This window comes from Nycticebus coucang, chromosome 7 (assembly GCF_027406575.1).
Source record: "Nycticebus coucang isolate mNycCou1 chromosome 7, mNycCou1.pri, whole genome shotgun sequence".
NCBI lineage: Eukaryota > Metazoa > Chordata > Mammalia > Primates > Lorisidae > Nycticebus > Nycticebus coucang.
In genome coordinates, this window is record NC_069786.1 from 106,413,607 (window position 1) to 106,485,695 (window position 72,089).

Genomic DNA, 72,089 nt, shown 5'->3' on the forward strand with positions numbered 1-72,089 from the left:
CACCAAGTCATTTCATCTTTCTGCAAAAATCTGTTAAATCCAAATAATGTCTTATCTCATACACTTTTCCTTCTATTGTGTTGTGATCTTCATCAAACATTATTTACGCTACCTGTGTAAAAAGTTGTGAATCTTTGTCCCAGTGAGAAATTATTATAGCACTTCTAATAATAGCTTATAGGTTTTGCATAATTGTAGTTTTTCCCTTAGCATAGCTCTCCTTTATAATTATTTTCAGCATATAACACCTGATTGATACATAACTCTCCATTGGAAAAATATATGGGTGATCCTTCTGTGCTGTCCTTGCTTTTTATAGGTCTAACCTTTTTAAAATATACATTTTTATTCAGCTAGATATATTCTAGAGACCCTGCCATGTGCCAGAAACTGTTATGCCAATTGTTATTATTAGCTTAACCTTCCTCTGACTCAATTTCACTTGGAAGTCTCAAGTAAATTTCCAAAAAAAAAATCCTACTAAAAATAATACTAAGGACATAGCCAGAAGATTCATAATCATTGACAATTTTAGAACAAATCTGCAGTCTACTTTTTAAAAAACCACTATAGATAAAACTAAAAGGGAACCAAGTATCATAAAGTAGCTCTCTGTGGGAAAATTGTGGAGGATTAGTGAAGGACAGAAACTGGACGATAGTTGTAGGGTTAATGAAAATCATTACCCTGTAGCACTTTTTATAACAAGGTGGAGTCAGAAACACACCAGCGCTTGTTACCTCAGAGCAACATAGATATCCCTCTCTAACGTGTTCTGGTTTCTCTTTGTCTTCTGCAAAATAGCTGGCTGCCAGGTCAATCCACAGATGGCATTCAGCTGTAGGCATCAAAAGAAAAAAATAATTCAACTCAGCTGCTGTGAATATCTGATGAGATTTTGGAGATTTCAACAAAGCTCTATTTTATTATGTGTTCTATCTCCTTTTATATTTTCACTTTCCTTTTACCCTCAAAGTAATAATTGGTAAGATGTTAACAAAATTAAGTTGTTTTCCAATTTTTAATCATTTCTTCAAAATAAGATTTATAGCAATGTCATAGACAATGAGAAGACATGTAGAAAGAGAAAAATAAGAAAGCATTTTATTGTATTTCAGGATATGAGGATAAATACTTTAGTAATAATTTTTTTAAGACAGACTCTCACTTTGTCACCCTTGGTAGAGTGCTGGGGTGTCATCATAGCTCACAACAACCTCAAACTCTTGGGCTCGAGCAATCCTCTTGCCTCAACCTCCTGAATAGCTGGAACTACAGGTGCCCACCATAATGCCCCGCTAGTTTTTTCTATTTTTAGTAGAAATGGGTCTCACTCTTGCTCAGGCTGGTCTCAAACTCCTGATCTCAAGCCATCTACCTGCCTTGGCCTCTCAGAGTGCTAGGATTAGGTGTGAGCAACCACCCTTGTCCTGATTTCTGAAATCTAACCAAATTTTAATTGTACACATTTTCTAAGGTACAATCTTTTTGAGAATTTAAACAATGAAATCATTCCAAGAAATATCTGTGGGTAATCATGTAGGTTACATATGTACTCATTGTATTCAGCTTTATAGTTAGGATCCATGCTCAATGTGTACTTTAAAAGAGGCTCTCCTAACCCTATTCCTGAGGTTCTCACCATTCATTATTACATTAGATTAAGAAGATGGTTTGAAGACTGTTTTCAATAGAACTTGGGGCTTCTCAGAAGTGCCTCAGTGTTACCCCAAAGAGTGAGAGTGAGAAAGAAGAGTTGCCAAACCTCCTTACTTTCTGGAAATTTCTCACTTTTATAGAATAAAGCATACTATTTTCTTTGAAAGTGGCTAAAATTTTATCTTCTTAAAAGAAAAGTTTGTAAACCATTGGATTAATGGAATTACACAGACACTAATCCCTTTTAAATAGAAATATATTACCTATAAGCTACAATATAGAGAGAATTTATTATTTTAAAAAATCTTACAGTGTACAGTTTAACTCTTGGTATACAATTTCCAAACAAAAAGACTATTATTTAAAGTTTAACATACAGCCGTGAGCCTTTTTTTAGCCTACTCCTATTGGTCTCCTGCCCTAGCACTGATTAAGCCTGACCCTACTTAGCTTCTGTGATCAGACAAGATCAGATACTTTCAGGGTAGTACAGCAACAAACTCATCTGGAACTTTTTGATGTACATAATTGGAATGGCTTGGCTCATGGCGCAATTCTAAAACAAGCAAGAATGAATAAGGAATCCCTATTGGAGATCCTGGCATCCAGACTTTAGCTAAGGTCCCAGAGTAGCAGGGCTGTTGACTCTGATGTACTGGAAGAAGGAATATTCTGCAAATGAGCTTCCACAAATTCACAATCAGATGTGAATTAGGAATGATGAATAGTGAAGACCCAGTGAGACTCCTCCTGAGGAGGGCTAAGTGGTGTTAGCTGTTATGTTAGGGAATGTTCCATTCCCTGTCTAAATGAATTCGCTGGGGGAGGAGGCAGAGGGAAAGGATCATGCTGGGGAAGACAGCATGGACCCTTCACCCTCCTAGTTACCTGGTCCCTCCCCTTCTTGCAGCCTGCTGACCGGGGTCTGCCTTTGGGAAGACTCTCCTCTCCTACCAGTAGCTGCCTGAGCTGTGACTGGAATCTCTGGACAGTTAGAGATGATGGTTTTAGTCTGGGCTGTACCTTCAAGGTTAGTTAATGTTCTTTGAGTGATATTCGAGCACATGATTAGTTGTTTGCCATCATAGATTGTTTTAGCTATCTGTAGTACTTTTCATTTATGAACTAACGTCAAGTTTACAATATACAAAAGTTTTTTCTGAACAGATTGTAAGTATAGTTTACGAAATAAACAGCTTCAATTCTTTCTTTCATGAAATAGGAAAACCTTAGTGAAATACTTTTTTAAATATATATACTGACCTATATATAGGATAAGAGTCGTCGTACTCAAGTTGAGTAAGTATGAAACTTATTTTTTGCTACACAAGGCCCTCTCTGATAATTAGCTTTATGATTGGGTTGGGGCATTTTAAAAAGAAATGATGCAAAATGACATAAAGGAAGGACTGTGAAAAGTTAAAAAAAATTGAACATATTCCTGAGGAACTTAGCAGAGAAAATGAACAACCCATCTCGAGGATCCCCAGATGACTTTCAGCTAAAGTTTTTTAGCATGTTTTCTCAAAGAATGTGGTAAACCTAATTCTCTATCAAGTATTGTTTTGTTACTTCAGTCTTTTTGGTTACCATTAAAGCTACTTACTCCCAAGATTTGACCAATACATTTTCTACCAAGTATATTTCCTGCTGGAGTGTTCTTAAAGCATGCTGAGTATAAAATACATGATGCCCTGCATGAAATCATATATAATTCAGTAATTGAGGTGTTCTCAGATATAGAGGCAGCTATAATTCCCTGACACAATTACAGGAAAATGCTGATGTTCTCAATGGAAATATGACACATTGATGGGAAGTGTTCTAATTTCCAGGACAATAATAAACTTCTATCCACATAGAAATCTATCCCATAAAGACCACATAAACAATTTGCAAATATAAATACAAGTAAAATTGTACTTGTTTTTGATGGTTGTAGCACCGATATTAATAGGAGGAACTCACATAAAGGCAATTCATTTTTGGACCCCGTTTGTGAAAAATATTATGAAATGCATACTATGCAATAAGAAATAAGTATATACAATGCCACCTGTTTCATCATTTAAAAAAGATAATAAAAATAAAAATATTATTTTCAAAGTATGGATTATATATGTTATAAAAATATGATAATCAGGTAAGAATTCTAATTGGAAAGTGGTGAGTGAACAGTAACCAATATAATTAATATAAAATTATTAACTCAATTTACAGCTACTAATTTATTTTTAACACATGAATCTGTATAAATTTAAGCTACTATATCTCATGTAATTCCATAGAAAAAGAAAAAAACATAAGCACAACTCTGGGGAAAAATTGGTAACAGTAGGTCATTAGACATTTTCTAAACATTAACAAACTCCATTACACCGTTAATAATTCAAGCAAGAATTGAAAACAAACAATAAACAGATTAAAAAGACCTCTCGTGCCTCACAAAATTATTCAAGACATAAGAGACATAAAAACTAAACAAAACATAAAAAAAAGAATTTGAAGCAAAGCAAGAATTTCCATAGAAACTAATTTATGTTTGTACTTTGATTCTTTTAGCTGATGATGCTGATTTCTATAAGGAGCGGCGTCCTTGTATGAGAGCTATGGGTAAGAATTCCAGACAACTTGTGATCTAGAAAAAGAAAAAGTTTGCATTGGGTGAATAGGCCTTTTTTGTGATTCTTTCAAATTTTAACAGTAGGTAGATATACATAAAGTGAGCCTCTGTAAATGTTGTATCTGTATTTTAGGGAATGAAATAGCAATGAAGACTACAGTTTAAAGTTTATTTAGATATTGGAAAAAATAAAGCACATAAATAAAAAAGCAATAAATTTGTTATCAAGAAATATGGGAAAGTAAACACTATAATTATTTTAAGAGCACTGTGAAAGAGAACATTTTAAAAATAAATTTTGACATGTATTAGTTGGGAAGTTCTGACAGTAATTAGCAGCATGACCTTTAAAAAGTAGAGTGACCTCTTTAGTTTCTTTCTTTACAAAATGAGGGAGTTGAACCAAATGATTTGAAAGCCCTTTCAAATCTTAATGCTCTACTACTTTGCTTTTCATCAAGGAGAATGAAAAGGAAAATTCAGAAATAAACATTCCAAATGGTTTTATGAGTCTTCTCCTTTTCTAAAAAAAAAAAAAAAAATAGAAAGTGTGATGTTAAAAACGAAATGTACTTAATGAGAGTTGCTGTTACTTTTTAAAGATTTCTTCTAACTTGAACAGATAAAAATCTATAGCCACTTGTATATAGATTATGTTAGCAAAGAGCTAATATTTCGTAGAGGAAATTACTTCAAAATTCTTTTATCATCTTAATGAGTGTCAAGACAATTAAACTGTGTAGTCTTAGTCTTAACTATCAAGAAAATCAATCAACGATCATGATCAAAATTATTCTCCTGAAAATATTTTTCTCCCAAGTTCTAGCATAGTAAATATTTGATATCTAAAATGATTCACAAACAGCATCATGACCTTGTTTTTAATATTTTTTTTCTAACAGGGAAGAATGTACCTCATCTATATGAGTTGGAATTAAATGACCTTAATTAGTAACCCCCTAATATAATAGGGCAAAAAGGAAGTAACAATATTCTATGCTATAGTATTGATGTCAATAGAAAGTGGCCTTATTGAAGCAACTTAAAGAAGATGGGAGTGGAAAATACATGGTGATACCTTTTTCTTTCAAGAGAGTAGGAGCCCCTGGTCGCCATGCCTTTTTCAGACCCTAATGCTGCATTTATTCATATATTGTCAGAATTGAACAAAATGAGTACCAAGAAGTCACCTGGATGCTAAATATATGCCTTTCTGGATACATTCTGTAACAGAATCCCTGCTTCCTCCTGAGAGGGGGAGGTCTCTGCATTTTGCCTGCTGGTTCGTGGACAGAAGGATCCTACGGTGTCCAAGCAATGGCTTTAGCTAACAGTTGAAGAAGACACTTGCAGACTCTGTTGTAAGTGTTCCTTTGCAACCCTATAGCCCTGCATTTGGCAATAAGCTCAAATTCCGCAAGTGGGTCTTTGGGAAAGCTGGTATGTGATATCACACCTCTTCCCACTCTGGGCTTCTGCACCCTGTATTCTCCTACTGAGGAACTGGCACCACGTGAAGTTCTTTGATTCTAGGGATAAACTACTTTCTGGAGGATGAACTTCATCCTCGCAGAGCAACATTTTGAAGGTGATGCTTTACTGCACCTTAAGAAACTGTTGCCAGGCTCTCCTAGGCTGGCCGTTTCTGGGTTGTGATCCACGTGACCTATGACTGGTGGAGCCACGGTGACAGGTCTTTTTTCCACAACTTCTTTAGTACAAATGTTACTTTTCTCTGATATTCTGTTATATGAGATCTTGTGACAATGAATCAAATGTTCACAAACTCTTGGGCGTTGGCGTTAGCTGAGCCCCAAAGTATGTAGGGAAAATTCATACCCAACTCGCACGTTTGTTCCTTCCACAGTAAGTTATGGCTCGGTGTACTCACCATGTCACATGGGGCAGGCAGGCTCGTGAACGGAAATGTGCATTGGTTTGCCTTGTTGGCATGGGGGGTGTCTTGCAGTGGCATTAGTAGATGCCTTGCGTAATGAGGGAGGGCATGTTGTTGAACCCACAGCCGTCTTCATCTCTTCCAGCACGGCTACTCTGTCAAGTGCCCGACATGCTGCATGCCGGCCCTGGAGCGGGAGGATGTTTATAACAACTGTACATTTTATCTACGTGTCTGTTTACTGCCTCTTCATTATAAATGCTCTCTGGTGGGCATTTGTATGAGACATAAATATATTCACACCTGTATCCATTCCCATACTTCCATTCACACGCTTCTGTCCCAGATTTTGCAATCTTTTTATCCTATTGCCATTAAGCTATCAGCCAGACAACTAGGTACTCCTATGAGTTCTCAGGTAGTCTAAATTTGGGGCACTTTTCTGCCCACAGAAAATGAGAAAATGGGAACATTTCCTCAAATTGTGTTCAGTGGGAGTATTTCTTCTTTGTACTTACATACAAAGATGGCCTATCTGTGGCCACAATAGCTTGGGTCATTTCTTCTTCTACCAGCTGTTCCTATCAGGTGCACACTGAGAGCGAGGTGTGGTGTATGTTGTGGGGATGTGCAATACCTGCTCGTACTGGCCGTCTTTCCTGTTACCTGGTATACATTCTTCCAGAATAGTATCACCAAGTTGGAATATTCTGTCTGCCTCGAGGTAGCAAGGAAACCTATCAAGTATGGTGCGTTCATTTTTGTGGTGCTCTGTGGAATTTTTTGGTATAAAACAAATTACCACAAAATATGGCTTAAAATAGCATGATCACATAGGTCAAGTGTCTGGCAATGTTTGCAAGGTCTTCTCTCAGGGTCTTACAGGGCTGAAATCAATGAGCCTTGACCCTGGCTGTCTTCACCTTCAGGGTTTATTAAGGAAAGACATGTTCCAAATCCCCTCAGAGTGTCAACAGAATTCATTTCCCTGTCACTGTGGAACTGACGTCCCCATTCTGTTGTTGTCTGTTGGTTGGGATGAGTTGTCAAATTAGTCACTGTCAGGTCTTTGTCACATAAGCCCCTCTATGACCAGTTCACAAATTCATAAGGCAAACTTTTTTTTATATATACATTTATCCTTAATTTTAATTTTTTTGTGTTTATTAAAACATAACTGTGTACATTGATGCATTTATGGGGTTCAGTGTACTGATTTGATATACAATGTGAGATACTTACATTGAACTGATTAACACATCCATCACAATTATACTCTTTCCTTAATAGTTTTTAAATGTCCCATTGCATCATGCACATTAGGTAAGGTCCCCCCAAATGCCATCCCTCATCTTGCCTCCTCCTTCCCTCCCCTCTATCTCCTCTTCCCTCCTATTTTCTGGACTATAGTTATGTTTTACCATTCGTATGAATGTGTAGGTGATTGTATATTGATTTCATATTAGTATTGAGTACATTGAATACTTTTTCTTCTATGTTTAAAATACTTTAAAAAGAAGAATGTGTTCCAGCTCCATCCAGGTAAACATAAAAGATGTGAAGTCTCCATCTTTTTATGGCTGCATAGTATTCCATGGTGTACGTAGCACTGTATCATCCAGTCTGGCCTCAAACTCCAGGTCTCTAGTGCTCTTCCCACCTCAGCTTCCCAAGTAGTTGGACCAAAGGCACGTGCTCCTGTGCTGAGCCACGGCGTGAATGTGTCTCATTCTTCAAGGCCAATAAGGCAATATCTACTTTAAACCTCTTTATGGAAGGCCTGGACCGGCTTTCCAAGGGTTTATCTGATTAGGTCAGGTTCACCCAGGATAATCTCCCTTTTGATTAGCTTAAAGTCAACTCATTTGGGACCTTAATCACACCTGTAAATCACTTTACCTTTGTCATATAACATAGCCTAAGCAGTGGCATGACTACTCTGTAAGTTCCTACCCCGGGGAGAGAATTGCATAGAGCATGTAACTCAGGGCGTGGGAATCTTGGGACTGTCTTAGAATTCTTCTCCTGAATTTATTAGGTCACGTTCGTTTGTTTATCTCTCTAATCAGCAGTCTATGATGTGCATTCTAAACAGCCTCACGAAACTAACTGCCAATGATTATAATTTTCAGTCTCTCAGTATCAGATTGGAGCAGTTCTAGGTAGAGCTGAAAAGCACTAGGGAATTTTCTTGTTGCTGGTGGTATTTTTACATTGACACTGAGAAGTCACTAAAATTATTCATTTTGTTAAACCCATTAAAATATAATTGTTACCAGTGAGAGGGTGATAATGATTAAGCCAGTAATTTCAGTAAGAGATAATGGAACAGGTTTGTACTAACACAATTGAGCCCTTTGACAAATTAAAGCTGACGGTAAATACATTTTGATGAAGAATTTCAGGATCTCTAAACGTCTGGAACCCACAGGCTATGGTTATGGGGTGGAGTGAATGAGAATGCAAAGCACGTGTAGATTCAAGACATCACTTTGTTTTGTCTAGAAAAAGCAATATCAGCATAACAATTTAGCTATAACTTACCTTAAAATAATTCAGCACTGATTGTGTGGTATGTATATGTGTAGGTCAGTCTTAAACTATCCTTAAGGAAAAGTCAGTTAAATGTGAAATATCTGAAAGCCACACTCTAAGGCCAATCAGGGAACAATTGAATGTCCTGGTTTACAAATGAAATATCTAAATTTGAATTTATATTAAGGAATTTATTAATAAATAGAAAGGGCATTAGACAAATTATTCATGAATTGATTTATTTTTGAAACACGTGACAATGTTTAGACGCATCGAACAGCCACCTTCACCCTTGTGTGGAGTGAGTATATGAACCAATCAAGCTGGAAGTCAGGTTTAACTCTCCACATTCCGAGCAACACATGTGGTTGAGAACTCCCTTTTTTTATTATTGTCATCCATCATTTAGCAGAGGATTATGTTGTCTGATCCAGCCAGTATGTTAACTGATGCTGTCAAAAGAATAATGTAACAATATTATTACTCCAGAATAAATAAAGAAGGTGCTAGTCAGAACGTTTAAAAGAAAGAGAGGAGGAAGTTCAAGTTGATAGTAATTAGGAGACTATTAGTGTTGAGCCCCTTTCCTGGCAGATTTTTTGGTGTGTGGCAGAATTTGATCTATGACTCAACTTTTATTGTACCCTAACATGAGGTAAAATGTATTGATTTCTTACCTTCCTGTTATCTTGAAAGCTTTAGATATACCTTGCAAACAGTTTGACAATTAGGAAAGATAACATAAGCTTAGCATCATAAATACCTAAAGTATGTGGCATTGGCCATGGGACTGGGAAGAAGTTTAGGATTGTTCATCAAACTTGGAACAAAGGATATATGTCTTCATAATATAGAGACACAAAAAAAATAGAAAAACTGTTTTCTATAATGACAGGGAAATAGAAAATTTACCTAATTAAACTTATGACCTAGTTAAGATTACTAAGCCCTGCTGACAAGCCACATAGCTTCCAGTTGTTTATGAGAAAATGAGAGAGGAAAAAGATATGCTGAGAGGTAACTTTTTAAAATATAGAAGCCAGCAATTCATCATTGCCAAGTGGTGGAAGCAACCTAAGTGCCCATCAACCTATGAATGGATCAACAAACTGTGGTATGTGTATACCATGGAATATTATTTAGCCATTAAAAAGATGGAGACTTTACATCTTTTACATTTACTTGGATGGAGTTGAAATACATCCTACTTAGTAAAGTATCACAAGAATGAAAAAATAAATATCCAATGTACTCCATACGAATATGAAATCAGTATATAAAAAATTACATGCTCATAAGAAGAGTAAAATGCTGATATAGTCCAGTTTGGGGGGTAGAGGGAAGGAGGAGGATGTTCGGCAGAAGGAGGGAGGGCATGAAGCAGGATCTCACCTAATGTGCACATTGTGAGGGTGTATTACATGCCCCCTGTGTGGGGGGGTTCTTCCACAAATAGAACTTTACCTTGGAAGTGAAAACAATGTAACCTAAAAAATGTACCTTCATATTAATTTGAAAAGGTAAAAAAAAAAAAAACTTCAATTATAGGAGCCAAGATTTACTGAGTATGAAAATAGAACTCCTTCTTATTCTTAGCCTAACCAAATGGACAAATATTCCCCAATTACCGAAGGGTCAGGGCCGGATATTAAATCCAGAGTGTATGTCTAGGATTTTTATTGATTTCTGTAAAAAGAAATAGAAAACTTTCCGATAATTCAAAGATCTCCTAATGATTTTAATAGTTATGAAGTGTGGCCTAGAAATCCTCTTTGTTAAATAATAAGACATAAAAATCTTAAGTTTATGTCCCACAGTGAACTTAAAGATGAATTTAACTAGGAGAAATTTATGGTTGTTACTGTTTCATAATGGAATTTGTACATCTTGATACATAATAAATCATAATCTAACATTTTTTAAACAATCATATCATCTTGGACTGATAGTGACAAAGTGGTATAAAATTAAGAGATCTCTGCATTCCCAAACTTATATAAGCAAAAATAAGGCTGAGGAAATAAGAACATTATTCACCTGTAAGGATAAACTCTTTTATTTATTTTTTTTTTGCAGTTTTTGGCCAGGGCTGGGTTTGAACCCGCCACCCTGGCATATGGGGACAGCGCCCTACCCCTTTGAGCCACAGGTGCCACCCAGGATAAGCTCTTTTTTGGAAAGAAAAGAAAAGAAACACAAAGACTTAGAAGTCTGAAACAAGACCCCAGAAGACTGAGCTAAGAATCAGGGAAACCAGCTCTCAGAGACCAGCATTTCAAAACATCTATGGGTTAGTAGCTGCTTCTGCCTGCCATATTTTCCCTGTTGTCAGCAGAGTCTACAATAGGTTTTCTAAGGAAGTCCTATCATTTTGGGTGTGTGAGTATGTGGAGAGGGTAGACTCCTTGACTATTTAGTTCGCAGGCTTTCAGATCTGGGAACAGCACTCGAGGTTCTGTATCTGAGAAATCACAATTAACTTCCAACATGGAAGAAATTTAGAAGATGGGACGCCTGGCTTCACGCCAGTCCCAAAATTGGATGAATCTTGGGGAAATTGGGAGAGAAAGCAAATGTATTTGCACGGGAGAGAGATATGAAGTATTGCATGTCTACAGGGAGAATTACAACAGGTTGCAGTTCCAGAAGACGGCCACATCAATCTGTGTCCCCCTACTATGCTATTCTTGGAATCAGACTATGCTACTCCTCCTATGAAGGGCTGGGTCTAGATCTCACCACCTTGAACCTGCAAGCATTTTGTGACTTCCTTAGCCACAACAGCAAAGCAGGAGAAGTGACACTATATGATTTCTGAGGGGAGGTCATAAAAATGTCACGCACTCAGGTTTTGCTTTTTGAGAAGCCTGGCTTTTAGTAGTCACTTACCAATGCTGTGAAGAAATCCAAACTCACTACTCAGACTGCAACAAAGATCGTGTGTAGGGGTTCTGTTGGAAAGCCATCTAAGTCCAAAATAAAGACACCATTAACAGCCTGTTCTTCTAGTCACCACCCATTAAGGTAGTACAGCCTTTGAGTCATCTCAGGGTCATCTAAGGGTCCAGAGACAAATTTGCCTTATTGTGCACTATTCATGACCCAAAGAATCCATGAATATAATGAAATTATTGTTTTATGTCACTACGTCTGAAATGATTTGTTACATAGCAATATAGAATTGATAAACTCAGCATTAATTTTGAAAAACTAAATAACTCAAACACATTTTACAATGTCTAAATGTTTAATTATGAGTTTCAATAATTTTAAAATGTATAATTTCTGGCTTCCTTATATAGAAGTTTCCCTAAATATTGGAATGGAGACAAGACAGCTAAATACCTTAGCAATTTGAAAAGGAAAACGTTTACATATTTAAAAAATGAGTATGTCTTTCTTTAGCAATAATAAATTATGTATTTTTGCTTTTCTTCATGAACTTAGATTTCACTTATATTTTCCTTTGCAAAATATTGAATGATTATAACCCATAGAATTTTCAACATTTTTTTTTCCACAGCACTTTGGGGTACTAAAACTTTGAGATAGACACCTACCCAAATTTATAGTGAGTTTTCAAATTATTTGATTACTTGTTAAGGTTGGCCCTACTATAATTAGGCACAGGAACAGAGTGTTTTACCTTGTGAGTCATAGAGCCAGTTGAAATAACTTTAGTAATCTTAGAGAAACACTATGTGTCATTTATAAAAACAACTTATTAATTTGTTTCTTAAAAGTTACAATTTTTCAGAGTAGAAAATGGGGACAACGATAAGTTTCTTACAGTCAAATTCCAGTTCAATATGTGTATGACAAGGCAAGCTGAGAGAACCAATAGAATTTTATGCCTCATAGCCGGGCGTTGTGGCGGGCGCCTGTAGTCCCAGCTACTCGGGAGGCTGAGGCAAGAGAATCGCTTAAGCCCAGGAGTTGGAGGTTGCTGTGAGCTGTGTGAGGCCACGGCACTCTACCGAGGGCCATAAAGTGAGACTCTGTCTCTACAAAAAAAAAAAAAAAAAAAAATTTTATGCCTCAAATGTAATAATAATTTTCAAGTAACTTTGGACTATTTTCTAATGTTTTATCAACAACAAACAATACTGTATAGGCCTATTATTGTGTCAACTTAAAAAAATCAGCCACAGGAAAATCATAGTTATATGGTTATTTTCAGGACACACTACGTTGCATAATATGTCTTGGAGGTAGTGTGTCTGGTGGAAACGGCAGAAGCTTTGTGGTTAGAAAGTTTGGTGAATGGAAGAAAAAATATCCAATGTACTCAGTACTATTATGAAACCAATTTACAATACTCACACTTTCATATGAAGAATAGATCACAACTATGGCCCAGGATGAAGGAGGGAGGAGGGGTGACGGGAGGGAAGGGGGAGGTCAGATCGAGGGAGGGAGAATGGTGATATCACACCTATGGAGCATTAAAAAACAAACAAACAAACAAAAAAAGAAAGTTTGGGAATAAAATTCTTTGAAAAGGCAGCTGTATCAGTAAGGATCCTTTGGTAGGAAGGTACACGCACACACTCCCCTATATATTTAAGTATGTATGTATATGCGGATGTGTATATACAAATATCTAACATACATTTTAAAAAGAAAAATAAAAAATCCAAACCAATTGCCCCAGGTAGAGTAGGGTCATTTGACATACCCATGAGTCTAGTCTAGGTATATTTAGACATATACCATGCATATAACATTGAAACTAACTTACCTTAGTTTATGAAAAGGGAGGCCCCATAATGGGTACTCAGTCCCTAGGTGAGTTTTACCTCAGTTTATGAAAAGGGAGGCCCCATGATGGGTACTCAGTCCCTAGGTGAGTTTTACCTCAGTTTATGAAAAGGGAGGCCCCATGACGGGTACTCAGTCCCTAGGTGAGTTTTACCTCAGTTTATGAAAAGGGAGGCCCCATGACGGGTACTCAGTCCCTAGGTGAGTTTTACCTCAGTTTATGAAAAGGGAGGCCCCATGATGGGTACTCAGTCCCTAGGTGAGTACCTACAGATAGAGAGATGTATAGTACCTGTAGGTGGGTAGATGAGTATGAGGCTGAGGCTGCCACACAGGGGCGTACCAGTGTCACGCAGTGGGTGGAGGACAGATAATCCAAAACACAGTGCTCCAGACAGGAACTCACAATGAAGATGTGGTTACTATGAAAGTTTGAGACAGACTGTGTTATGCTCTGTTATTTCACTTGCAAGAAACATTGTGGACAGGGTCCTTTCTGATTCATCGGGCAAGTTTCAACTTGCTCGCTTTACCAGTGTTGTAGGGAGGGCTTCATTAGTTTCCATTCATGTGGATTTTTGTGTATTGCAAAACTTTTATAATGACCTGTAATTGTCTTGCTCCAATACATTGTGTTGAGAAGCTGTGTTAGCTATTATCATCAGAAACTCTCTAGAGCTAACCACTGTTACTATTTCATTATATCAATATTATTTCATTTTATGAATATATATTCTCTTCTTTCTTCTGTGGTGAATTGAATGCATGTAATTATATACATGAAATATATATACCATCCACATATTTATAAAAATGGTATGTATACACAATTTTATTATTTATATTTTTCCTTGTGTCAAGGTGTCGTGAATATTCTCCATATGAGTAGCTATTCTTTTTCTTTCTTTTTCTTTTTTTATTGTTGGGAAATCATTGAGGGACAAATGAGTAGCTATTCTTCACAATTATTTTTACATTGTGTTTTTATCAGAACACTGATATTTAGTTGATCCCTGTTGTGGGGCAGGCAGTTGGATTTTGCTGTTGTAAATAGTGCCACGAGGGAGAAAATCCTTGCATACACACACATGTGGCCGAAAGCTCAACCTGAGCCATATCTCCCATTGCTGTAGTTTATGCAAATCTGGGCACATATGGGGAACAGGGGAAAAAAGACCCGACAAGAAATATATTTGTAGTGGGATGCAAAATCTTTTGAGAAACTAGTCACTTTGTTCATACATGTTTTATAATAGATGGTGGAGAATGCTGAGGAGCAACTGGTATAGGCTTTCATTTTTTCTTTTTTAAAATAACCCTGGATTTTAGCTGATACTTAGCTCAAATGCTACATTTTCTTTTCTTCCTTTCTTTTTTTTGCAGTTTTTGGCTGGGGCTGGGTTTGAACCCGCCACCTCCAGTATATGGGGCTGGTGCCCTACTCCTTTGAGTCACAGGTGCCGCTGTCAAATGCTACATTTTCATCATCTTCATTGTAAGATGAAAGTCTTACCTGTGTTGACCTTAAGTCTTCCTGCATTGTATTCTGGCCTGAAATGTTCTAGATGAGCCTGAGAAATCACTCGATAATTTTTTCCTTGCTCCCTCTTGCTTCCAGGGACATGGATTCTCCACCTGAGCTCTTGCATCCTTCCTGGTAATGAGGCAAAGAACCATGCTTTCGTGAGGACGTCACAGTTACTTAGAAGATAACTTGGTCTCTGATAACTTGTGTGACTTCCATAGCAGTCTAGAAAGACTGTCCTCCTATGGACTTCTTTTAGGCAAAAATAAATCAAACTACTGTCTCGTTACTTGGGTTTCTCTGTGTATTAGCTTTCTAGTGATGCCATAACAAAGCGCCATAGACTGGATGGCTTAAAAAATAGAAACTTTTCTCACAGTTCTGAAGGCTGGAAATCTGAGATCAACATATCAGCTGGTTTGGTTTCTACTGAGGCTCCCTCTGGCTTATAGATGGTGGTCTTTTCACTGTGTCCTTACACAGCCTTTTCTCTCTGTGGGTGCATCCATGGTATATCTCTGGATGTCCTAATATTCACTTTGTATAAGACACCAGTCAGATTAGATGAGGGCCCCTTGGCTCATTTTTGTTAAAATCTCTATCTCTAAATAAAGTCATATTCTAAAGCACTAGGGGCTAAGACTCAATATATAAATTTGGGAGCGGGTACAATTAGTTTATAGCACTCTGATATATACAATCAAAAATAATCTCAAGTGTTAGGGGTAGAGTATCTGTGTGCCTGATAAATTTCTGAGGTGAGTTAAACAAATATCTATTTGCCTTCTGGAAAGAAGTAGCCTCAGGTTTGACTAGCTGGCCCCCCAAATTAAATGCTCATTATTTGAGCAAAGCAGTAATTGTTAAATTGACTCTGTCCCCAGCTCAGCTCTAAAAAACAAAAGATCATGTTTAAGAAGAGAAAAAAGGCATGAGAAAAGATTTTAAACGATCATTCTATGAAACTTTGATGCATAAGCAATTTTAGGTTGGTATTTCTTCAATTGACATAAGGACAGGAACCCAATTTCCTCACTCTTCCTCCCTTGCTTCCCTTTCTCACTGTCGGCTATGGAATAACTTGCAGTGTTTGCTCTCTGAAGGCTCAGAACATCAATGCAGCCCTTAGAAGAACTGCAGTGGCCATTAGCAAGAAACCTTTGTGCCCCGTGAAGCAGTTCAGAGAAGCAAGACAGTGAGAGGGAGAGATTGGGAAATGTCAGTGAAATTTAGTTCATCACAATTATTGTAATCAAATGTACGTAAGCTCATAAAGCTTTAAAAATTAAGGCTACCTACATCTTTGCATAGGTACAATTTTTTTCTTTAGTACAAATTTTTAGAAGGAAGATTACTGTGATGAAGGGCATGATTATATGACATGCGAATGCATACGTAGGTGGTCCTGTGCTTATGAGATGTATTCCTGAGAATATCTTGAGGTCCTATTTGTACGTAACTCAGATTTCTGACCAACAGAATATACACAGTGATAATAACAATACCATAATAGCTAAAGACAAAGAGAAAGAGCTAGATGATAATGTGGGTTTAAAATTTAAACTAGATGATAGTTTAAATTTAACTAGATGATAGTTTAAATTTAAACTAGATGATAATGTGGGTTTAAAATTTAAAAAGACAAGTGTATTAAATTGAAGGATGACATTTTGAAACAGTAAAGATGTTTTAAAGTAAAACAAGCTTGATGCAATTCAAGAAGCAATACTGAGCATATCCTTGTGAAGATTTTTCTACAGGGCCCAATAAAAGCTGGGCGGAGGGGGGGTAAGAGAAAAACAAGGTCCAGTTTCTCACCTCAGAAAATTATAACCTGTTGTCACTTAGGACTCTTTGTGGTACAAATAGCTGAGAATTCAACACACTATGCCATTTAAACCATAAGGTAATTTGTTATCTCACGTAATTGGAATGTGCAGTGTAAAGACAGGCTTCATGGTGGTTCAATCCAGAGACTCAGTAGATTCACGAATCAGTAATCTGTTCTCTATTTTTATTTTTGTCTCTTAACTGTTCCTTTCCAGTGTCAATTTCATCTTAAAGACATCTCCTTTCCTAAACTCAAGATGGAGGCCAATAGTATCTAGGGCTCCAGGTTTCCTTACTCATGTTCATAAGGACAGATAGCATACCTTCCCCAAAACATTGAACAAACATCCTGGTTTTCATTAGTATTGGACTAGCTTAGATCACATGCCTATCTTTGAAGTAATCACTAAGGCAAAGTGTACTTGATTATGCTAAGTCAGTGGTTCCCAACCTTCTTTTTTTTTTTTTTTCCATATTATATTTTATTTTATTTATTTATTTATTTATTTATTTTTTATTGTTGGGGATTCATTGAGGGTACAATAAGCCAGTTACACTGATTACAATTGTTAGGTAAAGTCCCTCTTGGAATCATGTCTTGCCCCCATAAAGTGTGACACACACCAAGGCCCCACCCCCCTCCCTCCATCCCTCTTTCTGCTTCCCCCCCATGACCTTAATTGTCATTAATTGTCCTCATATCAAGATTGAGTACATAGGATTCATGCTTCTCCATTCTTGTGATGCTTTACTAAGAATAATGTCTTCCACTTCCATCCAGGTTAATACGAAGGATGTAAAGTCTCCATTTTTTTTAATGGCTGAATAGTATTCCATGGTATACATATACCACAGCTTGTTAATCCATTCCTCGGTTGGTGGGCATTTAGGCTGTTTCCACATTTTGGCGATTGTAAATTGAGCTGCAATAAACAGTCTAGTACAAGTGTCCTTATGATAAAAGGATTTCTTTCCTTCTGGGTAGATGCCCAGTAATGGGATTGCAGGATCGAATGGGAGGTCTAGGTTGAGTGCTTTGAGGTTTCTCCATACTTCCTTCCAGAAAGGTTGTACTAGTTTGCAGTCCCACCAGCAATGTAAAAGTGTTCCCTTCTCTCCACATCCACGCCAGCATCTGCAGTTTTGAGATTTTGTGATATGGGCCATTCTCACTGGGGTTAGATGATATCTCAGGGATGTTTTGATTTGCATTTCTCTAATATATAGAGATGATGAACATTTTTTCATGTGTTTGTTAGCCATTCGTCTGTCGTCTTTAGAGAAAGTTCTATTCATGTCTCTTGCCCATTGATATAAGGGATTGTTGGCTTTTTTCATGTGGATTAATTTGAGTTCTCTATAGATCCTGGTTATCAAGCTTTTGTCTGATTGAAAATATGCAAATATCCTTTCCCATTGTGTTGGTTGTCTCTTTGCTTTGGTTATTGTCACCTTAGCTGTACAGAAGCTTTTCAGTTTAATGAAGTCCCATTTGTTTATTTTTGTTGTTGTTGCAATTGCCATGGCAGTCCTCTTCATGAAGTCTTCCCCCAGGCCAATATCTTCCAGTGTTTTGCCTATGCTTTCTTTGAGGATTTTTATTGTTTCATGCCTTAAATTTAAGTCCTTTATCCATCTTGAATCAATTTTTGTGAGTGGGGAAAGGTGTGGGTCCAGTTTCAGTCTTTTACATGTAGACATCCAGTTCTCCCAACACCATTTATTGAATAGGGAGTTTTTCCCCCAAGGTAAGTTCTTGTTTGGTTTATCGAAGATTAGGTGGTTGTAAGATGTTAGTTTCATTTCTTGGTGTTCAATTTGATTCCAAGTGTCTATGTCTCTGTTTTTGTGCCAGTACCATGCTGTCTTGAGCACTATGGCTTTGTAGTACAGACTAAAATCTGGTATGCTGATGCCCCCCAGCTTTATTTTTGTTACTAAGAACTGCCTTAGCTATACGGGGTTTTTTCTGGTTCCATACAAAATGCAGAATCATTTTTTCCAAATCTTGAAAGTACGATGTAGGTACTTTGATAGGAATGGCATTGAATAGGTAGATTGCTTTGGGAAGTATAGACATTTTAACAATGTTGATTTTTCCCATCCATGAACATGGTATGTTCTTCCATTTGTTAATATCCTCTGCTATTTCCTTTCTGAGGAGTTCGTAGTTTTCTTTATAGAGGTCCTTCACCTCCTTCGTTAGGTATATTCCTAAGTATTTCATTTTCTTTGAAACTATGGTGAAGGGAGTTGTGTCCTTAATTAGCTTCTCATCTTGACTGTTATTGGTGTATACAAAGGCTACTGACTTGTGGACATTGATTTTATATCCTGAAACATTACTGTATTTTTTGATGACTTCTAGGAGTCTTGTGGTTGAGTCTTTGGGGTTCCCTAAGTATAAGATCATGTCGTCAGCAAAGAGGGAGAGTTTGACCTCCTGTGCTCCCATTTGGATTCCCTTTATTTCCTTGTCTTGCCTAATTGTATTGGCTAGAATTTCCAGCACTATGTTGAATAGTAAAGGTGACAGAGGACAACCTTGTCTGGTTCCAGTTCTAAGAGGAAAAGCTTTCAGTTTAACTCCATTCAGTAAAATATTGGCTGTGGGTTTGTCATAGATAGCTTCAATCAGTTTTAGAAATGTGCCACCTATGCCTATACTCTTCAGTGTTCTAATTAGAAAAGGATGCTGGATTTTATCAAATGCTTTTTCTGCATCTATTGAGAGGATCATGTGATCTTTATTTTTGCCTCTGTTAATATGGTGGATAACGTTTATGGACTTGCGTATGTCAAACCAGCCTTGCATCCCTGGGATGAAGCCTACTTGATCATGATGAATGACTTTTTTGATGATAAGCTGTAATCTATTGGCTAGGATTTTGTTGAGAATTTTTCCATCTATATTCATGAGTGAGATTGGTCTGAAATTCTCCTTTTTGTTTGGGTCTTTTCCTGGTTTTGGTATCAGGGTGATGTTTGCTTCATAGAATGTGTTGGGGAAGATTCCTTCTTCCTCAATTTTTTGGAATAATTTCTGCAGTACAGGAATAAGCTCTTCCTTGAAGGTTTGATAGAATTCTGGAGTGAAGCCATCTGGACCAGGGCATTTTTTAGTTGGAAGCTTTTTTATTGTTTCTTTGATCTCAGTGCTTGAAATTGGTCTGTTCAGGAGGTCTATTTCTTCCTGGCTAAGTCTAGAGAGAGGGTGTGATTCCAAATATTGATCCATTTCCTTCACATTGTCAAATTTCTGGGCATAGAGTTTCTGGTAGTATTCAGAGATGATCTCTTGTAACTCTGTGGGATCAGTTGTTATTTCCCCTTTATCGTTTCTGATTGAGGTTACTAGAGATTTTACTTTTCTATTTCTAGTAAGTCTGGCCAAAGGTTTATCTATTTTATTTATTTTTTCAAAAACCCAACTCCTTGTTTCATTAATTTTCTGAATGATTCTTTTGTTTTCAATTTCATTGATCTCTGATTTGATTTTGGATATTTCTTTTCTTCTACTGAGTTTAGGCTTAGATTGTTCTTCTTTTTCCAATTCCATAAGATCTCTTGTGAGACTGTTGATGTGCTCTCTTTCTGTTTTTCGAATGTAGGCATCTAAAGCGATGAATTTTCCTCTCAAAACTGCTTTTGCAGTATCCCACAGGTTTTGGTAGCTTGTGTCTTCATTGTTGTTATGCTCAAGGAAGTGAATGATTTCCTGTTTTATTTCTTCCTGCACCCATCTGTTATTCAACAGAAGATTGTTTAATTTCCATGCCTTTGGGTGGGGTCGAGCATTTTTGTTAGAGTTGAGTTCCACCTTTAGTGCCTTATGGTCTGAAAAGATACAAGGTAAAATTTCAATTCTTTTGATTCTGTTGATATTTGTTTTGTGTCCCAGGATATGATCAATTTTGGAGAATGTTCCATGGGGTGATGAGAAGAATGTATATTCTTTATCTTTGGGATGGAGTGTTCTATATGCGTCTATCAAGCATAGTTGTTCTAGGCTCTCATTTAAATCTCTTATATCTTTGTTTAATTTCTGTTTAGAGGATCTGTCCAACTCTGTCAGAGGTGTGTTAAAGTCCCCTGTTATGATGGTATTATCAGATATCATATTGCTCAGACTGAGTAAGGTCTGCTTCAAGAATCTGGGAGCATTTAAATTGGGTGCATAAATATTTAGAATTGAAATGTCTTCTTGTTGTAGTTTTCCCTTGACCAATATAAAGTGACCATCTTTGTCTTTTTTGACTTTAGTTGCTTTAAATCCACATGTATCTGAAAATAAGATTGCAACTCTTCTTTTCTTCTGAATTCCATTTGCCTGAAAAATTGTCTTCCATCCCTTGACTCGGAGCTTTAATTTGTCTTTTGAAGCCAGGTGTGTTTCTTGCAGACAGCAAATGGATGGCTTGTGTTTTTTAATCCAGTCAGCCAATCTATGTCTCTTCAGTGGGGAATTCAAGCCATTAACATTTATGGAGATAATTGATAAGTGTGGTAGTATTCTATTCGTCTTATTTGGTGAGAGTCCATTGCTTAGTTTTATCTTTTGCATCAGTGTGGAGGTTAGGCTCTGTCCTTTGATTTCTGAGTTCTTACTTTGCTGCTGATCCATTGTGGTGGTCAGTGTGCAGAACAGGTTGAAGTATTTCCTGTAGAGCTGGTCTTGTTGTGGCGAATTTCCTCAATGTTTGTATATCCATAAATGATTTGATTTCTCCATCAATTTTGAAGCTTAGCTTAGCAGGGTACAGAATTCTGGGCTGAAAATTGTTCTGTTTAAGTCGATTAAAGGTAGATGACCATTGTCTTCTTGCTTGGAAAGTTTCATTAGAGAAGTCTGCGGTCACTCTGATGGATTTGCCCCTGTAGGTCAACTGGCACTTACTCCTGGCAGCTTGCAGAATCTTTTCTTTTGTCTTGACTTTGGACAGGTTCATCACAATGTGTCTTGGAGAAGCTCGGTTAGAGTTGAGGCGACCTGGGGTCCGATATCCGTCTGAAAGCAGTGTGTCAGAATCTTTGGTGATGTTTGGGAAATTTTCTTTTATAATATTCTCTAGTATGGCTTCCATTCCTCTAGGGCATTCTTCTTCCCCTTCTGGAATTCCTATAACTCGTATGTTGGAACGCTTCATAAAGTCCCATAATTCTGACAGTGAACGTTCTGCTTTCTCTCTCTTCTTTTCTGCCTCTTTTACTATCTGAGTTATCTCAAAAACTTTGTCTTCTACCTCTGAAATTCTTTCTTCTGCATGGTCTAACCTGTTGCTGATACTTTCCATTGCATCTTTAAGTTCCCTGATTGACTGTTTCATTTCCTTCAGCTCTGCTATATCCTTTTTATATTCTTCATATCATTCATCTCTGATTTGATTCTGTTTTTGGATTTCCTTTTGGTTATTTTCCACTTTATTAGCAGTTTCCTTCATTGTTTCCATCATTTCTTTCATTGTTTTCAACATGTGTATTCTAAATTCCCTTTATGTCATTCCTAACATTTCTGTATAGGTGGAATCCTCTGCAGTAGCTACCTCATGGTCCCTTGGCGGGGTTGTTCTGGACTGGTTCTTCATGTTGCCTGGAGTTTTCTGCCGATTCTTCCTCATGAGTGATTTCTTTTATCTGTTTCCTTGCCCTAATTTTCCTTTCACTTCCTCTTGCTCTTTAAGATCTTGTGCCTGTGGACTAAGGGTTACAGGACCAGAAGGGTGAGAAGATTGAAGAGCAAAAAAGGGATGAAAGAAAGGAGGACCGAGTGATAAGAAAAAAAAAAGAAAAGAAAGATAGAGAAAGGAGAGGGGGTGGGGATAAGGAATATTTACAAAAAGAAGAGAGGCACAGAAAGAGGGAGACAGGGCAATATAGGTGTACAGTAGGGTACTTTGTCACAACCTTAAAAAACCCCACCTTCTGGGGGTGCCCCAGTTGGGTGGTTCCCTTGAGGTCAGCAGCTCTTTGCTAACCTGATCAGACACAGTACCCCACCTCCACCAAGTAGAGAGGAGAGACAAAAATGCTATAAATCAAACCAAAACAAGCAAACAGAAAACTTTACGGGGATACAATGGGGTGAAAAACCAAATGATAGCGGTAGAAACACTAGCAAAAATGAAGTTGTAGTTATTAAAAAAGGCAGCAATGGGAAATTATAATTAAACTAGAAAAAGTGAGAAAGAAAAAGGGATCTGTATGGAAAAGATTGAAATTAAAAAACAAAAGAACATCAACAACATCAAAATAAACAAACAAACAAAAAAAAAAAAGAAAAAAATACACAACAAAAAACAAAGCAGTTTGTATATGTTATTGAATATTGTCTGGGCAACACGTGGTCTTATGGGGTATGAGATGTTAGTCACAGTTCTGATACGACTGGAGGCAGCTGATTTCTCAAACCCCAGCAGGTAGACACCCTAAATCTCTCTTCAGCCCACTTAAAAGGCACTTTGAACTTGTAAACTTGCTGAGCAGAAGCTTTCCCAGCTTTCTTGCTGGAATCACTGCTGAAGTGGCTATCCACTTACCCAGGGTGCCAAAACCGGTCTCACTCTGCCCCTGAGGGTTAGGGCTGCAAGGCGGCTCAGACCCCACCCTTAGGCTACTTGGTTGCTGGGTTACCAGCTCCCACCCGTTTCTAGCTCTGCGACCCTGAGGGCGGAGCTTGCTGGGGCAGATCACTGACAATGGATCCGTGTGACCCACCGCCAAACACTATTAGCTCCGTCTGGCTCAGCGGCTCAGACTGGGGCCCTAGACAACGGCCAAAGTTCTCCGCACTCCCGCTCAGGCCTTTCCCAAGGCAGTTCAACTCAGTGCCAAGTCCAAGGACATCAAAACAGTTCACAGGTAAGGCCTTTCTGGTTTGCAGTCTCGCTGCTACTGAACTTACAGTTGTGGGCGGGTTTAGACGGATTGAACACACGCGACCACTTGCCGGTTTTCCACTGTTTTAATCCTCCTCTTGGGGTCCAGAAGTCTCTTGCTGACTCCCTGTAGCCTCATAGGAGTGATGATGGGCAGTTCCCACCAGCCAGAGATGCCTGGAGTCCTATCTCCCCCGACTCACGGTGCCCAGATGCAAGGAAGCTGTTACTCGGCTGCCATCTTGCTCCGCCTCCCCTTCCCAACCTTCTTGGCACTAGGCAGGGACCAGTTTCATGGAAGACCAATTTTCCATGGATGTGTTGGGGATGGACATTAGACTCTCATAAGGGGTCACAATCTGGATCTCTCACATGTGCAGTTTACAGTGGGACTTGCCCTCCCATGAGAATCTAATGCCCTGCTGATATGACAAGTACAGAGTTCAGGTGGTGATGTGAGTGATGATGATTGGCTGTGAATACAGATGAAGCTTCCTGGCTTACGAGTCACTCACCTCCTGCTGTGCAACTGATTCCAAAAGAGCCACTTGCAGTACCAGTCTGTGGCCTGGGGGCTGGGGACCCTGGCACTAATTGAGCAAATTAAGGAATTAAGTTTCACTCTAGCAGTTCTGAATGCAGACACTCAAACACTACAGCAAATGTACAAGAAAATATGGACGCTGTTAGGAAAAGAGAAGAAGGGCAGCCCCTGTGGCTCAAGGAGTAGGGCGCCGGTCCCATATGCCGGAGGTGGCAGGTTCAAACCCAGCCCTGGCCAAAAACCACAAAAAAAAAAAGGAAAAGAGAAGAAAAGATTGATACTGGAACTTATAGGCAATTGAAAATGTGCTCACGATGCAGTCCTGGTGGCAATAATCTTATACAGAAGTGATGGCTACTCAAGGCACACTTAGTAAATACAGTAAAACAGAAGAGCTTGTGTGAAAAGTTTCTAATGTAATCTCTGCCATGGGACTAGTTTGCCTTTTTTCGAAGAGAGCTTCCATGCCCTTCATATTTTCATAGTAGGTGGAATTATATATCAATACCCACATAAAAGAATATATTCTATATATTTCCCTACTATGGGTATGCTATGCCATCTGTGGGCCTTCCTGTGGTGATCAATATTTATGTAAACGTTATAATGTGAGACTTTTCTTTAGAAGGCAGTCCTTTATAACACAAGTTTGAAAAAACACATCAGTCACTGCACTTGTTTCATTTCTGTGCCAGATTTTCTGTCCCTTTACTGCGTCCCTGCCATCTCAGGTCTCCCAACACCAAGTACTCAATATGGAGGCTGTGTAGAGTTGATTAGCTGTATGTACCAATGAGAGCGATAGTAACAAGAAAACAAGACAAAGAATATATTTTGAGGGCAGTGCCTGTGGCTCAAAGGAGCAGGGTGCCGGCCCCATACACCAGAGGTGGTGGGTTCAAGCCCAGCCCCAGCCAAAAACTGCCAAAAAAAAAAGAAGGGAATATATATCTCCCAAATCTATTTTCTTCCAATTTATTTAGACTTGTATGCAGCAGGGAGCATTCTTGCATCAACCTTTTCGAAAATAAAAGTGTTTGAACAAAACAAATTAAAATAAAACCTTAATTTCCCTACAGGAACATGGTTATTAAGAAGCCTAATAAAGTTCTTCAGACAGAGCCCCTTAGGCTAAAGGCCATGTGGTGATCGCATTTAAAAACATTTTTATTCACAACTTGGTACCAAGAAGGTTCCAAATTATTGCCACCACACAGGGGTAACTCCAGGCCAGGATGACCATGTGTTTCTTTGCTTCTATCTCCATGATCTGTAAAAAAGGGGATGGAAAGCCTCTGTGTTCAATAAGAACCAAACAAACAAATGGAAAAAAAACACAGTCATAAGTAAACAAGATGATTAGTGAGTATGAATTGTTCTATCCCAGAGAGAAAAAAGCATTTCTAGTTAGTCTCTGCTGAAAAAACTTGTTTAAATTCAGTGTTCCCTTACTAACTGTAAAGCTGAAAATGCCTTTACATACCCAGATTAAATCAAACTAATTAAATGATTAAAAAGAGACCAACATTTTGTTTAATCTTAGACTAGTAGCTTAGGACAGCTGAACACAACAAGTAAATTCTACTGAGCAGACACTACATTTCAGATCTTGGGCTTTTTGTTTGTGTGCATTTTAATTTTCCCCCTAAATCAAGACTTTGATCTTAGTTCTGAAACCACATTTCCATGTTGAGTAGATTTTGATTGAAGAGCATTAAGGCCATCTATTACTTAAAACACTCTTGAATACCTGTGCAATTTGGACAACTCTGTTATAAGACATTTCCACGTAGACATGTAATTTTCTACTATGTCATAGCCCATCATACAATGAGTTTGCCTTTTAAATGAAAATGCCTCCCTTCTCTAGCATACATTTTCCTGCATATAAGGTTTATAACCATGTAGACAGCTTTGGTTTTTTCTTCCTCCTTCTTCCTTATCTTCTGTGTTTTGAATGGATATTCTTGTGAATTACAATCTTGGATTTACCTCGTTTCTCCTTATTTCACAGCTCTAACCCCTTAGCACCTGAACAAAGACATCATCTTTACTGTACACCTTTCATTTTTTATACTATTACAAGCACCCTCTCCTTTAAATATAATGTTGATAATGTCACTTTTGCATGTAGACACTCAACTGCTTATCAAACTAAAGTAAAATTATAGGCAGAAAGCCTATATATGCCTTTACTTGAGCCATATTAGATTTCCTGCTTGCCTTTCCAACGTGGCTCAAGTAAAGGGATATATAGGCAGAATTGGGAGACTTTCACGCAACCTAAAATGCCTGACACTGCTTTTTTAAAAAAGTATTTTATTTTATTTATTTATTTCGTAATATTATGTGGGTATAGATGTTTGGGTTATGTATTGCTTTTGTACAGATTGAGTCAAAGTTATAAATGTGCCTTTCACCCAGACAGTGTGCACTATATATATTAGGGGTGAATTTACTCCTCCCTTTCCTTACCTCCCACACACTTAATTTCATTGTTCTACCAGCATGTGTGCACATAAAAAGACAAAAACATATATTATGTGTATGGATCAGTAGAATCAATATTGTTAAAATGCCTACACTACCCAAAGGGATATATAGATTGAACGCAATGCCCATTAAAATACCAACATCATCTTTTGCAGACCTGGCACTGCTTTTAACATTCTCCACCTTTTGGTCCTTTTCTTTCACCTCTCTATGGGTCAGAAACTTCCATGGCATTTCAGAGCTATGCACAGTGAGGAGTAGAATGATATCATGTGCATGGTAAGTTGATCCAAATGAGACTTCCGACTGAAGTGAAGGAAGCTGTTACTTGTGTGGACGAAAAGCCATGATGTTATCTACTATCCAAGAGACCTTGAGTATAATTTACTCAATCTCTCTGTGCCTTATTTGTAAAATGGGATAATCATAAAAGTAATTACCTCATAAGGTTGTTGTAAGAATTAAATAGATTCGGGGTGGCGCCTGTGGCTCAGTCGGTAGGGCACCAGCCCCACATACCGAGGGTGGCGGGTTCAAACCTGGCCCCGGCTGAACTGCAAACCAAAAAATAGCTGGGCGTTGTGGCGGGCGCCTGTAGTCCCAGCTGCTCGGGAGGCTGAGGCAAGAGAATCGCTTCAGCCCAGGAGTTGGAGGTTGCTGTGAGCTGTGTGATGCCATGGCACTCTATCGAGGGCGATAAAGTGAGACTCTGTCTCTACAAAAAAAAAAAAAAAGAATTAAATAGATTCAATATAAGTGAAACATTAAGATCGATGCTTGGCTCATAGAAAATATTCAGTAATATGTATCCATTTGGGTTGTCATCACCTTCATCATTATCATCTCCATTTCACACATATGGAAAACAAGGTACAAGTATCTATTCATGTAAAACACCTAAGTGTTTCTCTCCCAATCCATTGTTAGGCTCTTTGACATGTTCATTTGGTATATAAATGTGCAGACCTGGCACTGCTTTTAACACTCTCCACCTCCACTCTCCACTCTCTGCATCCATCTACAGATGCTTAGTGCCGTGCCCTGAACTAAATGACTGTTTAAATCAGACTCAACCTTCTTTGAAGACACAGATCAGGACTGTATCTCTTAGTCCATTATTCTTTGTTATATGAGTTATAAATTGCAAATGAAAGTAAATATGGAATCACAAGTGGTTCATTTATCTAACAGTTTCAGTATCCACTGATACCTCTGATACCTGTGGAAGACTATAATTCATGATTATAAATTCTTTGTAAGTGGTTGGATATGCTCCATATGCTGTCAAGTATGGGAAACATACTTGTTAGAATGTTAGAGATGCATTTAATACTGATGAAGAAGGTTTGTACAATTTCATAACGTATTTTAAAAAGGAAAACTTCAGAAAAATGTCTATTCCCATTGAAGGAATAAGTGAGTAAACAGCTGAAAATGAGAAACTCCCACAAAGCAGGTTAATAAACAGTCTGTCGCAAAGAAGAAAGGTTCACCTAAACAGAAAACCACTCAGAAACCTTAAACTCATCTTACAGAGAAACAAGGCCATGGTTTCAACCACAAAATAAAAAATGCAAATCAGGTTCTTCAAAGACTTTCTTGTATCTTCTGTTTCTAGAAGAGTTAAGAGCAATGAATCCTCTGTTGACTGAATCTGTTTCCTATGTATATTACATCTTCAAGAACCAGCTGAGTTTGATAGGAATCTTTCTTACATGACAAAGGCATTTAATTTTATTCTTGTTTTACCCAAAGACAAAGTCAGTTAGTATGTGAAACAAAAAAGACCTAAAATGAGTTTTTAAAATTAACAGACACTTACTGGTTGTCAAGAGTAATAAAAAATTAACATAATTGGTGTTTCTAATAGAAGAAATTTATCAGAAATCTTGATGTCTTTTTCTCAATTATAATATTGACAAACTTCTTAACCTCTTATTACCTTTTCTTATCTAGGGGAGACTTAGTTTCTTCATGCATAAAAAGGAAATAATATTTGTCCTCTCATTCTAAAAGGACTGGTGTGGAAATAAATTGGAAATGGATGGAGAACTGGGAGACAAGATGGCTGACTAAAGCCAGCTTTCAAAAGAGGCTCCTGTCCAGAAGGAGAGTTAAAGGACAGAAATTTAGCAAGTAACCTGGTGGATTACAGCTGCACCAAGAGAGACAGTTGAAGAACGCACATCAACCCTGCTGAGGTCAGCTACGACCCCAAGGATACAAACAAATGTTACAAACTCAATCACCAAGCTGACGGGAGTCCCCTCCCCTATGAGAATGGCTTGGAGTGCTCCACAAACAAACAAGCAGAGTTCAAAGGTCCTCCCACTATACTCCACAGGAGAGACCCTCTAAAAACTGTACTTACCTACCCTCTCCCCTACTAGGGTGCCATGGCGTTCTCCTGCCAGGCATAAAACTGTATATATTCTCTACCTGCAACTCTGAGCTCCCAGCACTCCCCTCTACTCTCACTCTGAGGTCTGGAGGCCTGTCCCACAGGAGTCCACATTCTTGGGTGATTTCTCGAGGGGTGTGGACAGGACCAAAACTGCAGCTGGTCAGTGCTGACTCAGCCACATGGGAGTGAGGAGAGGACGGTCAGCTGAGAGGGAACCACACCAGAGCAGAGGTGCCTCGAGGCACAGAGCAGCAGCCATCTTTTGACTACAATAGGGCTCACTCCTGGATATTTTGGAGTCACACCCCCTGTCTCCCTGGGCAACCAGAGGAGGCCGGGCATCTACTCAGGTGGCAACCACCATGGAACAGATCTGGGAAGGAAATGCAGGCCCCATGAGTAAAGGGTTTGCCTGAGGCAGTACCAGCCTGGGTGGAGCACAGGGACTAGAAATGCATGCACAGAGCCGGGAAGTTCCCAGGGCGGGGCTGACCCAGAGGACTGCTTTACTGAGCCATCCGGCCCTCAGGGGATCATCAGCCTATAGACAAATGAAGACAGGAGGCTAGAACTGATAGGTAACCAAATACAAACCTGCAGGAACAAGGACAGGGCCTGAGGTGCAGGCTCTGGGAACTCAAAACAGCTTCTCTTCTGTGGGGGAATTTAGCAGGCACAGAAACAAATTCCCACAAAGTTGTTCTTTTCTGTTCTGTCAGTAACATCAATCAGGGTCGGGGCTGGAACTGAGTGAACACCCCCCAACCTCCATCAAGCGCTCAAGGTTGTCAGGCCTCACCTCCCCCTGCTAGATAGAAGCAGAGTGCAGCAACCTGGCTAGCAAAAATAGATTTCCTTGTGATTCAGGCAGGTGCAAAAACCTGGAGTATCTGTTCACTACAGGCAACTGGTTCACAGCCCTGGGGGCTATCAGTGACTGGATGTGACAGAGGTGCAAGGTGGGGAAGAAGGCATCAACCTTCCCAGACTGATCTATTTCATGGGTGGGTCCTCCTGACTCCATGGAGCACTGGAGCAAGCCATATCTGAGTAGTTACCAGACCCCTGTGATCCAGTTGCCAGAGACCTTTTAAACTCTCCCACCTGAGACAGATGCTGACTGAGACAATCGATTTAGACCTTTTGAACTGAGCCAATCGCCCGAGGACTATTCAGGTGGTGCCCTGGGTGTGTGGTTGTCGGAAGGTTTCATTTTCCTCTTCTGATTGTTGCCTGTGGGGAATGGGGTGACTTAATCACTAGTATTTCTCCACAGCTGAGACTTCAACCGAGAGTAACTGTTTCACCAGGGTTGAACAGAGACCAGCTGAAAACAAGACAGAAAGACTTAGCCCCACCACACAAAACAGGTCCCCAGTTTCTCAGGCCACAGCACTGTACGGATCCTCGACAAAGCTCCAGGGGAAAAATCAAATGGTGTAAAACAATCATGGGGCGGAATGAGCGGGAAAACTCTGGTAACATGAATAACCAGAATAGATCAACACTCCCCCCTCCCCCAAGGAAAGATATGGCAGATGTAACTAAAGATCCCATTTATAAACAGCTGGCCGAGATGTCAGAAATAGAATTCAGAATTTGAATGGAGGAAAATTTGGAATTAGAAATTCAAGGAGCAATTCAAAACTCAGAATTAGAAATTGGAGGAGAAATTCAAAAGTTCTCTCAAGAATTTAACGAATTTAAAGACAAAACCACCAAAGATTTTGATGCACTGAAGCAAGAATTTGAAGCCCTCAATGATCTGAAAAATACAGTAGAATCCCTCAGTAACAGAGTGGAGCAAGAAGAAGAAAGGATATCTGAATTGAAGACGAAGCCTTTGAATGCTCCCAAACTCTCAAAGAGGAAGAGAAATGGAGAGCAAAAACGGATCATTCTCTCAGAGAGCTCTGGGATAATTCAAAGAAGGCTAATATACGCCTCATTGGAATCCTAAAAGTGATGAAGTGGCCTCACAAGGCACAGAGGCCCCTCTTCATGAAATTATGAAAGAGAATTTTCCAAACATGCCAAGAGATTCTGAAATTCAGAATCAGCAGACAGTTTCAGAACCCCAGCATGACTCAATCCCAGTAAGACATCCTCCAGGCATATCATAATTAACTTCACTAAAGTTAATATGAATGAGAAAATTCTGAAAGCAACCAGACGTAAGAAATCCATTACCTACAAAAGGAAGAATATTAGAATGACTGCAGATCTCTCTGCTGAAGCATTTCAAGCCAGAAGAGTGTGGTCATCGACTTTTAATCTCCTAAAGCAAGATAACTTTCAACCCTGGATCCTGTATCCAGCTAAACTGAATTTCATTTATGATGGAGAAATTAAATACTTTAATGACATTCATATGTTGAAGACATTTTCCATAACCAAACTACGTGTTCAGGATATTCTCAGACCTATCTTCCATAATGAGCAGCCCAATCCTCTACCACAAAAGTAAACTCACTCAGAAACTTGATAAAACTCCAACTTCCACAGTGGCAAAAGGATTAAACATGTCCACTGGACTTTCGAAAAACTCGATACCCAAAATTTTACCAGACTTATCAATATTCTCCATTAATGTGAACAGCTTAAACTGTCCTCTAAAGAGGCACAGGTTGGCTGACTGGATACAAAAACTTAGGCCAGATATTTGCTGCATACAGGAGTCACATCTTACCTTAAAAGACAAATATAGACTCAGGGTGAAAGGATGGTCATCTATATTTCAGGCAAATGGTAATCAGAAAAAAGCAGGTGTTGCAATTTTATTTGCAGATACAGTAGGCTTTAAACCAACAAAAATAAGGAAGGATAAGAATGGTCACTTCATATTTGTTAAGGGTAATACTCAATATGATGAGATTTCAATTATTAATATCTATGCACCCAACCAGAATGCACCTCAATTTATAAGAGAAACTAAAACAGACATGAGCAACTTTATTTCCTTCAGCTAAATAATAGTCGGACATTTCAACACTCCTTTGGCAGTGTTGCATTGATCTTCCAATAAGAAGCTGAGTTCAGAAATTTTAGATTTAAACCTAACCATCCAACATTTGGATTTAGCAGACATCTACAGAACATTTCATCCCAACAAAACTGAACACACATACTTCTCATCAGCCCACAGAACATACTCCAAAACTGATCACATCTTAGGTCGCAAGTCTAACCTCAGTAAATTTAAAGGAATAGAAATTATTCCTTGCATCTTCTCAGACCACCATGGAAGAAAAGTTGAACTCAGTAACAACAGGAATCTGCATACTCATACAAAAACATGGAAGTTAAATAACCTCATGCTGAATGATAGCTGGGTAAGAGAAGGATTAAGAAGGAAATTGCCAAATTTTTTGAACAAAACAACAGTGAAGACACAAATGATCAGAACCTCTGGGATACCGCAAAGGCAGTCCTAAGAGGGAAATTATAGCACTGCAAGCCTTCCTCAAGAGAACAGAAAGAGAGGAAGTTAACAACTTAATGAGACATCTCAAGCAACTGGAAAAGGAAGAACATTCCAACCGCAAACCCAGTAGAGGAAAGAACTAACCAAAATTAGAGCGAATTAAATGAAATTGAAAACAAAAGAATTATACAACAGATCAATAAATCAAAAAGTTGGTTTTTTGAAAAGGTGAATGAAATAGATAAACCTTTGACTAACCTAAGCAGGATAAAAAGAGTAAAATCTCTAATCTCATCAATCAGAAACAACAAAGATGAAATAACAACAGACTCCTCAGAAATTAAAAAAAAATCCTTCATAAGTATTATAAGAAAATTTATTCTCAGAAATATGAAAATCTGAAGGAAATTGACCAGTACTTGGAAGCATGTCACCTTCGAAAACTTAGCCAGAATCGAGTGGAAATGTTGAACAGGCCCACATAAAGTTCTGAAATAGCATCAACCATACAAAATCTCCCTAAAAAGAAAAGCCCGGGACCAGATGGTTTCACATCACAATTCTACCAAACCTTTAAAGAGGAATTAGCACCTGTACTACTCAACCTGTTCCAAAATGTAGAAAAAGAAGGAAGACTACCCAACATGTTCTATGAAGCAAACATCACCCTGATCCCCAAAACAGGAAAAGACCCAACAAGTAAAGAAAATTATAGACCAATATCACTAATGAATATAGATGCTAAAATATTCAACAAGATCCTAACAAATAGAATCCAGCAACATATCAAACAAATTATACATCATGACCAAGTCAGTTTTATCCCAGGGACTCAAGGCTGGTTCAATATCCGTAAATCTATAAGTATAATTCAGCACAAAAACAAATTAAAAAACAAAGACAATATGATTCTCTCAATCGATGCAGAAAAAGCTTTTGACAATATACAGCATCCCTACATGATCAGAATACTTAAGAAAATTGGTATAGAAGGGACATTTCTTAAACTGATAGAGGCCATCTACAGCAAACCCACAGCCAGTATCATATTGAATGGAGCTAAATTGAAATCATTTCCACTCAGATCAGGAATCAGACAAGTTCCTGTCTCCATTGCTCTTTAACATTGTAATGGAAGTTTTAGCCACCACAATTAGGGAAGAAAAGTGATCAAGGGTATCCATATAGGGTCAGAAGAGATCAAACTTTCGCTCTTCGCAGATGATATGATTGTATATCTGGAAAACACCAGGGATTCTACTACAAAACTCTTAGAAGTGATCAAGGAATACAGCAGCGTCTCAGGTTACAAAATCAACATTCGTAAATCGGTAGCCTTTATATATACCAAAAATAGTCAAGCTGAAAAAACAGTTAAGGACTCTATCCCATTCACAGTAGTGCCAAAGAAGATGAAATATTTGGGAGCTTATCTAACAAAGGATGTGAAAGATCTCTATAAAGAGAACTAGGAAACTCTAAGAAAAAAATAGCTGAAAATGTTAACAAATGGAAAAACATACCATGCTCATGGCTAGGAAGAATCAACATTGTTAAAATGTCCATACTACCCAAAGCAATATACAATTTTAATGCAATCCCTATTAAAGCTCCACTGTCATACTTTAAATATCTTGAAAAAATAATACTTCGTTGTATATGGAATCAGAAAAAAACTCGAATAGCCAAGACATTACCCAGAAATAAAAACAAAGCAGGAGGATTCACGCTGCCAGACCTCAGACTATACTATAAATCAATAGTGATCAAAACAGCATGGTACTGGCACAAAAACAGAAAAGTAGATGTCTAGAAAAGAATAGAGAACCAAGAGATGAATCTAGCTACTTACCGTTATTTGATCTTTGACAAGCCAATTAAAAACATTCAGTGGGGAAAAGATTCCCTATTTAACAAATGGTGCTGGGTGAACTGGCTGGCAACCTGCAGAAGACTGAAACTGGACCCACACCTTTCATCATTAACTAAGATGGACTCTCAGTGGATTAAAGATTTAAACTTAAGACATGAAACTATAAAAATACTAGAAGAGAGTACAGGGAAAACTCTTGAAGAAATCGGTCTGGGCGAGTATTTTATGAGGACCCCCCAGGGCAATTGAAGCAGCTTCAAAAATACACTACTGGGACCTGATCAAACTAAAAAGCTTCTGCACAGCCAAGAACATAGTAAGTAAAGCATGTAGACAGCCCTCAGAATGGGAGAAGATATTTGCAGGTTATGTCTCCAACAAAGGTTTAATAACCAGAATCCACAGAGAACTCAAACGTATAAGCAAGAAAAGAACAAGTGATCTCATTGCAGTCTGGGCAAGGGACTTGAAGAGAAACTTCTCTGAAGAAGACAGGTGCACAGCCTACAGACATATGAAAAAATGCTCATCATTTTTAATCATCAGAGAAATGCAAATCAAAACTACTTTGAGATATCATCTAACTCCAGTAAGATTAGCCCATATCACAAAATCCAAGACCAGAGATGTTAGTGTGGATGTGGAGAAAAGGGAACACTTCTACACTGCTGTGGAAATGCAAATTAATACATTCCTTTTGAAAAGATGTTTGGAGAACACTTAGAGATCTAAAAATAAATCTGCCATTCTATTCTATAATTCCTCTACTAGGCATATACCCAGAAGACCAGAAATCACATCATAACAAAGATATTTGTACCAGAATGTTTATTGCAGCCCAATTCACAATTGCTAAGTCATGGAAAAAGCCCAAGTGCCCATCGATCCACGAATGGATTAATAAATTGTGGTATATATACACCATGGAATATTATGTAGCCTTAAAGAAAGATGGAGACTTTATCTCTTTCATGTTTACATGGATGGAGCTGGAACATATTCTTCTTAGTAAAGTACCTCAAGAATGGAAGAAAAGGTATCCAATGTACTCAGCCCCACTATGAAACTAATTTATGGCTTTCACATGAAAGCTATAACCCAGTTATAGCCTAAGAATAGGGGGAAGGGGTAAAAGGAGGGGAGGGAGGGGAGAGGTGGGCGGAGGGAGGGTGATTGGTGGAATTACATCTGCGGTGTATCTTACAAGGGTATATGTGAAACTTAGTAAATGTAGAATGTAAATGTCTTACACAATAACTAAGAAAATACCGGGAAGGCTATGTTAGCCAGTGTGATGAAAATGTGTCAAATGGTCTATAAAGCTAGTGTATGGTGCCCCATGATCGCATTAATGTACACAGCTATGATTTAATAATAAAAAAAAGGAAATGGATGGAAAAGAATTCTATAAACTTTAAAGCAATATACAAATGAGGTGAGTTTTTTTTAGGTTTTTGAAAAGAGGAGTTAAAAATTATAGACAATAATATTTTCAGGATAATGTACCTTTCCTTGCCATGAAACAATGTCAAGATTGTCAAGACTATCAAGTTGGTTAAATTCTAACCTCTAGACCGGTATTTTTCAAACTTTTTAAATCTCACAGCATACTTGAAACTATAAACTTCCAGGACACACTTATGTTGATCAAAAAAAAAAAAAAGAGTAAAAACAAAGAATATACTTACAGAGCTTTGAACTTCTTTCAAGAATAATTTGATTAACAATCTTTAAAATTTTTCATGGCACACCTAACATCCTCTCACAGCACACCGGTGTGCCATGGCACACCTGCTCTAGACAAATGGAATTTTTCCATTACTTTCATCTGTCTATAAAAAGAACCAGTCAAAAAGATAGTCAAACTGACAGTCAAACAAATTAAATTCATCTCATTTAGAGTAGAGAATTATTCATTGTATTAATACATTTCTCTCTTTCCCAGCAAAAATGACTCTAACTGTAAGAGATTGATAATATTATTATTCCCATTTAATAGAGGAAGAAGCTTAGTGTTTTACTTATTTTGTTTTATAAAAAAATATTTTTGAAATGTCAGTGGCATATAACAGCATGCATTTATTTTTAATATTAAGAGTTTTGCTAGTTGTCTGGCTAGCCAAGCCTTCGAATGCATTCTATTTCTGTTCCATGTGATTTATGTTTTTCCTTGGCCTAAGAATAACCTGGAACTATTCCATTCATTTTAGATAGCAGAAGTCTAAAAGAGCTAGGAGAAACATCTAAAAGAAACTGACATACTGTCATTTCTGTGAACATTTCATTGGCTTCAGTAAGCCACGCGGCCACACTCAACCTGCTTGTTGTGCTATGAGCTCTCTGATCAAAGCCAATCTTTTCTTCTCCACTTTATTTTTCCTTTTCCAGCTGCTCCCTAGCAATAGGAGATGCTAATGGAAAACTGGAGTAGGGAAGAGGGACTTGTTTCTTCTGGTTTTGCTTCTTTTTCTATTGGTAGCACCACAACAATGCTTTTTACTTGAAAATTTCCATTTTTCCTTCCTGAAATCTCAAAACCAGCCACGTTGTACTTCTTTAGAAATACTAATAACAACCAGCCAGTGCCTCCACCTCACAAGTATTTTCTGTACGGATACACCAGCACTGCCTCTCAGATATCCTGGCCCAATTTCAGGGGTCTATTCTCTGAACTCCCCAGGAATCAATAACAGTGGAGCAACAGCCCTTCCTCTGAGGTTGCAGTTGCATTTATGTAGGGTTTATTCTCCACGCTTCTGGGTTCAAATGCTCCAACATCTTCCTTCTGTCCTCCTCATCTGATTACTGACAGCTGCCGCCTACAAGTGCCATCTGTTTTATTTCAGTTTCTCTTTCTGGCTTTTCAAGTCTTCTGTACCTCTTTAACATATTTCTTATACGAATTTCTCCATCTTAAATCAAAATCTATGTTTTTATTTTCTTTGCCAGGCACTGACCTGGAATCAGGGGTTTCTGAGATTTTAAAATATGAGACTCTGAGAGGACAATGGTTGAAACACAGATTATTCTACAGGGCTCCTTTCGGGGAAACAGGTACCCTGTTTCCCCGAAATTAAGATAGTACCTTATTTTAAGGTGTGCTCCCAAAGATGCGCTAGGTCTTATTTTCAGGGGACGTCTTATCTTTCCTGTAAGTAGGCCTTATTTTCGGAGGATGTCTTATTTTCGGGGAAACGGGGTACTTCCTTGTCCACTGGGGAAAGTGAATGCCAAATTACAAACAATTAAGTCATGGCAAAACCACTGGGAACTTGGGCCTAACAGAAATAAAGATGTGGGTCCCTCCAGAAGGTAAAGAACACCAACCAGCTAGGACTCTTATGTAAAGATAAAAGAGACATGAAATGGGTAGTGGAAAAATAAATGCATAAATACCAACTATTGCTCTGTAGTCATATAAATTAGACCTATACAAAGAAGGTAAGCTTCCTTCTTTGTTGATTACATTTGTACATGTGTGTTTATGTGCTTTGATGATAGCTATACGTGTAGATAGATAGAGGGGAGTAAGAGAGATCAAACAACACACACCAAGAAATTTTCTTGGATAAAACTAAACATTCAGACTCCCACTACCACTTGGCACTGATCTCATTAAACTAACAGGACAGGAATCCAGTTTGCCAGCGGGCCGGAACTTACCAGTGTTTTGGTCCCTTCAGGCAGCTATAACAAAATACCATGGAACAGCTAGTAGTGATTAATTAAACAGAGATTTATTTCTCATGGTGCTGGAGGTTGTAAAGCCCAAGATCAAGGCACCAGCAGATCTGCTGTCTGGTCAGAGCCTGTTTCCTCACAGGCAAGTTTTTTACCATCTTCACGTACTGAAAGATATTGGAGCTTCCTCAGACCTGTTTTAGAAAAGAGCATTAATCTCATTTATGAGGGCTCTTCCCTCATAATCACTTCCCAAAGACCCTTGCTCATACCTTAGGAGTTAAGATTTCAACATACGAATTTTGGGGATATGAAAATATTCAGAAGTCAGTCATTCCCATATGGAACCTATCTTCTTATCCTGGCCTATTTCTGCCCCTCAGGGTGATAGCTCTGGTGCAGCCACGACCCCAAGTGAGGAAAAGGGGAGCCAGTCTGACTGTAATGCCTCATGTTTACAATTTCCACTTTTCCTTTCAGCCTGTCATCACTTTTTAAAATCAAAGTGGCAATAATGACCTTTAGAAATGGGCTTGTTGCTACTGAAAGTCTTTGTTTGCTATCATCCTGAAGCCTGTGGCATCAGGCGGACTGACACCAACACTCCAATTTTCACCTGGGTCTCTCCTATCTGAGTCATTTCCCTCCCTCTCCCTCTCTTCTCCCAAACACACACCTCCATACCACTGCTTACACACACATTCTGGAAATGCATTATCTTCAAATAAAGACAAAGGGAAAGAAGTCCGCCAGCCCAGCAGCCCTAAAGCAATCTCAAAAGAAAAAAAAATACAGAGAGAAAGAAAAATGGGTTAGATAAATTATGGGTATCATTTTAAATAAGGAAAATGAGGAAAATGGAGGGGATAAAAGGGAAAAGACTAAAACTCAGAAAAGGTGGAAGCTTGTGGTTTCTTCATCCTCTACCCACCATTACTACCAAATCTGGATTTTTCTTCTATTTTAGAAATCTGAATGTTTAGTAACCTCTTTCAAGCTGTGTCTAGAGCACTTACAGGGAAAATTATTTGAGAGTAATAAAGTTCCCTAACTTCACAAGCGTTCCGCATTCAGGTCTTTGCCCCCTCCCCTCCTCCGTTTGCTTCATCTGGAATCCCCACTCCCTTACCTTTGTATAATTTCACATTCTTATCTGAGGTAGTATTATTTTCCTGACGCTCCAAGGTGGTCCTTAACAACGTTACCCGCTGTTCTTCTAGAGCCCAGGGCGCACCTGGCTCGGTGATGGTACCTGCAGGGGCCTGAACTGACGCTGGGGCCAGCTGGGGGACGGACGGCACAGTTCAGCCAACCGCAGCCTGTTTCCACGGCACTCAGTGCCCTGTCCCGCCTTTCCTCGCTGAAACTCCCTCGACAGGTGAGAGACCCGGGCGGAAGGGAGGTGCAAGGTGCCCCTTAAGGCACCAGGGTGGGCGGGAACCTCTTACCCGGATGAACCTGTTCTTGCCTCTGCAACTGCTGGCAAGTCTAGAAATCGAAAGCAGTAAGGGAAAGGGGTGTGGAGTGCGGGAAGCTGGGAGACCAAGGGAGGGAGAAAGGAGGGCATGAGGAGAGACTGAGGCGCTGCTGCTGCTCCCAGAGCCCGCGCAGCCCGAGTGCCGCTCTGGTCTGAGCGTCCTCCCAGCCTCGGCTCCTGGCGCCGCCGCCTCCCCGCTTCCTACCCCGGCCTCCGGCCCCTCCCCGCGGGTGTCCCGGAGTGGAGAATGCAGCCGTCCTCCCAGCCTCGGCTACCAGCGCCGCCGCCTCCCCTCCTCCCACCTCGGCCTCCGTCCCCGGCCTCCGGCCTCTCCCCGCGGGTGTCCCGGAGTGGAAAATGCAGCCGTCCTCCCAGCCTCGGCTACCAGCGCCGCCGCCTTCCCTCCTCCCACCCCGGCCTCCGGCCTCTCCCCGCGGGTGTCCCGGAGTGGAGAATGCAGTCGTCCTCCCAGCCTCGGCTCCTGGCGCGGCCGCCTCCCCTCCTCCCACCCCGGCCTCCGTCCCCGGCCTCCGGCCCCTCCCCGCAGGTGTCCCGGAGTGGAGAATGCAGTCGTCCTCCCAGCCTCGGCTACCAGCGCCGCCGCCTTCCCCCACCTCCCACCCCGCTCCGGCCTCCGTCCCCGCCCGCTGGTGTCCCGGGGTGGGGACAGTGCAGCCTCCTCCCGCAGCCACTCTGACGCACCGGAGAACGGCGACGTTTGGAGCCTCAGCGGGTCCCCGACCAGACTTGGACAAAGGCGGAAGCAGGGCTGCAGGGACAGGGCTTCCTTGTGGCAGGGCCCTACCCTAAAGAATTGTTTCCCTCCCCAACAAAGTGTGACCCACGCTTTGTGCGGTGGGAACCAGCGGCTCTTCTTCCCTGGGTTCATGGACAATGGGGGCTTCAGCTCTAGTGTCTCAGGAAGGAGCCCCTCAGGTCCCCCTCCTTTCCTTCCCTTTATCTCTGTGAAGCGTGAGTCCCGCGACCCGTCAGTGGCGAGGGCTTTCTGGCTTTGCCTCTACAGCCCTAAGGACAGGCGTGCCCCAAAATGACAGAGGAAGTTTAGAGGCACGTGAAGCCAGGGAATGACTTTTCCTAATCTAAGAGGTGCAATATGACAGAGTTTGCAGAGCTGAATTTTTTTTTTTTCAGAGCTGAATTTTATTCTCATTAATTCCGCAAAAAGTTACTGCCTTCACTACCTGCTGAACATTGTTCCAGGCTCTTGACACGTGAGACACAGGAGGGAGAAAACTAAACCCGTCCTGTGGAGTTTACATTCCCAGGAACCAGGTTAGCGATTCAAGAAAAAAGCTCTCTCCTCCTTTTTCTCTTCATAACTTGGTAAAATAATGTCTGTCCTATGCAAACGTGACATGTTAAATTTAAGAAGATAATGTTATAATGAAAGGATTCAGAAGACTCTTTGAACACTAATAAAGAGCTCACAAAATGGAACATAATAGATAGCACTGAATGAAATCTTAGCATTAAAAAATATCACCGCTTGAGCACTTTTAGAGTTCAAAGTCCAACTTTTAAAAAAATGATAGCATCTGGCACGTTGTCCCTGATTGGCTAGAAAGCCTAAGTAGCAAAAAACTGAGATTCTTAGAATTTATTTAAAATTTTGAATTATATGATTTTTTTTTTCTGTTCAAACACAGAAGGTAATTTTAGAACTCATTTGGAATTATCTTCACTTTGGCTCCCCTGAGCTGAAATATCATATTTTCTATATTTGTGAAAAATGACTGCAAATAAATAGGGAATTTTATGGTGAACATTTTTCATGGGCAGTATCATGAATTCAGAGTTACAAAGCTGGGGGTTAGTTCAAGGAATATAAGAAAAAAATCACTTTTAGAATGTGGTTATATTTGACATAGCCTAGTCATCTATTTCATTTCATATATGATGGTATTTGTGAAACTACCTAAATCCGTTAAGACTGCTAAAATTCTACTCATACTAACTCCTACTAAGCTGACAAACCGACTGTTACAACTATCTAGGACCTGGAGTTATGGTCCTTCCAGTCCCAGGGTAACACTAATGACGGTCAGGATAGCGCATCTGCAGAGCATTTTCTGGTAACATGTTCTTCATGCTGAGGGAGTCAGACGATATTTTAGGTCAGGACTGACTCAAAAGAGGCTGCGGCTTTTATCAAAGGTTCATCAGCTTCAGCATTCCAATAAGGCTCTGCACCACCTTCACCTATTCTAGTTCTCTCCCTGTGTCTCCATGAAAAGAAATGAATTTGAAAAGTAAAGGATTAAGGTGAGGTATCCTGGAGACGCCTGCCAAATCTCCAAGAATGCAATAATAAAAGCAGACGGTCCCATATTGTTTACACACTTACTCATTTAGTATTTAAATAACCTCAGATAGACAGATCCCAGAGTTGGATTTGGAGCCCATTCAGACTAAATTCAGAGAATATGATTTTAGCTACTAGGGTATGCAGCCTCTCAGCAGAAAATAAAATAGTGAGAGACCCATACATCAGCTTACTGTCAGCCCAGAGTAAGGTCACCAGGTCTGGTGGAGATAGGGAGCACTTGAATCTCCTTCCAAGAGCAGAAAAATGTGATAAACATTGTCTCATTTTCTGCTCTATTATTTTTGTAGAAAACAGCAGTGAACAGGTGATCCTGAGAATAGCAAATGCTCCTTAGTGTACACAAAGTTAAACTTCAATCAAGCATTTCTCTATATGCAACACATTACAGAGTTAAAAGGTAAAGTACAAAGATTTTTTATGATAGACTGGAAATTTTGTTCTCTTTTGGAAGTTGAATATTTCAATTTGCTTTACTATCATTCCTGGTTCTTTTAAAAAACAGATTTGCTGATGTTTATCTCAACTTATCCCTGAGTTGAGATAAATATCAGTACTTATTTCTTAAAACAACAAACTGTACTAGAGTTATAGAAACTACTGGAATGGAAAACCAGTGACCCACCTCCAATGGAGGATTTATGCAGACATGCACACAAAAGTGAAAATGCTTGCCTTGTATTACTGCCTGTGTGTACGTAATAGAAGGTCTTGTGCCCCCTCTGCTGAATGGCTGAGTGCTAACAATGAAATTTCCTGTCTGATCAGTCTGTTTCTTTTATCCCCTATTGTGGGAACAGGCAGAAGTTCTGTTAAACTGTTGTTTTTCATTTCCATGGCTGAGAGGTATTAGTGAAATTCACTTACACTTTTTCCAAGAATCAGAGGTAGAATAAATTTATTCTAAATTATCAGGGACTATTCCACAGCATAGTTTATTGAAATATACAGAGAACTATGTCAACAAGTATAACCGCTTGTTTGGAGAAAAAGCCTGCAAGTTAAGGCACTGTATCTTTTTGGAAGAAGCATTATCAAAGAAAATAGAGTTGTTGCTTAAAAGCTGATGAATAGCTTACACATTAACAGTGTCATCAGATGCAAACATTTATTACTGGCATCAATGATCATGAGAATTAGTGTGTATACTCAAGCTACTTGAGTGTTACTGTCTGGGATGTTAGCACTACATTATTTTTTTTTTTTTTGGCCGGGGCTAGGTTTGAACCCACCACCTCCGGCATATGGGACCGGCGCCCTACTCCTCGAGCCACAGGCGCCACCCAGCACTACATTATTTTATGTAGAAAAACACCATGGGCTTGTAAAAGTATATATGTCTATATTACAATTAATTGGGGTTGTTTTCAGGAAAACAATTGCAGGCTCAATGACAGTGAGTTTAAAATTCTAGAGTTATTTTTATCTGAAAAGCTCACCTAATATCTGTCTTATGTAAGAAGAAATTGTTTATTTTTAGGTACCTAAGTGACACAGTGATAAGTGATACAACTTCACTTTGGCCATAGTTTAAAATGGAAATACTTTTTAAAATATTACTAATCTCACCACTCAGAACCATCTTTTCTTATGTATGAGCTGTTTAATACTGGTATTCACAAACATGTTAGAGTAACACATTATCTTTATTCTCTTGCAAGAAACTTGAAAACCTTTCTCAGATTTTGGAAAGAGTCGTTTGATGTTCACAGTCCCTTGTAAATTACTCATTTTTAGCAGCTTGTTTCATAGAGTATTTTTGATCTGAGAGGTTTGTATTGATTAGTTCTTCCGTTAGTGCTTGGAGATGCTTTGGTGAAATATCTAAGACTTAAGGTCACACAAAAAGCACAGTCTTGGAAAGAAACCCATGTTCTAAAAATAAAAATGCCACTCTAGTTGTAGGCACAAAATTAAAATGAACAAGATGTACCAGGAACTTCTAACTCCTTAACAGGATTAATGTGCCCCCCAATTCCTTTTTCTTTTTTTCTTCCAAGACAGAGTCTCAAGCTGTTGCCCTGGATAGAGTGCTGTGGCGTCACGGCTCACAGCAACCTCCAACTCCTGGGCTCAAGTGATTCTCCTGCCTCTGCCTCCCATGTACCTGGGACTACAGGCACCCACCACAACACCATTGTTGTTTTAGCTGTCCTGGGCCTGGTTCAATGTATGTGGCCAGAGCCCTACCCATTGAGCTATGGGTGCTGCTATTCTTATCAGATCAAGCCTGGACATGGCTTGGAAAAATATAACATCATCTGAGTGATTATATTTTTAAAACTTTACAACTTCCAATCAAACAATATGATGTATGATTAAAATTAGTTTCAAATAACCCCAAAAGCAAGAAAAATAGTCCATAAAAACAATAGTTAATTAACATACTGACCGTAACAGGCACACTGATGTAGTTTCAGGAGAAAATTTGGACATTTAATCTATGATAACAAATCAAATAGGAAAAATAGGAGCTAAAATGATATTCAATCAAGCACAAAACTGGAGGAATGAAGCAATAGAAAGGGAAAAAGCAGTAAATACAAAATAATGTTGATATTTGAAATAATACTAAAAAAACCTTGTTGGGTTTAAAATGTAGAAGTAAAATTATTGGGAAAAAACATCAAAAATTCAGAAGAAGCTAATTGTGATTAAACTTTGTAATGGTTGTTTTATTGTTTGTGAGGTGATAAAGAATATTTATTTGGCACATGGCCAAACATGAAAACTGTCTATTTTGTTATCCAAAGTGAGCATTTAAGGAATAATGAAAAGAAAAAATTGAAATATTTAAATTAAATCCAATAAAAACTAAAAAATAAAAATTTAAAAAGTTAATTGATTTATCATAAATAAGAAAATAAATGAAATAGGAAACAAAGAACTGAAGGGACAAATACAAATAAAATGCAAGACTGTAAATCCAGAGCCAGCTCTATCAGTATTTATAACAGAAGTAGTCAGAGAAAAGTCTATAAAGACACAGATGATTTGAACAGTATCATTAACCACTGTGATCTAATACTAAATTTATGGTGCATTCTTCCTGACAACTGCATCATCTAAGAACATTATTGATATTCTATCTTTCCCCACTCATAGTTACTTTGGGATAGGAACATCTGGGTCAGGCAACTATACTTAGCCCAGGGAAAACAAAACAAGCAAATAAGGAAAAAGATGTACTTCCATAAACCAGTTTCTTTGCCTTCAACTTAGGGTTCAGAAATGCTCAAGTCTGTTGAACTAAGCTGAGCTCAGAGAGGATTTGATAAACAAGTCCAGAGGGGTTCTATAATACACCCACTTTATCCATCAAATGCAGTGTTTCTAACCACGAGCTTAAGAGTGCTAGAAGTCCAATTACTGATGCCTTCTGCTAGGAATAATGATGTTTTGTTCCGTAAATCGGTGCTTATATCTTTTACTTTTTGAGATTTCAGTGAGATATTAACTTCAGAAGTCAAACTAAATAAGAACTGAGGGGAAGGTGGATTGCTTGAGCTCATGAATTTGAGAACAGCCTGAGCAAAAGCAAGACCCCATCTCTACTAAAAATAGAAAAACTCAGGGAAGAGGCTTGGTCGAGCCCAAGCGTTGGAGGTTGCTGTAAGCTATGACGCCATAGCACTCTACACAGGGCAAGTGCTTGAGACTCTCTCTCAAAAAGAAAAAAAAAAGAATTGAGGGAAAAAGCTTTTTATACTCTTACCTTGTATAAACTTGTGCATTCTTAAAAAAAGAGATCCAAATTCACTGCAGTCTTTCTCAACTATGTTAAAATTAGAGACAAAATATATTCTCATTATATTAAAGATGTAATTGTTTGAATATGGTGTTAAGCCAAGTGAAACTATCTGAACATGATATTTGAGCATGGTTATCTGAGCATGGTAATAAACCAAGTTAAATTCTTCCTGCCAGTTAGTTCAAAGGCATTATGGGTTTGGGGATAGAGACAAAATTTATGGTAAGCAATAGGATGAAAAGATGTTTGAAATGTTCTATCAAAAATTTTTATCCCATCTTTTGTAATGGCTGAATAGTATTCCATGGTGTACATATACCACAGCTTGTTAATCCGTTCCCAAGTTGGCAGGACACAATTATCAGAGGGACTTTACCTAACAAATGCAAACAGTGTATCCTAATTCTTTGTACCCTCAATGATCCTGAACCAATATATATATTAAAAAAAAATACATTTCATCCCATTATTACGAATGACAGAATGATATCTGTGCTTGGAGGAAATATCTTTCTTTTATTCTTGCTTTTTTTTTTTTGCAGTGTTTGGCCAGGGCTGGGTTTGAATCCACCACCTCCGGTATATGGGGCCAGTGTCCTACTCCTTTGAGCCACAGGCACCACCCCTTTTAATTCTTGCTTTTTAACAAGTGTATATAGTATTCTGTTTCCAAATAGATAATCCTATTTTAACTCTTTATCTAAACTATCTTAACAGAATCGAGATGTTCTTACAGCCATCCTTTTGAGCCAGGGGAAGAAGCAAATGAATCCTTTGCCTTCTCTCAAGGAGACATGTATAAATTTGTTACGGTTAGGAAAGTCTTAAGACTTACTATTTAAATAGTAATTTAACATTTTGAAACAATTTCAGAAGATGATTTCCAAATGCCATGCATTTTATTTGGTTCACTTTATTAAAATTCTAGTTAGTTGAAAATGTTTGGTGTGTGGACTTGTTAGCAGTCCATTGGGTTATCCATATCAAACCATATCTTTTTTTTTTTTTTTTTAGACTCATTTTCTTGCCCCTGGTAGGGTGCCATGGCGTCATAGCTCACAGCAACCTCAAACTCTTGGGCTCAAGCTATTCTCTTGCCTCAGCCTCCCAAGTAGCTGGGACTACAGGCACCACTGGTTTTAGAGGTGAGGTCTCGCTCTGGCTCAGGCTGGTCTCAAACCTGTAAGCTCATACTACCCTCCCACCTAGGCCTCCCATGAGCCACCACACCCGGCCTAACAAACCCTGTCTTATTTTCTTTACACTAAAATTAGTTTCCCTTATCTAATGATCAGTCAATTTAGGTAATGGCATACCTAACTGATGCCAAATTTCTTCCTAAAATATAAGTCATTATTCTGTTCCATTACAAGGAAATGTTTTGAAAATTCTCTAGATTTGTTGATGATTTTAAACTTAACTTTTGCCTAGTTAGATGTTTATTTTTCAAAGTCTTTTGAGAATTTTACTTACTTTTATTTCTGCATCTGTTGGGGTATTTAATAAAACATTTATTTGAAATAAATGTATCCTAAAATTTTCTTTTTCTTATTAAAGTATGTCTAATTTCACAGCTCTAAATCTTCTGTAATGACTCAAATTATATGCATAGTCTATGACTATAAAGAAATATGTATGTTTTATGTGCCTAATACTATAATCCTCTGTTAGGCACTTTATATGATTTATTTATTTTAATCTCATCATCTTTCAGTTGCTAGTAGAAGGCAATTAAAATGTCATACATGGCATATACTATTAATACTTTTATGTAAATATAAATATATACATAAATATTATACATACATACATTTTAAATTGTGAAGATTTGATTATTATGCCCTTACTGCTTCATAAAGCAATGGCAAACACCAGCATATACATTTAGCCATGTATAGTTCTTAAAAGAGACACTTTAGAAAGCTATATAGTCATTCCAATAATCCCTTTTGCTTAATCAGATTAATAACATGTGAATATCTTCCTCATTCTGAAGGTTGTCTGTTTGCTTTGATCCCTGTGCCTTCAGCTGTGCAGAAGCTTTTTAGCTTAATCGGGCACCGTTTGTTTATGTTTTGGTGTTGCTGCAACTGCCAGTGGGGTCTTCTTCATGAAATCTTCATGAAGTATTGTCAAGAGTTTTCCCCACACTTTCTGTTAAGAGTTTTTATCATTTGGTGTCCTAGACTTAAATCTTCTATCCAATGTGAGGCAATTTTTGTAAGTGGTCAGAGGTGCGGGTTCAGTTTAAGTCTTTTTCTTGTGGTTAATCAGTTCTTCCAGCTCCATTTATTAAAGATGGATTCTTTTCTCCAGTGAGTGCTTTTGTTTAGATATCAATGATCAGACGGTGATGTGAGGCTGTTTTCATCTCTGAGTTTTCTGTTCTGTTCCATAGATCTATCTTGCTATTTTCATGCCACTATTATGCTGTTTTGATCCAGATAGGCTTGTAGTATAACCTTAAATCTAGTAAAGTGAGGCCTCTAGGTTTGTTTATATTTCTTAGAATTGCATTGGCTATTTGGGCTTTTTTTTTTCTGGCTCTGCATTAAATGAAGAACTATTTTTCAAGTTCTTCAAAGTCTGACGTTGATGCTTTAATGGGGATTTCTTTAAATCTGTAGATTACTTTGAGTAGCGTAGACATTTTAGCAATGTTGATTCTTCCCACCCATGAGCCTGATATGTTCTTCCATTTGTTCGTATCTCCTGCTATTTCTTTTCTTAGGGTTTCATAGTTCTCTCTGTAGAGAGCCTTCATACCCTTTGTTAAGAATAATCTCAGGTAATTCATTTTCTTTAAAGCTACTATGAAGGGAACTGTGTCCTTGATTTGATTCTCAGCTTGGTTCTTGTTGGTATATATGAAGGCTACTAAATTTGTGGACATTGATTTTATATCCCAAAACATTATTACATTTCTTAATTACTTCCAGTAGTCTCAGAGAGTCCCTGGTTTTTTTTTAAGTGTAAGATCATATCATCAGCAAAGAGTGAAAGTTCAACCTCCTCTGTCACCATTTGGCTACGCTTGATATCCTTTTCTTGGATTTTCAACATTATGTTGAATAGTTGTAGTGATAGTGAACATCCTTGTATGGTTCCAGTCCTAATTGAAAAATGCTTTCAGGTTACTCCATTCAGCATAATTTTGGCTGTGGGTTTATCATAGATGGCTTCTATCAGTGCAAGAAATGAGCCATCTATGTCTATTTTTTAAAGTGTTCTTATCAGAAAGGGCTGCTGAATTTTGTCAAATGCTTTTTCTTCATCTATTGAGAGGATCATATGGTTTTTGCTTTTACTCCTATTTACGATTATCTTCCCTTTCTTGGAATGTGTCTTCTCTTAAAATCTGTAGTACTTCTTTCCTCTTTCTGTCTGCCAAGCAGTCAAGCCACTTGTTTTTAGATTCCTTTTATAGCATTAGTTATATCACCTTCTCTTTAAAATGCTGATGTTCTTCAGGGCTATCATATCAGCACTTTTCTATCTTATTCTACACACTGTATAAGAACATCATCCCTCTTCACAATTTCACTTTCCTTCTAGAGAGTGGTGACTTCGTAATCATTCCTTCCAACTCTCATTCTCTCCTCTCCATTAATTCCTGGATCTGTAAATCCTCGTTATGGTGGAAGCAGCAACATAGATGAATTACTTCTCCAGAGGATATTCTGGATGACATTACTCTAGGAGAATAAAAATTTAAAAATAGCTCTCTTGATGATCAGTTTTTTTCTTCTCCAAAATTTGTCTTCTAATACATTTGGAAATGAAGGTATACCCAAAAAACCTGACTGCCTAGGTAATATTTATTTTCCACATCTTACTTAGTTGTAACACATGATATTGTTTAGGGTCACAATGTGGCTAAAAAAAACCATTTCTCAGCCTACCTTGTAGATAGGTGTAACTGGGTTCTTGCCAATTTTCTGTGTGTGGAATTTGATGGGATGAAATCCCAGAATTTCTTTAATTGGAAAAAAAAGACCTAGGCTCCCTTTTACACTTCCACTTTTCCTCTTTCTTCCTAACTGAGAAGCTGTTGTGATTATCAGAACTTTAGAAGTTATCTTGGCCCACTAAGAAATCTTGAATATACAGAAGAGCCTGGCTTTCTGATAATCATGGAGCTACTATGTTGAGCATGTGCTATTTGTTTCAAATCCCTAACATGAAGAATATACTAGCTCGTCTAGTGAGTTCTCTGTTACCAGAAGTCAAGCAAAATTACTAACTGAAGAAATATACCAGAATTAATTTTAGCCCATAGTGATTGGATACCATGAGAAAATGATAGGGTTCTTTGGTTTACATTGAGAAATGCCATAAAAAGCTCCTAGAATAAATATTTGACTCTTAGTAATAATTGGAAAGTGACTGAGTAATGTTCCAATTCTTAAAAGTCAATCCAAAAAATTGCAGAAGTGAGATAAGGGAGGGGAGGGCATCTAAACAAGAGATTTAACATACAGGATATTAGTGTAGGTAATTGGGGCTAAAGCCCGTTGGTTATCCCTGAGACACAATATAGACCTACTACGGAGATTTCCAATCTGAGAGTGCAAAAGCTGGGATATTTATCCGTATTTATCCAACACCTTCTGATTGAGGGCTTCTCCTTAAAACACTCAATAACCAGCATTTACAGCCTTCTCTATCCATGAACTAAGAAAACTTTTGCAGCAATAGAATTCTCAAGAAGAGAGTTTCAAGGGCTTATGTGAGAAAGGCACTGGTATTTAAATAAGTTGTGCATAGCAGGAGGTTTTTAGCTGAGAGTTAACAGTGTCTGCAAAAGTCCACTCTTACAAGTCAAACCCATTGCTCTACATTTGGAATTAACTGTCTTGTCATTGGTAACAGTCACAATTTCTAAAAGAAAAAAAACAATAATAGTATTAATAGTAAAATAATGATTGCAATTAATGACAAGAAAAAGGAGAAAACCATGCTGACAACAACAGCAATAGAAGTGATACTGGGATAAACTTTATGCTCTAGCACTTTACCTGGAGGCTGTAACTGATACACATCATCTTTCTTTTATCCCCCCATTCGTTTTAGATTCTCCTCAACCTAAGAAAGAACTTCTTTTGGTCCAGGCTCATTCAATGGAGTAACATAGAGAGTCATCCTTAAAATTCTGATCTCCTGGTCTGTTAGAACATAATTGCTGGAATCACACATTCAGAGTCACTAAACATGGAAACACATACGAAGTTCTTTACTGATTCTCCCAAGTCCTAAAAATACTCTTTTGTGTCATTGATAAGAAAAATAAAACTCTAAAATTGGAAGCCTATTAATATTGGGAATGTAAAATCACCTGATCTATTTATTTTAGGCAAAGAAAAGAAATCCTAAAAAGTTATTTCTAGCTTCAGTGTTTTCTGTCAGGAAAAAGTAATCTATTTGATCATAATTCATTTTTCTTGTTTATACACACACGTAACAATAGTTTGTTTAGGTTTTTACATCTAAATTTATGAAAAAGTTGGACTATAATTTTAAAAATGCACAGGTTTTTCTGAATGTTGGTGTCAAGGAAGACCTGGCCTCATACACGTATGTTAAAAATTGCTCCCATTTAAAAAAATTATTTATTTCAGATTAATCTGAGGATACAAATGATTAGGTATGTTGTTTATTAAGTTCAAGTTAGATTTAAGTCCTTCACCCAGGAGGTGAGCTCTGTATTCTTACATTCTGTCCACTAGGTGAGACAGAAAAATAGCTGTTAGGTTGACTCCCTCCCTCCTTCTTTCTCCCTCTTTTCTACTCCCCCTTCCCCACTTGAATATAATTGTGTTTTTGTCTCTGTGGGCATGTAGTTGTTTATCTATTGGTTTCCTATTAGTATTGATTACATTAGATACTTGCTTTTTTATTCTTGTGATACTCTACTGAGAATAATGTTCTTCTATTCCATCTAGGAAAATACAAAATATGTGAAGCCTCCACCTTTTTATGGCTGAATAGTATTTCATGGTATACATAAACTACAGTTTATTAATCCATTCATGAATTGATGGGCACTGGATTGATTCCATGTTTTGGTGAATATGAATTGAGCTGCAATTCCAGTGCAAATGTCCTTATGCTAAAATGATTCTTTTTCTTCTGAGTAGATACCTAGTAATAGAATTGCAGGATCCCATTTATAAGGGCAAGGGACATGAACAGAAACTTCTCTATAGAAGACAGATAATGGACAACAAACACACAAAAAATTTCTCCTTGTCCCTAATCATAAGAGAAATGCAAACCAAAAACACCCTGATATGTCGCCTAATCCCAGTGAGTGTGTTGGTGGGGGAGACAGAGGTACCCCAAGGGGGGCTCAAGCAGCAGTGGTGGACATAGCTATCCTAGGGCTCACCCAGGCTGGGGGTCTTGTAGCTCATGGGAAGTGAATTGGAGGAGTAGGCTTAGGGACTCACAGAGTCCCAAAGCTTCAGGTGCTGGCGTGATGTGGAGAGAAGGGGAAACATTTACATGCTGGTGAGACTGCCAACTAATACAGCCTGTATGGGGAGAAGTGTGGAGAATCCTTAAAGAGCAAAAAATAAAACTTCCACTTTTTCTTTATGTTGAAAGAGTATGTGTAAAATTAGTAATAGTAACCTTAGTATTAAATTATTTGGAAAAATTTATTAACAAAGCATTTTGGACTTAGAGTTTTCTTTATGGTGAAGTTTTTATTACATATTTAGTTTCATTATTAAACATGACTATTTTTCATATTCATTCATGAGTTTGGTAAATCTAATTTTTCAAGGATTTTTTAAATTTACATTTCGAAAAATTTTAATTCTGAAAAGAAGATTGTTGGGAAAATAGGTGTGTAATGGAGGTAGGGGATAATTTTCAATATTTTCAGGTTGTGGTGATGTTAGTCTGTTTGTCAATACATATACTTGTTTATTTTATTAAAATGTTAGAAAAAACAATGTATAAAAAAAAAATTGCCTTCCATGTTTTTATGAGCCTTAATGCCACTAACATTTTTTGTTAAATACGAAAAAAGTGTCTCCATTAAAAATTGTGAACATTAAAAACCCACTTGTTTAGCAGAATTTACTGGTTTTGTATAAATTTGGTAGAGTTGTAGCATTCCTTAAAGTTCAATGACTAATTGAGCTCTTAAGCCCAACCATGAATCGACTCCTTGAAGACATTGATACTTTTTATTTCTTAAGAGTATACAACCTCAATCAATAGAATGCAAACATGAAAACTGATAATATTTTTTGTTAATAAAATGCATAAGTAACACAACTGTCAACCATATATAAAAAGTAAGACAGATTTATTTCATATCATGATTTCTTTTAATTAACTTAATGATGATTTTTTTTTAAAAAAATAACTGGTCTGAATTATTTTTACAAAGGCCAAATCTGTGGACAGGAACTCTGGATAAAATTCATTGATTTAATTTATACCAGTCAACCTAATAGCTATTTTCAGCTCAAGAGATGACTAAACAGCAAGTGCCTTCTGAGATCATTCATTCTTCTGCACCTTTTGGCATCTTGCAGAAAAATTAGAGTGAATAAAGGCACAGATACATCAGTGGAATGACTGGTACTAGGTAGGGAGTAATGCTTAGAACAAGTTGAAGCAATATGAAAATGCATTCTGAAGCTACCTTCCTCTCAGAAATATGCTGCAGACAAAAAAGGTGGGGAAAAAGCTCTGTAGATGCAGAGGTTCTTTGGTTTCCAACTGTAGAGGCTGATATTTCAAAGATAACTCTAAAGATCTTAATTTGTACAGAGATTCTCTTGTTCCTTTTAAAATTTTATAGACCCTTCTTGGGGTCATAGAAGTAAAAATTGCATTAGAAATATATTTGTGAGTCAGAATTTTATTTGGCAGAAGGGAGAGCAAAGTATCTGTGGAGAAATGTTCACTAGAATAATAAACAAAACAAGATCTGAGAACCCATGAAAATAGATCATAATGGTGACCTCTGCTCAGAATTTCTTGTTTCTGTGAGTTGTGTTTAGCTGCCTCTAGCTACCAGGTCTGATACCAGGAAAGACTTTACCATTTTATTTTTAATATGACTTGAAAAAAAATTAATAAGGAGAATTTAATTCAGATTTACTTCCTCTCAAAGCCAAATTTATAAATGTGCTCCCTGTTGGGTCAGAATTTTCTTGTTTGTATAATAGCTTGGTTTTCTTGTCCTTGTTTTGTCTATTTTCTTTTTATTTGTTATTGTTGGGGATTGTCTTTGTTTGTGAAACACTAAGCACTTCTGTTCTCTTTATCTTCTGCAGACATCATGGACATGGTGCTAAAAAGTCATATATATCCATTTTGTTATAGGCTCAAAGCCCATACAGTGGCAAGTCATCTGAGATGCCTTTTTGCAACAAAGCTATGAAGATGCTTCCAAGTGAGTGTTAGAGGATGGCCTTTCTTTGAAGAGACTCTTCCAGAAACAGAAATTCCTTAGGGTTCCAATTAAACATCCTCTGGAAGTCCAATTTAACTTACACATGTAATTTGTGTTTGGACACTGTTCATTTTATTTACATGCTTTCCTTTCCAAACATCTAAGCACAGCAAGTACTTCCGTTACATGTAGGCCTTCCGAGGTCTGCAGCACAGCCACTTAGGGAATTTGTGCCTCGTTTGCTTAGCTCTGAGTTTATCGATAATCAATGAAAAGATGGAAAGTCAGAAAATACTTATCTTGTAATTTTTCCAACATTGAGTTCTTCCAATTTCATTATTGTCATGGCATTTTTCCATTCTCATCTAGTTTTTTTCTAAACAAACACGCTGCCTTTCCCATTTACTGATGTATTCAGCTAATAAACTGTATCTGCCTACTACACACTCTAGGGTATGGCGAAGATAACAACTCTGATCAAAAAAATCAAACTAATACATTAACTTTCTTAAAAAATAGTGTCATTAAGATAAAGTAATCTTTATTTTGAAGAGAAGATTGATGTCATAATAAAACTTTTAAAAAAATTTACGTTCATGTTTGGACTAAAGGCATATTGAGGGGAACCACAAAACCTGAATATTTGATACATATGTAGTTACAGACATTGTCCGATCAACATAGAGTCACACCAAAAAAATGTGAAAGGTTCAAGATCTTTCTTTGAAGAATGCCAAACCAAACACTCCTATTACAGATGACAAAGTCACATTTCACTCTAACTTATATATGTTTATATTTTTCTAATCTTAGCATCATACTACACTTTGCCTTGTCTAGAATTATTTGCTTAAGTGCTGCAAATAATTTTGGAGGCTTACCCAGTACTAGTCCTGGTCTATCTTTCCTAATGTCACCCAGATGTAGCATTTATTCCTACTCACCAATCCTGGCAGGAGACTAATTTAGCGTAAGGAAAACAACATAATTCCACACCATTGCCACAGTGTTTTAGTCAAGGATAGGCTTGGGATTTAAAGTCTGTTTGGGAGAGGAATGTTACATATATTTATTTGGATGTGGATGAGGAAACGTTAACCTGAGGAGCTGCTAACCGCAATCTTGCAACCAAGAAGAAGAAATCTTAGGATGACCCTGACTGTGTGGAAAGGAAAATACAGGAAAAGTGAAAATATAACCCAGATCCTTACTGACTTCACTGAGTCTCTGGATCAAATGACCCTAAAACTCTAGACATTTTAGTGGAAAAGAGTCAAATATGTTTAAGCCCGGGGAAGCTGTGTTAACTGTACTCTTACATGAAATAACTGGTACGGAATGTAAATTTAAATTTTTTGAGACCAGCCTGTGAGCTGTTTCTTAACTACCTCCCATTGGCTTGTATTGACCTTTCAGATCAGATTTTGGTAATTTAAAGTACTTCTTAGGCTTCTGACAAAGAGTATTAATAGGGTTATCTACTCTCCAACCTGAACAACTAAACTAACGGACACAATATATGAAACAATGGTCTGTAAGAGTTTGGACATCAGGCAGCAAAGAATAATGAACCCTGAGAGATGGGATACAAATCAGGATTGTTCAGCTAATTATTTAGAAAGATATCATGGGGTTTGCACCGAGGTGGTGTCCCATGGTCTGCCTGAGTTGAGACAGCCCTGGAATGTAGAGAAGGGGCTGATTCACCTGGGGTGCCTAGATCTAGTACCATAAAGATATAGCTTGATAAAGAAAGGATTCCCGAGATCAGCAGAGGGGCTGCCTCCTGTTTTCAGCTGAATGAGGTCTTCAGTGTGGTATAATGAGAGGTAATCAGGCTTTGTCATGACATGGATTTCAGCTAGAATCCTAGTTCTATCCCTTTTCCTTTGTGACCCTCGTCTAGTTTCCTGGGTAACATGGAACTCAATTTAAAAACTCCTGCATGTTAATTGATCTGGATATTTACCTTTCTTTGAAAATTGAATTGTTTGTCATAGCAAAAAGTAGAAATCAAACTATATTATTTTCAATATTATAATGGCTTAAAATATAGAACCTTGACTAAGTAGAATACTTATTCTAATATAAACAACAAATGCCAAAATTTGTTTATAATACATTTTTAGGTAAAAAGACAAATACCAAACAGACTTAATATACTTTTTGTGGGGATCAAAATTGGTATAACCTCTTTGAGAAAAGAACTTACCAATAACTAGTAAATTTAAAGATATATCTATGACTAATCTCACTATTAGTTATATACTCTAGATACCCTCTTGCATTTGAATGCCAGGAGACAGATACATGAATGTTCACAGACTCATTGTTTGCAAGAACAAAAAAACAATATTCTAAATGACCACCAATAGTAGACTAAGAAGGAAACTGTGGTACACACAAGATTTACATTCTTGAGGCATAGTAGATAATTTTGAGTCCATGCAATTTCTACCACTATAACTGCCTTCCAACAGAAACCCAAGGTAAAGAAGATTTTTCCTACCCAAGTTTCCACTATGATGTAGTCAGCATTATTGATGAATGTTGCCAAGTTGGCTTTCTAACAAATAATTGTGTGTGTGTGTGTGTACATGAATATTTGGAATCAGATTCTGAATTTACCACAAGTTGCATGTTAATTCATGAGCAATTTGTTTTCCCTGCTGAGTGTGTATTGTGTACCTTTTCTTTTGAAGGGCAGCTCTTCATAAATGTGAAGGACCCAAACCTCATTTGATAAATAGAAAATTCATGCCCTAAAAAAGCAAATTTGCTAGAGAAAAAAGCCAATCAATGGATAAAGAATAGAAAAAGCCCTTGCACAATTTGTTTATTTGTTTCTGTTGATAGAGCCCTAATGCAACAGAAATAGCAACATACTCTCCAATTTGGCTTAATTCAAGTTAGTATTAAGCCAGCTGCTAGGAAACATGTCATGGGGTAAAGCAGAAAATGATTAATTGCCAACCAAGAAGCATAGAGTATAAAGTTTTTTTAAAGAGACCAGAAAAAAAGATGTTTTCAGAGTGTGGTTGTCAGGGAAGGAATTATCTCAGGTTCTTAGGGCAGCTGGTTGTCAGCCAACATTGGCAGCGTGCCCCACTATGAGAGGAAACAGACAGAATTACCATAGAGATTGGTTTTATTTAAACTCCATCCTCTGGGCCTGAAATGTTTAAATAGGATGCAGAGTACAGTTGGGAGTATTTACCAATTTTATGACAAGTGGAAAGATAGTGAAAATGTTATTGCAAGATGCATTTTTTTTTTTTTTGAGTAGTCTAGGCAAGCTCATAACATAAGTCAGTCCAGGTAAATGGAGGCTCACTCACCTGGAGATGAAAGATTTTAACATAGCCAAGTACGTTTTATTAAAATTAATATATCCCAATGTGAGATACAACACAGGATTACTAAGTGTATTTAGGTGATTAAGACAACGTTTTAGGATTTAAGCATTCCGTGAGAGGTATGTGATTAGAGGTAAAACTACATCAGTGGTTTTTAACCTGTACCCTATGCACCTATTTGAGAGAAATGAGTACTCACTTTAAAACAATGTAAGTGCATAACCTGAAAATAAATAAATAAAAATTTAAAAAAATTAAAATTAAAAATGTAAGTGTGTACCTTTAAACACCTTAAATAGGAGAAGGGTGCCCACTCCTTGCACTCACGCCTGCCCAGAATGGCACTTCTGCGACATGCCCCTGAGGCCGGATGAGAGATACTGGTGACCTGGTCCCTGAGCAGGCCTGAGAAAGAGGAAGCCCTTCTCTTTTCGGCTGCCCCTGCCCAGAGTGAGGTGTCTGGAATAGAGAGAGCTCCACCTCATAGAACTGGGAGGGAGGTGGGAGCCGATAATGGCTCAAGTGTCACTGGCAACTTTCTTTTCTTACTGAGATTTAGTAGATTTTCTCAAATAAATGTTTTTCCATTTGCTGTATGCCTTTGGGACAAATACAAAGACCTTACATGGTTATTTTTAAAAATAATTTTCACTTGTTCAATGGTCTGATTCACTGGGGAGAGAGTCTACTGAGCTTTACACTCTACCCTTCTGAAGGCCCTGCCCTGTGAAATTTTGTTTCACTAAGTTTCAGCGATTGCTTACATTTTAGTGATTGCCAAGGAGAATATCTAAGATAGGCAGGAGATTGCCTTTTGTATTTTCACTTCTGATCTGAGTACAATGCTCTCACACATATAATGCTTAAAGGATCTTTGCTTTATTGCTGGTCAGTCACACAGAATTCTGTAAATTATTAAAGATAACTCTAAACAGTAAATGTTCTGGACCAGCATGATTCTCCAGTATCTTATTTGCTTTCCTCTTTCTATTCGCCTTTCTGTATGTGGCTATGTGGATTTTTAGATTACAACAATGTGAGAGATGTTCTCACTGTATGAGATTGTGACAGAGCTTAAAACTAAATTTCCAAGGTTACCTTGGTAAGGTGACGTGACCAGCAAGTAGGGCTCAGTAAAATGGAAACATGAAGCCTTTTCTTTTGTCCAAAATTTGGTTTATAGCAATATGCAATTCTAGTGCCTGTTTTATTGTTGTTGGCTCCAATGATTGCACTTGGCTTTCTTACAGCGCCTTCTCTCTTCTGCCCACTTCCCAAGTTTAGATCCTATCTCACTTTTAAATGTCCTAGGCTCCCAAGCTGCCACATCTTACATGTAATGTAGAATGTTCAGCATACATAATAGGAATACAAAAGGGCCAACAGCCTGCAGATGGGAATCTTCAACCAGTTCTTACATGTAAGGATAAATCCCTAGGCAGGTGCATTACCCAGGACCCTGTGAAACATATAAAATTGCTGGGAGTCCAAAAGAGATCAAGTGTGTGAAAGAATGTGGAAATAATATAAATTGAAAAACAAATGTAGTGGCTTATCGTCGATAACAATAACAAACAATAATAATTGAATTGTGCTTTTCACAAAAAGAAATTGGAGCTTAAATTATGGAATAATAGTATGTGTATCTACAATGTGGTAAGAGACATTGATATGTCTTAAATATTTCATTTCATTTCAATAGTAAATGTCAGCTTACTCACTGAGCTGAGGATGACTAGTCAGAATCCTTACTTAGAAGAAATTTGTAGTCTAGTGTGGGAGACAGTGTAGCAGAGGTTACAAGGGAGAGGAGGTCACTGCCGAATACTGATTATTACATCACTACAACTGATGTTTCTCTTTCTATAATGCTGAACTTCTTGCCACTGAAATAATCTTTCATACCATGCACTATAATTTTGAAGGAAACAAAGCATTTGTAGAGGGCATGTGTTGAGTCTGCCTGCCAAGAATTTCTTCTTCATTCTTCCAGCATTAATTCTCTTTTCCCTGAAGAAACCCCATTCCATGTATCTTTGTATCATGAGGTACTTGCACAACTAAAAACAGGTTAATCAAAATCTTGCTTGGAATTTTCTGGAAAATCTATTAGAAAAGAAGCTCAGTTTTACTAGAAATGATAACTGAGTTATGCAAGAGCCTAGATTTGCTGGGGCCTTCTCTGCCACACTGAGGAGAGAGCCCACCTAGCAATGACACCACCATAAACCTTGAAGAGATGATGGAAGGAGAGAGAGAGCCAGACACTTGCTGATCTTGTGTGAACCTTGACTCTCAGATATATCTGAAGCTAGCAGGGCAGATCTAGTCTTGACAAATTCTTCAGTGTTTGCTTGATGGAAATACTATTGTGATGGTATCTTTATGGTATCTTTATTTTTCCTTCAAATATGAGACTTAGTTTTGTAGGTTACAAAATTCTAGACTGGTAATTGTTGTGTTTAAGAAGATTGAAGATGGGGGTCCCCATCCCTAATGGCTTTTCAGGTCTTAGTTATGAAGTCTGCTGTTCGCCTGATGAGTTTTCCTTTGTCAGTTATTTTATGTTTTATGTGACTGGCCTCTGCAGTCACGAGGGGCCAGTCTGATTGATGGCCATGTGTCTTGGTCATTGCCTCTTTGCAACAAATCTCCCAGGTGTTCAGTAAGCTTCTTGTATGTGGATGTCTAAATCTCTAACAAGAACAGGGAAGTTTTCCTCAATTATTTGCTCAAATAGGTTTTCTAGCCCTTATGTACTTTATTCTTTACCCTCAGAGATACCTGTGATTCTTATATTTGTCTGTATTAAATCATGTCATATTTCCTGTAGACTTTGTTCCTCTTAATTCTCTGTTCTTTATTTTTGACTGCTTGAGTTAATTTGAAAGAGTTGTCTTCAAGCTCTGAGATTCTTCTGCCTGGTCTAGAATATTCTTAGAACTTTCCACTGTGTTTTATATTCCCTCTGATGAATTTTGCATATCCAAAAGTTCTGTTTTTTTTAATATGTCGATCTCTTTGGTGAATTTTACATTAAGTTCTTCAATTATTTCTCTGGCTTCTTTGAGTTGTTTTTCTATTTTCTTTTAGATTCCATTGAGCTTCCTTATCAGACTTCAAAATACACTGTAAGTAGTAAGTATATTACAAAATATACTGTAATAGTAACCAGAAAAAAAAAAATGGTATCGGCACGAAACAAATGTAGATCAATGGAGCAGAATAGAGAACCCAGATGTAAAACCACGTACACACCGCCAGCTGATCTTCACAAAGGCAGTTAACAATATACACTGGGGAGGGGGAAGCCCTATTCAATAAATGGTGCTGGCAAAATTGGATAGCTACATGCAGAAGATTAAAACTGGATCCCTATCACTCACCATTCACAAAAATTAATTCAACATGGATAAATGACATTAGTCTAAGGCCTAAAACCATAGGAATTCTCAAAGAAGATATAGAAAAAACTCTTCTAGATAATGCTGTAAGCAAAGAATTCACGAAGGAGACCACAAAAACAATTACAGCAACAGCCAAAATAAATAAATGAGGTTTGGCTAAATTTAAAAGCTTCTTCACAGTTAAGGAAATAACAGAGCAAATGCACAACCTACAGAATAGGAGAAAATATTTGCAAGCTGCACATCCTATAATCAGAATGTTTAAAAGAACTCAAGCAAATCAGCAGGGAGAAAAGAACCAACCCCGTTAAACAGTAGGCAAAAGACATGAACAGGTGCTTTTCAATGGAAGATAGACAAATGCCAACAATCACATCAAGAAATTTTCAAAATCACAAATTATGAGGGAAACACAAATTAACAACACAATAAGATGTCACCTTACCTAAGAATAACAGTTTTATCAAAAAGTCCAAAAACGACAAATGTTGGTATGGAGGTGGAGTGAAAGGAATGCTTGTACACTTTTGGTGGGACTGCAAATTAGTTCAATCTCTATGGAAAACAGTAGGAAGATTCCTCAAAGAAACTAAAGTAAACTATTGGTTAATCCATCAATCCCACTACTTGGTATCTCTCCAAAGCGGGGGAAAAAAAAAAAGACTTTTCACCAAAAGGCATCTGAACTCGAATGTTTATTGCTGCACAATTTATAATCGCAAAGATGTGTAATTAATATGTATTCAAGAGTGGGTTAACAAAATGTGGTATATGTATACCAAGGAATACTCTTCAGCAAGAAAAGAAGAATGAATTAAAGGCTGTGCAACTGAAGACCATTATCCTAAGTGAAGTATCTCAAGAATGGAAAAACAAACACTACATGTACTTGTTATTAAACTGGAACTAACTCATGAGTATACGTGGGCACTGAGGGAAGTAGAGCTCAATGGGAATCAAGCAGGGAGGAGGGAGGAGAGGACGGGTGAAAACCTACCTAACAAATATCATGGACACTCTCTGGATGATGGGCACACTCATAATCATGACTCAAGCATAACAAAATTTATATCTGTGATCAAAAACATTTGTCCACCCATATTTGGACATTAAAAAATAAGAAAAAAATTGTTCAGCATGCTGAAAAAATAAAATAGATGTGAATAAAACAATGATATTTAAGCAGTCAATAGTAGATTAGACAGGATGGTGGAGAGCTATGGTCTTCCACTTCCTTAAACTTGGATACTAGGTGACAGGTTGACTAGAATCAACCCTACATACAAGCACCTTGCTAGGAGGCACATGAAATAATTCTACAATATTTTCTGTAAGCTTTATACACTGTGAAAAGTGTCTGGAATTAATGATTCACTTTGAGGCAAATTGATAGTGCTCTAGTGTCTGTATTAGTTACCCTAGTAGTAGGAAAAATAATTTCTTACATGGAAGGAGACTTGACCAAAGTGTTACTCTAGGGTTGCCTCACTGTTCAGCTTGCCACATTCCTACACCTTATTCATACACAAGCTGAGGTGCTTGTAAAAAATGTCAGCCAATCCATATATTTCTAATATCCCTTAATTTATCGAAGAAAAAATAAATATTTCTAATATCACTGTGCTATTTAATGAACCATTCATACAGAATTAGAGAGACTTACTATGCTTTCCGAAAAGCCATTAAAGTTAGAGCCCATAATTAGAGCTTTTCAGATCCTATCACATCCCTCCTGGAATGTGGATTTGTAATTATGTTTATAAGTGATAACTAATCATGCCTGGTATACATATTAAAATAAATTTGCATACACACAGAGAGACCTAACAGCATGTTGAAAATATCTCAAGGGCATCCTTGACACTTTCTAAAATGTATCAAAAGACAACTAGCACATAACCTGCTATGCTAGGAGGGAAGAATACTTTCAATGACATTATAAAAATGTTGCCTTCTGAAATTATTCAAACTCCCTTTTTTAAAAACTCATTGTTTTGATCAATTTAAATGTACGATTTATTGGTTTTTAACACACCCACAATGTTGTGTAACTACTACAAATATCTAGTTCCAGAAGAAAAAGAAACGCCATAATTGCTCATCGGCAGACCTTCATCATTCCCCAACCCTTCAGCTCCTGAGAACTACTAATCTACTTTCTGTTTCTATGAATTTGCCTATTCTGAACATTTTACATAAATGGAACCATATAATATGTGGCCTTTCGTGTTAGCCTTTTTTCATTTAACATTGTGCTTTTAAAGTTCATTCATGTTCTAACATATTTCATTTTATATTGTGGCTAAATGATATTCCACTAGACTAGAGGTTTATACCACAATTGTTTTATCCATTTATCTGGTGATGACCAACAGGTTGTTTCCATTTCTTGGTCATTGTAAACAGTGCTGCTATGAACAGTTGTGTGCAAATATTTGCTTGAGTGTATATTTTAGTCATTTGAGTGTGAAATCTAGGAATGAAATTGTTGAGTTATATGGTGACTCTGTTTTTAATCTTTTGAGAGACCAACAAACTATTTTTCTGCATTTTTTTTACATTTTCACTAGCAATGAATAAAGATTGCAATTTCTCCACATGCTCACCAGCACTTGAGCTATTTCCACTTTTTGGGTCATAACCACCTCAGAGGGCATAAAACACTATCTCCTTGTGGGTCTTGTTTGTATTTCTAATGACTAAAAATGGTGGGCTTCTTTTCATGTGCTTACTGGCCACTTGTTTATGTTCTTTGGACAAATGTCTGCTCAACTCCTTTGTCCATTTTCAACTGGTTCATTTGTCTGTTTATGGTGGGGTTCTAAGTGGTTTTTAAAAATATATTATGAATGCTAGACCTGATTAGATATGTGATTTAAAAATATTTTCTCCCATTTTGTGGGATTTCCTTTAACTATCCTGATAGTGTCCTTTGATGCACATTTTTAAACAAATTTGGATGGACTCTAATAAACCTATTTTGTCTCTTGTTGGTCCTGTTTTTGGTGTCATATCTAAAAATCTTTTGCCAAACTCAAGGTCACAAATATTTATCCCTGTGCTTTGTTTTAAAAGTTTCAGAGAGGGGGACCAAAATAGAGCACTAGAAGCAGCCTGCATGTGCAGCTCTCATGGAGAGAATAGAAAATGCAAAAAGAAATTCACCTCTGGGCTGATCATCTAAGATAGAGCTTTGGGAATCAACATAGAGGCGATGTGAGTTTTCTAAAGTGGAGGAGATAGAAGCGGGGTGACCCACTCAGTAGGAATGGAGGTACATGGGGAAGGTGCCTGGATGTGGGGAAGGGGTAGGTAGAACACCAGGGCTCACACTTCCCCTGCAGACAATGCAGTTGGAGCTGCGGAAGGGTCCCACCACTCCTGCAGGCTGCTTGACTGACAGAGGAAGCTGGCTGGAGACTGTGCAGTAGCATTGCTCTAGAGAGAAGGCAAGCAGGGATTTTCAAAGCAAATTTGGTGCAAACTCCAGTGTTAAGAGTTATGAAAACACCCCTCTCGGTCTGAAATAAAAGAAAAGGCTGAATTTATTGCTTATTATAGTTTGAGAAGAATTGTGCTGCAAGATGGTCTCATCAGGCAGGGTAGACAGCTGGTTTTATCTCCCGTAAGAGTGGAGTTCTGGGAAGTATGGTCTGGCAGACCTTGTGAATGGTAGGTTGATTTGCATACTATATAGAAGGATATTACATGGGTGAGACTTGTTGACTGGTTGACACTCCTAGCCATGCTATTGGAGTGAGCCTGTTTCTAATTGGCAAGGGACAGATGCTGACCAGCTGGTGTGACAAATTGTGCATACAAAGGTGAGTTGTCAAATTACTTCTTTCCTATAGGAGTAGTAGTTGGTTGTTTTGTAAATTTTTTAGCATGTTTTGTTCAAATCAATATACAGATAAAATGCACACATTGTATTTGATTTTACGTCTCCTCAACTATTTCTTATTGTTGCTGTAAGAAATTGCTATAAACTTAAGGACTTTACACAACACAAATTTATTATCTTGTACTTTGAAGGTCATGTGTCTGAAGTGGTTATAACTAGGCTCAATTAAAGCTACTGGCAGGCTGCATCCCTTCTGGAGGCTCTAGGGGAGAGTTCATTTTCTTCACTTTCCAGCTTCCAGGAACTGCAATTTTTTACTCGTGACTCCCTGCTGTTTTCAGGGAGTCACTCTCAAAAACCACCTCTCCAACCTCTAGTTCCTTCGTTACGTTTCTATCTCTGACTTTCCGGCCTCCATCTGTCACGTGCAATGACACTGTTGCTTTCAATGAATCCCCCTGAATGATCTAGTATACCCTCCCATCTCAGAGCTGCAATTCAGTCACATCTTCAAAGATTCTTTTGCTAAGGCAACATAGTCACAAGTTCTCAGGATTAGAATGTGAGGATCTTTGAGGGGATATTACTACTCTTAACATATTTCCTAAAGATGTTTTACTATTTAATCTCCTCCTGTGTCTTTTTCCTCTTTTCAGTTAGTTTGTTGAAGATTCTGGAGTTCCTCGTAGATTCTGGATATGAATCCTTTATCTGGATGTATAACTTGTGAATTATTTTCTCCCATTCTATAGATTGTCTATTTGTTTTGTTGATTATTTCCTCATTAATTTATTTTTGTTTTTATGATAATTGCCATAAAGGTCTTCTTCATAAATTCTTTGCAAAATGCAATATCTAGAAAACTTTGAATATTTTTCTTTTAGTAGTTTTCATGGTCTGATTTGCTAACCTGGTTCTCTTCTATTCCCTGTATGGATTTACGCTTTCTGATGAACTAGCCACTAAACATAAGTGGCTTTTAAATTTAAACACAAATAAATTAAAATAAATTAAAAATTCAATTTTTCACTGACACCAGCCACATTTCAGGTGATCAATAGTATGTGTGGCGATGAGCTACTGGACTGGATGTTACAAATGTAGAACATTTTTATCATTAAAAAATTCTTTTGTGCAAGTCCTGATCTAGAGACTTGATTAGGTATTATTTGTTAATGTATTTATTTTGTCATTAATATTTTACAAGTAATGAGGTATACATCCATCAAGTTATTTTTTTTTCTTTTTTTTTGTAGAGACAGAGTCTCACTGTACCACCCTCGGTAGAGTGCCATGGCCTCACACAGCTCACAGCAACCTCCAACTCCTGGGCTCAAGTGATTCTCTTGCCTCAGCCTCCCGAGTAGCTGGGACTACAGGCGCCCGCCACAACGCCCGGCTATTTTTTGGTTGCAGTTTGGCCGGGGCCGGGTTTGAACCCGCCACCCTCGGTATATGGGGCCGGCGCCCTACCGACTCAGCCACAGGCGCCGCCCCATCAAGTTTTTTTTTAATTTCAAAAAATTAAGGAAGTATAAATGTTTTTGGTTACATGGATCACTTTTGTTGTACAGTAAGTCACAGCTGCAAGTGAGCCCATTATCCAAACAGTCTTCATTGTACCCATTACATAGGTTTTAGTCCAACTTCCCCCCTCTACTTGATTTCCACTGAGTTTTACTTCCTTTTGTGTGTATGTGTTCTCAGCAAATACACATGGTGTTTATTTTTCCATTCTTGAGATACTTCACTTAGGATAATGGTCTCCAGTTCCACTCAAATTGTTGCAAAAGGCATTAATTCATCCTTTTTATGGCTGAGTAGTACTCCTTTTTGTTAATGTATTGATGAAGTGATGGGCACATGGCTTGAGTCCACATCTGTGCAATTATAAATTGTGCTATGATAAACATTCAAGCTCACGTGTCTTTTTTATGAAATGACTTTGTTTCCTTTTTTGTAGATACCCAGTAGTGGTATCTTTTAGTGCTTTGAGGAATATCCATACTGTTTTCCATAGAAGTTGTTTTAGTTTGCAGTCCCACCAACAATGTGTTAAAAGATCCTTTCTCTCTACATCCCCACAAGCATCTATGGTTTTTGAACTTTTTAATAAAAGCTATTCTTGCAGGTGTCAGGTAATACTACATTGTGGTTTTAATTTGCATTTCCCTGATGATTAGTGATATTGAGCATTTTTTGATACATTTATTGGATATGTACATTTATCCTTCTCCTTTGGAAAAGTTTCTGTTCATATCTTTTGCCCCCTTTTTAATGTCTTTTTTTTCTTGCTGATTTGCTGTAGATTCTGGATATTAATCCTTTATCTGAATGTATAGCTTGTGAATATTTTCTCCCATTTTGTAGGTTGTCTATTTGTTCTGTCAATTATTTCCTCATTAATTTATTTTTGTTGTTACTATAATTGCCATAAGAGTCTTCTTCATAAATTCTTTGCCAAAGGCTTTCTGCATTTAGTTATTTTAACTAGGAGCCTGTTCTAGGCACTTTCGGTACATAGCATTAGAAAATTAAAAAGTTTAAAGGGGCATCTGAGTTCATACTGTTTCAAATTTTGCCAATGTGATAGATGAGAAATAATATTTCAGAGGCAGAGCATGATGATGGATGGAAAAGACATTTAGCTCAGCTCTCCTGGAAGCACAGGTGAGAGTGAGTGGGCTAGATCATTCCCAGTGTGGAATATTGGTGTGGAGTAGCAGTTCGGGGTGTGCAGCAAGGTGGTGTATTGCTGGACTTGGAATATAATCCGGAGCTGCAGAGACTGCCAGGAAAGGTTCTGCCCCGGGCTGCAGCGGCTGTGGGCGGCACCAGCAGCAACCAGCCCCACCATGGAGGATTGCAGTTCCCAGTATGTGGAGAATTAGGTAGTGTGTAGAAAGATTGGTGAAGTGTGGACTCCCAAGAGGAATTAGGCGGCCGGAGTGGGGTGCGTCTGGTGCAGCACTACTGCAGTTAGGTAGCGGGACAGACACTCAGACGGGAAAGATCCCAGACAGGAAGAGGCCATTGTTTTGAAATTTGGGAGATGGTGGTTGCCACAGGGACCTTCCACGTGGACCAGGTGTAGCTATTTGCGTCTCATCCACAGACAGTTGTCCTATGCTTGGAACTGGCCCAGGACATCCTGCACTTCATAGGAACTGTTGTAGGAAGAATTCGGAAACCTGCCTATGAAGATTTGTTGAGATCTGTGGAATCAGCAGTTTGGCAGGATCTAGGTGTCAAGTGGGTAACCAGGCCAACAAGAACATTTAAGCCGGGAGGCAGGTATAGCCTGAGAACCATTCATGGCGCCACCTGGTTTTCAGAAAGTATATTGCAACATAAATATATTCCTACTAAAGTGGATCCCTATGGCATATATATATATATACACACACACACACATATATATGTAATTGTTGCCTTTTTTTCTCTCTTTGCTCATTCTTTTTTCTTTCTTTTAGGAGTTATTGGTAACATTTTTTTTTCTTTTTTTGTAGAGACAGAGTCTCACTTTATGGCCCTCAGCAGAGTGCCGTGGCCTCACACAGCTCACAGCAACCTCCAACTCCTGGGCCTAAGCGATTCTCTTGCCTCAGCCTCCCGAGTAGCTGGGACTACAGGCGCCCGCCACAACACCCAGCTATTTTTTTTTTTTTTGGTTGCAGTTTGGCCGGGGCCGGGTTTGAACCCGCCACCCTCGGTATATGGGGCCGGCGCCCTACCAACTGAGCCACAGGCACCGCCCAACATTTTTAAAAAATATATTAATATTTTGTTTATTTTTACCGAGAACGACATAGTGAGACTCAGCCAAAAAAAAAGGCAGGGTGGGGGGGAAGCAGAGAAAAATAAACAACATTTTTAAAAAATATATTAATATTTTGTTTATTTTTCTCTGCTTCCCCCCCACCCTGCCTTTTTTTTTTGGCTGAGTCTCACTATGTCGTTCTCGGTGGAGTGCTGTGGTGTCACAGCTCACAGCAACCTTTAACTCTCTTGGGCTGAGTGGTTCTCTTGCCTCAGCCTCCCAGATGGCTGGGGCTGCAGGTGCCCGCCACAGTACCTGGTTGTTTTCTGGGCTGTGATTGTCATTGTTGTTCGGCTGACCCTGGGCTGGATTTGAGCCCCCCAGCTCCAGTGTGTGTGGCTGGTGCCCTGGCCACTGGGCTACAGGTGCTGAGTCCTCCCCTTCCTCTTATGCTTTCATGCAAGAGTGCTTACATCAGGCTATTTGAGCTTTTGTGTGTGAGTGTGTGTGTGCGTGTGTTTGTTTTTGTTTTTGTTTCTGATTATTTGTTTGTGTGTCTGTTTGTGTTTTTGTGTGTCTGATTCCTTTTTTTGTTTGTTTGTTTGTTTTGTTTCAATGTGCCTTGTGTTCTACTAAAACCTTGGGTTGGCTATTTTCCCTAACTCCAATTTTTACAGGCAACAAGAGAAAAGGGGTGTGGGGGATGATAGCCAACTGAAGCCAGCTTTCAACAGAAGCTCCCATTCAGAGAGAGATAACAGCCAGAAAGAACCCAACAAAGCTGAAGAATGGGAGCTGAGCTGAGAGAAGTGATTGATAATTGCACTTCTTCTCTGCTGAGGCAAACTGAAACTCCAAGGAAACTTCAGGTACAGAACCCACTCCAAAGAGGACGTGTGTCCATCCTCTCCCCAAGAGAGTTACTTGCTTGCTTGCTAGTGAACGGTGAACTGAGGTCCTATTCTCTCACCCCACAGGACCGAGTTTCTGGGAGATTGGACTCCTTCTCCTGGAAGTCCCTGCTGTGAGCCTGGGCATTCTCTTGTCTGGCATGAAGGTTGAATAAATATTTTCCCTGCCACTTTGAACTCCCAGTCTACCCTTCCCCCTGGCCTGGTGGTCTAGAAGCCCCACACCTGCAGAGAACAGAATGTTCGTGGTTCTTCGTCAAGACTGGGCATTGCATGGTCTGAGGTACCACAGCTACACTGTAACTGTGAATCTGGTAACAGTACAGAAAGGCACGGGAAAAGGTGTTTGGCTTGGCTCTGAGAAATAGCAACTCAGCAGCGGGCAGGGGCTTGAGTGTCCCTACGACAGGGGGAGGCTCAGGAACTGTTGAGGCACGAGAACCCAAGTGGAGACACCTCCCACCTAACAGCAGTATTAATAGAGTGATCCAGCCAGGGTCAAATTTTGGAGACACAACTCCTCAATTCTGTGGACTGCCAGAGAGAGCAAGATCTCATATTGCAGGAATACCAGAGGAGCAGAGCGGCAGGGGCAGAGGCACAGTCTCTGAGAGTGAACAACATTTGCTGCTTTGTTAACCTCTTGTTTGGAATGAGCTCAGGTGGAATACTCACCAGTTTCTATTGAGCCTCCAAGGTAATCAGACTTCAACTCTCTCAGCCGGCTGTGGCAGAGTGTGGTTGCTTGGCTGATAAGGCATTGACTTCTTTCAGACTCTGGCAGGCCCAAATTCCTGGCACTTTTGCTCACTGGGGGAACTGGGCCACAGCCCCATGGGGCTACCAGTGCCTAGTTGTGATGGAGGTGCAAGGTGGGGAAGGAGGCACCAGCCCCCCTGGAATATTTTGCTGGTTGAGTCTTTCTGACTCCACAGAGCACCAAGTGAGTTGTACTTGAGCTGCCAGCGGACCTGTGCTGCCTAGATGCTGAAGACCTTTTGAACTCTACCACCTGATTGGTGTTTGTGTTGACTGGGACAATTGGTTTGGAACTCGTGACCTGGGCAAATCACCTGGGGACCCACCAAGGTTATGCCCTGGTTGTGTTATTGTGGGAGTGTGGAATTATCCTCTTCCAGTTGTCACTTGTGGTGGGCAGAGGAATGTCTTAGTTGCTTATATATCTCTACAGCTGAGATTTCAGCCCAAAGCCAGTGATTCACTAGGATTGGATAAAGACTAGCCAAATACAGGTCAAGGCCATCTAGCCCCATCACACCAATCAGGTCCCCAGAGTTTCAGGCTGTGGTGCTGAATAGGACCTTTGTAAAGCTCTAGGGCAGGGGTCCTCAAACTACGGCCCACAGGCCACATGAGGTGGTGTGATTGTATTTGTTCCATTTGGTTTTTTTACTTCAAAATAAGATATGTGCAGTGTGCATAGGAATTTGTTCATAGTTTTTTTTTTTTTAAACTATAGTCCTGCCCTCCAACAGTCTGAGGGTAAAAAGTTTGAGGATCCCTGCTCTAGGGTAAAAGCTACAAACTCCAGTTCCAGTTCTTTGGTAAAGGGCTGGTTAATTATAATTCCAGAAGCCCTCAATTCAATTTCACTTTACCAAGTTCTCTAGCCAAGTGGTGAAAAATAACCATGGAGTGGAATCAGCAGAAAAACTATGGCAACGTGAATAATCAGAGTAGATCAACTCCCCCAAGGAATGACAAAGGTGACAGAACAGAAGATACCATTCATAAACAAATGGCTGAGATGTCAGAAATCGAACTCAGAATTTGGATTGCAAATAAGATTAACAGAATGGAGGAAAAGATGGAATTAGAAGTTCAGGGAGCAATTGAAAAGTTCTCTCAAGAATGCAATGAATTCAAAGACAAAATCACCAAAGATTTTGACACATTAAGGCAAGAACTTGCAGCCCTCAAAGATCTGAGAAATACAGTAGAATCCCTCAGTAACAGAATGGAGCAGGCAAAAGAAAGGATCTCTGACATCGAAGACAAAGCTTTTTAATGCTCCCAAACACTCAAAAACAAAGAGAAGTGGCGAGCAAAAATGGATTATTCCCTGAGAAAACTGTGGGACCACTACAAAAGAACAAACATTCACCCTATAGGAATCCCTGAAGGAAAAGAGGATGGTCTGAAAGGCACAGATACTCTACTCCAAGAGATAATTGAGGAGAACTTCCCAAGCATGGTAAGAGATACTGAAATTCAGATAGCAGACAGTTTCAGAACCCCAGAACAACTTAACCCAAATAAACCATCTTTTAGACACTTTGAAATTAACTTCGCCAAAGTTAATATGAAGGAGAAAATCCTACAAGCAGCCAGATGTAAGAAAATCATAACCTACAAGGTGAAGAATATTAGAAAGACTGCAGATCTCTCTGCTGAAACTTTTCAAGCTAGAAGAGGATGGTCATAGTCCTTTAATCTTCTAAATCTTCTACTTTCAGCCCAGGATCCTGTATCCAGCTAAATTGAGCTTCATTTATGATGGAGAAGTTAAACACTTTAATAACATACACACATTGAAGAAATTTGCCATAACCAAACTAGCTCTTCAGGGTTTTCTCAGACCCATCCTCCATAATGAACAGCACAATGCTCTACTACCAAAGTAAACTCACTTTGAAATTCTTGACCAAAACCCAATTTCCGGGCGGCGCCTGTGGCTC

The 72,089-nt window shown here is 38.4% G+C and overlaps 2 long non-coding RNA genes across 5 annotated transcripts; one reads left to right on the forward strand and one right to left on the reverse strand.

Moving 5' to 3' along the window:
- Positions 1-8,936: 8,936 nt before the first annotated feature.
- On the reverse strand, positions 8,937-40,148 carry LOC128590740 (uncharacterized). 3 transcript variants are annotated; one of them, XR_008381324.1, is made up of 5 exons: positions 39,904-40,148; positions 39,254-39,658; positions 27,183-27,457; positions 25,428-25,519; positions 8,937-9,166 (listed from the first exon to the last, which is right to left on the reverse strand). It is a non-coding gene; the product is annotated as an uncharacterized LOC128590740 (long non-coding RNA). The 3 variants fall into 3 exon arrangements; XR_008381323.1 differs by lacking the exon at positions 8,937-9,166 and having other exon boundaries at positions 25,367-25,519; positions 39,904-40,145; XR_008381325.1 differs by lacking the exon at positions 8,937-9,166 and having other exon boundaries at positions 25,367-25,519; positions 39,254-39,612; positions 39,904-40,015.
- Positions 40,149-40,271: 123 nt separating this feature from the next.
- On the forward strand, positions 40,272-54,663 carry LOC128590741 (uncharacterized). Of its 2 annotated transcripts, XR_008381326.1 has the most exons (4): positions 40,272-40,894; positions 42,236-42,345; positions 51,639-52,008; positions 52,132-54,010. It is a non-coding gene; the product is annotated as an uncharacterized LOC128590741 (long non-coding RNA). The 2 variants fall into 2 exon arrangements; XR_008381327.1 differs by lacking the exons at positions 51,639-52,008; positions 52,132-54,010 and adding an exon at positions 54,043-54,663.
- Positions 54,664-72,089: the final 17,426 nt, after the last annotated feature.